At 38.3% G+C, this 72,089-nt stretch overlaps 2 protein-coding genes across 2 annotated transcripts; one reads left to right on the top strand and one right to left on the bottom strand.

Moving 5' to 3' along the window:
- Nucleotides 1-56,992: 56,992 nt before the first annotated feature.
- Nucleotides 56,993-57,301, bottom strand: LOC114264367 (auxin-responsive protein SAUR21). The gene has a single exon (XM_028204966.2). It carries the CDS (start codon nt 57,299-57,301, stop codon nt 56,993-56,995), a length of 309 nt encoding a protein of 102 aa, XP_028060767.2.
- A 3,118-nt stretch (nt 57,302-60,419) lies between these two features.
- On the top strand, nt 60,420-60,725 carry LOC114264369 (auxin-responsive protein SAUR21). Its single transcript, XM_082871568.1, has one exon. The coding sequence runs from the start codon at nt 60,420-60,422 to the stop codon at nt 60,723-60,725; it is 306 nt and encodes a 101-aa protein (XP_082727694.1).
- The last annotated feature ends 11,364 nt before the right edge of the window (nt 60,726-72,089 follow it).

The following is a 72,089-nucleotide window of genomic DNA, read 5'->3' as shown; positions in this document are numbered from 1 at the left end:
GTCATGCTTGAGTTTTGAGTGTGACATGTATCCAAAGGCCAGTATATACCCCCGTCCCACATCAGAAATTTGCATGGGTGATCGTGGGCATATAAAGCACCACTACCTTGTTATTAAGTAACTTGGGCTTAAGCTTTTGGGTCATGTTGGTAGACCCACAGGTTACTTGGGCGAGCAAGTAGTGGGGCGTTACAAGTGGTATCAAAGTCAGGTTATAATTTTAAAGGCTAATATAGAATAGTGGTGAGATAGGGTATATTGTAGACTAGAAACACTTAATTTAGATATTTCTTAACCTTTGTATTTTGGAGATTTGGGAATAGAATAAGAATGTTGTCTTATTATTGATGCATATAGGTTGTAATGGAACATGAGGAGTCATTGGCAAATATAGCTAGGAATACCCGCCAGGGTCAGATGAATCGACAAACTGATAATAACAACCGATAAGGGAATGTGACCAATAATGCCGGTGGTTCTCAAATGGCTTGCAGAAATCAAGGGCAAGAGTTAGGACAGCAAGGACAAGTTGTAGTTCCCAATCCAGATGTGTGATGCCCCAAAAATCGAGAACATCAGAGAATATATTAACAAATAAATATTGGGTTTATCTAAAGTTACAAGAGTAGGAAATGTCATTGATGAGTCCTTTGGCTAATAACCAAGCAAGATCCCAGGAAAGTTGGAGGAGTCAATATAGCCTCCCTTCTAAGTCCAACCACCTTAGATAGCAAAACTACCTTTTTGATAGATCTTGGCAAAGTATTAACACAAGGCCTACATGAGTTGACATAGTATAAGCATAGGTTACAAATGATATATATATATAATAATTACAAAATCATGTCTTAAATACAATATCGAATCTATCACTTATAATCTCAAAACACATTTACAAACTAGCTTCCAACCTCCTAGGGTAGCCATACGTCCTCAAAGGTTTTAGCTTTGCCTTCGACTGGTCTAATAGTCTTTAATACCTGGCATGAAAAGCTATGAGCTTTGATTGCCTAGTAAACACACACACACCCTGTTCTTTTTTCCCAATCCAATACACCATCATAATTATAACAAGCAAGTAATGAAGCATGATAATCATTCCATAATAAAGGATTACAAGGTTAGGTGTTAGTAATCTAGAAATCCCCCAAAGAGATTTTATCCTCCCAACCGCAAGAATTGGACACCAAACTATTCGGAACTCCCCATTTTGCTTCTTTGTTGCAAAACATACCTCGGATGCCTACCGACGGTTATATACCGCGTAGCGCCAACCGCAGTGCCTCAAAAGGGACAGCAAAAAGAAAAAGGTTTATTATCCTGAATCCAACCTTATCCTTCCAAATTTTTTTTATCCTCCTGAATGTCCCATCTAGGCCCAACCTTATCTCATCATATCAAATCATTGCAATGAGTCCAAATACGTCCATTCCATTCTAAGGTTTATGCGATAACTGCTTGTACAAGACTTAACCTTTAATTAGGGAGCACATCCCATCAATCCATATGTATCATGTTATCTTCTCTTCATTATCCAAGTGATCGAAAATCCAATACCACCCCAATTAAGGTTTCCATTGAGTTAGATGTCTTAAAATAAAATTCGAACAACTTAACAAGATAGTAATATCCACATAAGCATGAACGTCATCAATTGAAAAAGATAAAGAACATAACCATAACACATGAAATTTCATACCAATACATGATCATGTACAAATAAGCATATTCATGAATACAAGAGCATAAAACACTCATGCAAAACTAAATTTCTAGATTCAATAACATTTAAAGATTAAAATCAAAAGGGCTATTTCAGATTTTTTTCCGAACTCAGACTTCCTATGGTTCGTAGAGAATTTAATCTTGTTTTCAGAACATGTTTCGGAAATGGAATAAATTTTCTAAATTTTTAGTTATTTAAGAAACACTCTAGCGCTGCCATGATTCGTCGACCGTTACAAAAATTGGATTTTCTTACAAACTGCTCACTCTTTTTCAATTAAACCAATTTTCCTTGAAATCTAACTTCTTAAGGAATATTTTGACATAAAACCGAGGTCCAGAAGATTTTTTTACATTGTTCTAGAATTTTCGAAAGTTGGCTGTAAAACAGATTTTTCATGCACAATACTTAAAATAAGAAGATTTGTGATAAAAGAGGCCAAGTAAGGAAAATTTTCACTTCTTTTGTGATGAAAACATAGTAAATAATGTATAAATAACTCATATTTTCATAATGATAGTATGCCTTTAAAAAAAATGTGAGATATGGGAAGAAAAAGGTAGTTTTACATCTATTAAGAGGAAATATGAATAGAAGAAGGATTGAATCCCAATTCATTCACTTTGAACACATGAATACCATTACAACACATCTAAAAATGTGGTTTTAAATCTCTAATAACATGTATTTGAAAAAGGAAATGGAATGAGAGATGGTGATGTGGCTTATTTGAGGCTTGGTTGGTTAGTTAGCAAGACCTTTCCTTTCTCTCCTTTCCTCCACCAAGCTCACTCTCTTCTCTTCTCTCCCTCTCAGCTGAATGAAGTGTTTGTATGTGTGTTCTTGTATGTAAAATGATAAGGAGGGGTTGTTTTTATAATAAAATTGGTGCAAAAAGTCCAAAATGCCCATTGGTTGGAATTGGATTGGATATTTTGGATTTAGTTTGAATTCAATGGAATAATGGATGATTACAGGCCTTAATTGAGTACCTAAGCATGATCTTGTTAGGGTTTTATCTTAATCAAACCATCCTAGTTACAAGTACAATGCATATATACATATATATATATATATATATATATATAAGTTTGTACCTAGGTCAAAGATTTTCCTTAATTTATGCAAGTTTGTCTCAAAAAGTACACTCATTGCATCTATATATGTATCGGCCGGCCACATGATGGTAATTTGAGTGGCTTATTTTATTTTTTTCTTGTGTACAAATGTTTGGAAATTGTAAAATATAGTGTATAAAATAGATTTTAGGGTACAAGTGTATATATATATAATGGTACTTGTTTGGGGTCAATTTGTGATTTAATAAAAATGTGAGGGCTTTGGGTTTAATTTATGAATTGGGACATTTATTTTAGTTTAGAATTAATTTAAATTAGGGTTAGAGAGTCTAATTCGGTTTGGATTTCTTGTTTCGAATAAAAAGGCGATCAACTAACGAAAGGGATAAAGACCGGAAAAACCTAGGGTTTTTAAGTGGTAATTCCATATTTAGGGATTCAATTAATCAGTATTAGGATATTAGAAATGATTCCTAATTTCCGGGTTCAATCAGGGTTTGTACGGGTTCATCCGTGATACATTTTCAGTTCTAGGGTTAATTTTACGAATAAACGGGGAACTAGGGGCTTTTATTATAATAATTCAAAAGTAAGGGTCTTACTAGGATTTACAAAATTTAGGGGTCTCACAAGATGGGATGATTCAAGTGCTTCAGACTTTGGCCAGGGTGGTGTAACAACAAACTACCATAGGGAATAACTTAACCAGACTTATGGAGCAACAACGGATGCAGCCAGGTGTTGGGGCACAATCGAGGCCACGTTGTAACATTACTGAGTTTAAGAAGATGGCATTGGCATTTAAGGGAGCCATAGACCCTTTGGAGGCTAAAATTTTTTGACAAAATAGAAAAGTTGTTTCTCGTTTTTTAGTGTACTTACGATTAAAAGGTGACCCACACTGCGTTTATGCTACAAGAGATGCTTAATGATTGGTGGCAAATGGAGAAACACAAATATGAGCATGATGCCAATCCATATACAAGGGAAAGGTTTAAGAGTGCATTTAATGAGAAATACTTCCCTAGGAGTGTTCGTCTATGGAAACAAAAGGGAATTGTTGAAGTTGGAGCAAAAGAATAAGACGGTTGTAGAATATGAAGTTAAGTTTACAAAGTTGTCTTATAGCGACCCCGGTCTTTTCCCATTTGATTATTGTATCCGGACTGTTCCGTAGATTCTGCCATTGTATAATTGTTGTTGTTGTTGTTCCTTATTTTCTCATTTGGAATTATAGGATGTGTTGGGCAGGTTTGTTCAGGTTGGTTGGGTTTAGAAACCAAGTGTTGCTGTCCAGAATTTTGGTTATTCGCTCGAGCGAGGAGTTTGTCGCTCGAGCGAGATGTTGTTTTGGTTCTTCGCTCGAGCCGGGGTTTGGTAGCTCGAGCGAGAGTTTGCGTCTGGGTTGGACCTGTAGCTTTGCATTCTTGGCTCGAGCGAGATTTTCTTCGCTCGAGCGAGTTAGTTTGTTCTTCGCTCGAGCAATAGTTCCTTCGCTCGAGCGTGAGTCTGGTTTCAGACCTGAGGGTTTGAGTTCTTCGCTCGATCGAGCTTTCTTTCGCTCGAGCGAGCTTTTGGGTTGTTGGCTCGAGCAAGGCTTCCTTGGCTCGAGCGTAGATTCTCTGTGTCTGGTCGCTCGAGCGACCAAGTCTTCGCTCGAGCGAGCCTGTCCAGTTTAAATACACAGCAGCGGGATTTGATCAGTCTTTTTCATATTCTTTTGATTCCAAACCCTAGGTTCGACCTCTCTCTTTCCCTACTCACCTTCTCTCTTAGGTTTGATCTGTTTAGAGAGTGTTTCAACCCTAGTTGCTTTATTAAAAAGATAGAGGGAGTCGAGAGCTTTCATTTAATCTGAACATTTGGCAATTTGGAGCATTTTGGTCTTTGGGCACTCATCTCTGTCTTCACCATTTGGGTTGTTTTCTCTGAGGTAGGGATTTCCTACTCCAATTTATAGGTTATGTTCTAAGTTTTGGTATTTTAATATGTTGGGAATACTTTGGTAAATTTTGGGAAAAAACCCTAGTTGAATTATTGAATTGATTTGTATAAGTAATTCATGGAATTGGGAAAAAATGGTTAAATTCATGGAATTGGGGAATTCATTGATTAAATGGCATAATTGGATAATTTGTATCATTTGTCTATTGAATTGTGGACATAGTTATTTTCAGTTTAGAAATAACTGTTTTGGGCTATCGGTGGAGGATAGTCGTGATTGTTGTAGACATTGCATGTGGATTAGGATTAACTGAAACTAATCACATTGGTTAAGTCATAAATTTTGACTATTGCATTGATAGAAAATACGTGTATTGATTGAGCATTGCATTTGCATACATTGTTTTGTGTGTGGGAGGAGATAGGTGATGTACTCCACGGTTTAGGGGAAGATAGGAGATGGACCTCTAAACCGGATTTTGTTTGGGAGGAGATAGGGGATGGACTCCATTAGCATCACTTTTATGTGTGCTTATTTATATAGAAGTGTTTTATTGATACAGCACTAAAATGTGTATCAATCTGGAAGTATGAAGTGTTTTGATTTATTTGAGCTTGAGTCTCATTTGTTTGTTGATATTGGAAGGATGTGAATACGATATATGTAATTCACTGTTGTAAGTTTGGCCAGGTTCTGAGCCATGTTGATAAAACTGGGAAGTAAAACGTATCTTAGACAATAGTGTCACGAGACTGTAAAATGAAGTAATTGATTATCCTGGTTAACCATCTGTTGAATGCTATTGCTTTATTCATTACTTATATGTGGTTTAGTATATTTCTACTGGGCTGTGGCTCACCCTTTATGGGAACATCATTTTCAGGTTCAGGGGATAAGTTACCTCCAAGGACTTAGCTTGGAAGGACTTGGATTCTGAAGACTATTTTTTTTCTGTTGTTTGCTTTTATTTGTTAGTACATGTAAACACTCAAGCCTAGGGCTTTTCTTGTATTGAGTTAGAACTCGTATTTTTGTATCCAAGTGTTGGCTTGGAAAGATGTAAGCCTGTAGGGCATTTTATTCGATTATTTAGTAATACTCTGATGAATGAATTAATAAAATGTCTTCTTTAAATAATGCATGTCAATGATATATAATGGGTTAAATTTGAGGGCGTTACATGTCTAAATTTGCACCAGCACTTATAGCGGACAAGGATAGCAGAGCACAAAAATTTGAAGGTGGGTGTCGTATGTCCGGGGGTACCCGAGCGTGCTAAACAATTCAGACCCTTGATTTCTTTGATCTAGTCTCACTAGTGCAATATGAAACATAGATGAGAGTCAAGATCCGACAACTTTTATAGAAAATCCATTTTATTGCAAAGCCTTTGCCAAAAATGGACTGTATCACAAGATTCAAAGTTGCTACCTAATCTTTTGGGAAAATTAGGAAACCCATGACCCGTGCCAAGGCCACTGTTTGTTATAACCAAAAATGTCTTGGTTCGAAACCTTAGGTATGAGGGGAGAAGGTCATTAATTGAGCATCCCCACTCTTCCAATCAAAAGATCGGCCTCTACTAAACCATGATATGAGTTTTATTGACTTTATATGTTCATATTCCAATTATTAATAATGCTAAAATTTATATGTGAAACAAACAAGTATAGACTATGTCATTCATTTTGAAACGTTTGATTTCATGTATTTTTGAAAGAGTTTTGAATAACGCACAACTCAAAAGAAATCGAGTTCACATGCATGAAAATCGATATTATTCCAAATTGAATGACACAACCTCCATCCACTGGCATTCATAGAGATATATCACTTAAGCAAGAAGCTGCATGGTACGATGCTTAGACAGAGTAAAACAAACACATATAAGTGAGATGCTAAAACATAAACATCCATATAGTATTTATCGACGTCCTGCGGAAAGTTGCAAAACAAAGTTAGCAAAATATACGTGATCCTATATTCAAGATTCTAATGCAATACATGCACAAAAATGCAACTAAAAATTTGGCTACTAATACATGACATGTGAATCATCTCAAGTCATGTGGTAGCGCATAAAATCACATAGAAGTTGATTAAACTCACAAATGCAAATGAGCCGAATTTGAATGCATGAAATATGAATGCAAAGCATAGATATGATGAAAAAGAAAATATGATGCTATTTACAGATATGGAAAGCAAGTAAATGAAAGGGATAGAAGAAAAAAAAGCAGGGATGGGGAATTATTACAACACCGAATAAAAGGGAAAAAAGATATAAGACATGGGGTTGGAAATTATTACAACACAAACTGAATCTAGCAAATCATGAGAATACACAAAAAAAAAAAAAAAAAAAAAAAAAAACAGGAAACTTCAATCATCTGTTGAAAATTGCCTTGTCTATTGCTTGGGAACTACTTTGTTTTGCTCATCTAAGAATTCTTGTTTTTCATGTACCCAAACCAAAACAAGGCAAACAAAAGGGTATCCAAATCTTAATTTAATTATAACAAGAACAAATAAATTTGAGCTTCTATTCATTTACATTGTCAGAGCTGAAGTATGATTACAAAGTGCTTGTAACTACCACACACACTGGTCCTAACACGTCACCTGAAAATGGTTAACAACCATAAGCAAATGGTAGAGTGAGAAATATTATACTGAGAGCATCAGGGTATAAAAATCACCATGGATAATTATTTGGGCTAAACAGAGATTTGTTCAATAACAAAAATACATAAGTCATTTTAAATAACAGAAGCATAATGTGGAAATCATATAAGCAAATAATTATAACCATAGTACAAAACAGAACAGAACATGTGTATGGACTCAAGAGGTGGCTCGTACGAATTTTGGAGGTGGCTCCCACAATAGTGTAGCACTTAACTCTGCACAGCACTTTGCTCCACACCAGAAATCAGAGGGTCAGTGGATCCATGACAAATAAAGGGTCACATAAAGTGACAATACAGAGGGTCAATGGTTATTTAAGTCCCCAAGGCATGGGACCTCCGTAGTGGTACTTACAAAATCATTGTACAAACACATTTAATAAACTGTTATATTCATGGGTTTCCTGTTTTAACCAAATAGGGTTCATGTAACAAATAATATATTTTTAAAAACTAATATGGTTTGCAAAACAGATTTTACATAAAGCAATTTATGGTAACTCAAAATATAATATAACTTACCTCAAACTTGATTCTTTACTCTCATTTCTGACTTCGACTCACTCTCTCAGATACCCCTCGTTTGTTATTCTTGTGATTTCATTACCATGCAACTCACCTATTTATAAGTAAGAAGACCCTTACTATGCAACATTGTGCAACCATGTGGCGAAACCACATGGCACACCATGAGAGCCACGAGGTTTCTTGAAACAATTTGCACCAATTCCCCCATATTTCCACTATGGCCCAAAACATGTTATAATTACATTATTTGGTAAAACACAATGACTCCTAATTAAATTAAATTACATTTTAGCACATACAATCATAAAAGTAAACATAAGTTTTCAAGTATCAATTTAATTATTTGATAGTATAGGATAACTAATTTAACTTCAGGTATTTCAAAAATAGATCATCGTATTATTTTCATAATAGGGATTACTCGGGGTGTTACATGGAAAATCTAACAAGTATGGGAACTGAAGCTACGAAACATCAAACTAAAGAAATAGATGAAAACCTACATTCATCTCTTTGTGAATAAGAGTAAATTAATACCGAAATCCATGCTATGAATTGGAGAGAGTAGATTGCCACCATTTCAAAGGGAAAGTCTTACAAAGCTTGTGAAAACTCTATAGGAATTCTAAAAAAATAGGGAAGAAAATGGGGGGAGGGGGGAAGAAAATAGGAAAGAAATAGGGGGAATACAAATAACTCATTAAAAGTAATTAAAACTAATCTTTTTACTCATGGAATATGGTTGTGAAATCTATTTTCATGTTCAAAATTGGTTGAGAAAATAGGTTTTTAACATTTTTTAATGAGGAAGCCTTTATAGCTTTAAAGGAAAAGTAGAGAAAGATAACAAACTAAATCACATATTTAAAACAGTAAAGAAAATGCGAGAAAATAAATATCAGGTGGCTCGGCTATCCATTCCTACAAGCTATATCACAAAATTAAAATAGGAGAAATGGAAAGAAAATTGTAGACGTGCCCGAGAACTCCGCTCTGCGCGTGAGGGCGCGGATTGTGGTTCTGAGCTACTACAGTTCGGACTCAAATGTCACGGTTCTGAATCTAATCTCGCAAAGTGCAATGCAAGACCGATAAATCACCAAAGAGTCCAAATCCAGCAAATCGTTTTGGAAAACTGATTTTTATGAAGAAATGCCAAACATGGACTGCTTCGCCAGATACAGAGATGCCACCTAAATATTTTGTTTTGGGAGAAATTTAGGAAACCCTAACTCGTGCCTAAGGCCACGTGTCCGTCATCACCAAAGTTGCCTCGGCTCGGGAACTTGGGTACGAGAGGAGAAGGTCATGCAATGAGCACCCCCGCTCGCCCGATCAAAGATCGGCCTTTACTAACATGATATCTTGTTTTTGAAAACACATGTGTTCTTATTCCGGTTATCAACCTAGAATTACTATGTGATATGCACAGCACACAAGTATAGACTAGATCGCCTAAGTTGGAACAAAGCATCGCATATCCGTTTGTTTGAAAATGGTTTGAAGTTTGCTACTCGCAAGTAGGCTAAATCCAGGATTTCAATGAATTGTTCCAATTCGAGTAATCCAACCTTCACCCACAGGCATTCAGGCAGTTAAACACTTAAGCAGTTAGCCTCATGGAAAGCATGCTATCATGGCAACATTCACACTCATGTGAGATGCTAAAGCATAAACACTCACAGTGTACTCCGAGCCAAAACAGAGAACTAGTTAGAAATCAATGCATGATCCTAGTTCATGTTAAGATGGCTAATGCAACACATGCGAAAATGCATCTAAAATAGGCTCGGCTATTCTAAGATGGCATATGAGATGCAACTTGATACATGTATTCAACTTGGTATTGAAATACAATGCAGTTAGTATGATACGCCGAGCCCGGTGCATGCAGTACAGATGAATGAATGCACGCATACGAAGCATAAGGATGCTAAACAAAATATGCCCTAAAACTAACCATCGTAAGCGGTTAAGCAAAAGGGAGAAAGAAACGGAGGTTAGAAGACATGCATCACACACACGCACACTTATTACGAAATTCGCCCTCTCGACGGAGGGGTCCGAATAAATAATACAAACTAACTAATTAACTAACTAACAAGCTAATTAATTATTACACAACCAAATTGAATAATAAACAATCTACTTACTAATAATTACAAAACTTTAACTAATCAACAAATTAATTAAGTTACAAAATCAAATGCTAATTAACAAATAAAGCATTTAAAATATGTAGACTAGGCTGCCTCAGCTCTGCCTTGAAGAAGTTGAAGATGCATGCTCGATTCTCGTCCCGAAAGCTCTTCAAATGCTCTTTAGAGGCTCTGTCTGCAGGGTGTCTTTGAGAACTAGCTCCTGGATCTTACCAAAACAGTGCTGGGGGAGTGCACCAGTGGCCTGTCGGCCATGAAGATCTTCTGCCGACCACCCAGCTGGCCAAGAGTGCACACTGCCGGCCAAGGATGAGAGGCTGCCGGCCACTGGTGTGCTATGATACCAAGCTGCAACAGAGCACAAAATAGAGGAAATGGAGGGTCTCCCAAGGATATGTATGCACTATGCCACTCCATACCACCTCAAAACATCAAGGGAGAGGCATAATCGAATCCAAGACCATCAATCACGCATCTCGATGCATGATGGCCAAAGATCCAACATGTGCGAACTTCAATGTAAAATGAATGCACAAAACACATAAATGCCTGGAACTCTATCATGCATCGTCAAGAGCGTCGGCGACTGAGAATTGAGGCATGTTTCATCACTTCAAGTATGAAACGTCCCTTGTTTCTCGTGTTTGGCTTAACACCCAAGCCAAACACAATGCAATGCGTGCAACATGAAAATGCCATGCAATTCAACATAAGCATGCCAAATACAAAGTAACCTAAACATGCGAACGTGCAAAGTAACATGGACAACCTAACAAGGCTAATGGCATGCACAATGCACAATGCTAAGAATAACAACTATCATACACAATGATATGAACATGGCATACACAAATGCAATGGTATAACCTGGCATACACAATGTGATGAACTACATGGCATACACAATGCTCAATGGACTTAAACCAAAATGGACAGACCTCAATCGTGCCCAAATCAGTGGCCAATAGTGTTGAAATGATGGTGTGAAAAAGCATGAAAAGGTAAGGCAAACATGCCTGCCAATTGGCTCAAGGATCAAAGCACAAAGATACGACTCTTAAGCACACTTAAAGAGTGACAATCATGGATATGTGACAGCACCATAAGTTCTGAAAACATGCATGGAATGGTGCCAAACCACCCTAGCAAGACAAACAAAGCATGCAAGAAAGCTCAAAGCTCGAAACTAGCAAAGGGACTTAAGCCATGGCCATGCAAAGCAAGCCTCAAAGGGGCAAGGGCACCCAAAACAGTCCCAAGGTAGGTCAAGGTGAGACTAAAAACATGCTTGAACCTAGCCAATACAAGCTAGAACAAAAGGCCAAAAACATGGAGCATGCAAGGCTACAAAAGGGGTATTACACTACACCTATTAAAACCAAACATGGCATGACTTGGACAACATAAAACAGAGTTACATCATGTCAAAATAAGCCCAAAAACCTAACGAGATGGCATCCCAAAGACCTAAGCATAGAGGCATGCACAGTGATCCATTCATGAGGCATAAAGCACCAACTCTTCAAGGCATTGAAAGCATGACAAAGGCAAGTGTATGACCATCAAATATGCACTGATATAATACTCCAAATGATGCCAAAGCATGAAAACAGCACAAGTTAAGCATGCAAGTTCCCTTAAAACTCAAGGCTAGTCAAAGCATTTGCTCTATAGCTATACTAAACATGAGTCCTATGACCATGGCAGATCAAAACAGTCCTAGAACAGCCCAAAATATGAATAAAATCATGCTGGAGCATAGCCAAAATATGCTAGAATAATGAGTCAAAACATCATGCACATAAAGCTAGTATGCAAGATTTGTTCTACAAGTTCATGAGCCACTCAAGAGACTACCAAACCAACTTTAGAGAGAGTTATGAGATGTCAAATGATGATAAAAAATCCACTGAAATGGAGCCAACACATGCTAGCAAGACATGCTACTTTGATGAGCCACAAATGGAATTACACTACGCATACAAGATGCATGCACAAGGTGACCAAACCAGCCATGGACAGAGTTAAGGTAGGCCCCAAAAGTCACAAAAAAGTGCCTGAACTAAGCCTCAAAAGTATAGAGATACATGCTCCTTTGATAGGCCAATAACTCAAGCAAACAAAACAAAAAGAGAGGGGGTCACCCCCCTCTGATTTTAGGCCTCAAAACCACATGCCTACCACTGAAAATCCACTGGATTTTAGTGGCTAGAAGGCCAAACAAATACTAACTCAAAGACCTTAAAGCATGGCACAAAACAAGGCCAAATAAGGCATACAAGAGGGTAGAACACCCTAAACACCAAAGAGGCCTTAAACAATCATCAAAAGAACTTAAATACAGAAATTTTTTCAGTTGAAAGAAAGGCCTAAATCAACATGCAAGGATGGCCAAAATGTGATACAAACAAATGCTAAAAAAGGGAAAATACTCACCCTTGAAGCTCAACTTCGAAACCAGCAAAATCTGAGGCCAGGGCCAACTTTCAGAGCTAAAATAACACTCCCAAGAACCTCAGCTCAAAGGTGGTGGTGTATCACTATGTGTTGTAGTGCAAAAGTGAAAGAAAAATGGACTTTAGAGCACAAACAAACACAATATAAAGAGAGAGATACAACTCTTCAAAATGTGCTGAACCTCTGTAAGGGAGGAAGAGCCTCTCTTTATATAGAGGAATGCAATGAGAAGCTTGTTAAACAAACTTGGCAAGGGCTTCATCCCTCTATATACATGTATGGAGGAGGGATGAGTGAAAACCAGCTGGCTCAAAAGATCTGGCGTGAAATCTGCTGAGACAAAGGGTTCTGCCGGCCATCAGTTGTGGCCGGCAGTGCCTCATTGATGGCTAGCAGGCTTCATCAAAAGCCGGCAGGGGAAAGTGCATGGCCGGCAGTGCCTCAGGAGAAGCATGCTAAAAGGTCCAACACATGGTCCAAAAATGGGGCAAAAATGATACAGGGTTTGGAAAGCTCAAACTTGTGACGTTCCGTCGCGAAAGTCGAGTACTCGACGAGCAATCGAACTTGTTGTTGGATGTACCTACAAGCACAACTAAGTCTTGAGGATGGTCAAAAATGGGGTGTCTACAAAAATAAACGAAAAGATTTGTAAAAATTCACCTTTGGAGAAAAGGATGAATTTTTTGATTGTCAAACTTTCTTCTTTACACCCTCAGGTTATGGAGTATGTTTTTGAAATCTCAGTACGAAAATTCAAGTTTTAGCTTTACTGAAGTTTTGGGTTGTATATATCAATGGAGATCAATGAAAAAGGTAGGAAAGTGGAGGTTTATATCTCACTTTGTATTTTTCTCAATTTTGACAAAACAAACTCTTTCTTTGATCAAAGCTTAGACCTCTCTCTAATCCAAAAATTTCACACCCTTTCATAGCCCTAGTGGCCTTCTTATATAGGCAATTGAAGAAGGAACTCTTAGTGGAGAAGGTGGAAGGTGGAAGAGAATGTATAATGGAGGATAAAAAGAGATAACTTGACCCTTGCTTTGTCTCTTTCTTTTTTGAAGAGCCAAGATCCTTTTGGTAGTGGAGATTGATGTGTATAAAATTTGGAATGGACAAATATCTAAACAATGCATAGGTGGACAAAATAAGTTTTCGAACGGGTCTAAAATAATTTGGCCAAAACGGGTGAAGGTTGGGATTAAAACTTAAATCCGATTTTTCTGTTGAGAAATTCATAAAATATACTTTCCAATTTTCATCATTAGGTGTTCGGAAGAAAGAACCCAAGTCTTAGGGCTACATTACATGGACTCAGGTGTGGGTACTAGGTGCGGGTGCGTATCTTGGGGTCGGACACTTTAAAACTAAAAATTGAGAATACGTGGATATGGATCCAAATGTGGATATGGGTACGGGGATACATTAAATAGTTATTTTAAAAATATATTTATTATATAAAGATGAGTTAAATATTTATTTTTTAAATATATTTATTATTTTTATATCTTATGTATTATTTTTTATTGATAATATTTTTAATTTATCTACATAATTTATTTTTTATTTTTAATTGACATATATATTATAAATAAGAAAATTATAACAAATAAGGAATAACAAATTACGTTAAAGTAAATAAAAATAAAAATTAGATATTTTATTTTATAGATTTCTTATGATAACAAACAACCCATAAGGATGGCCCACGCCAAGTTAACATTTGCAGCCCACAATGGTACACAGCGGGCCCACTATGTTTTACACAACATGTTAGGGCACTTTACATGCACATCCCAACCTCAATATAAGTGGTGGGCTAAATAGAAAAACTTCCAATATTACTAACAATAATTGCAATTGTGGGCCACTTACCAGAATATATAAGAACCAGCCCACGTGAGGATAGTAGGCCTATGCAAAGCACTAATTTAATTAGATTTCTTTTAAACAATTAGGTGGCTTCTTTTATTTATTATATGTTAGAAGGGAACCAGAATATATAAGAACCAGCCCACGTGAGGATAGTAGGCCTATGCAAAACACTAATTTAATTAGATTTCTTTTAAACAATTAGGTGGTTATTTTATTTATTATATGTTAACGGGAGAGAGAGAGAGAGAGAGAGAGAGAGAGGAAGAGGAAGAAGAGAAGATAGATCAGCGGAGAGAGAGAAGATGAGATCAATAGAGAAGAAGACGATAGACGAGATCAAAGAAGACATAGAAGACCAGATCGACGAGGAAGATGGGTTCTCTCATTTCTCTCTCTTCTTTCGTTTTTTCTGTATTTAGGGCAAAACATAGCCATATTCATTTGTAAAGAGCCGTATCCTAACCATATCCTACACTCGTAACCATGTCGTGTCGTTTTGTGTCGACACGAGTACCTTCAAAATTTTAAAGAGTCCGTGTAATGTAGAGGGCTAGTCAAAATGTGGTGTCTACAGTGGACTAACGACGAAAATTAAGCAACAGGTGGTGCCTTTTGAGTTGCTTACTTTTGGAGCAGTGTTGAATAAGGTGTTATTGATTGAAAGTGGCCTCATTAAAGACCAAAAGGAGAAAGAAGAGAATTATAAGAAATGACCTAGTTCATCCAACTTCTAAACTAACAGCAGTTCAAAGGACAATGCTAAGAGATGGAACACTTCTTCAGTTGGGAGTTGAAGAAGTCAAACTGTGGGTGGTAGCATTGATAAGCAGAATGATTGGGTACAGTGCACTAGATGTAATGGGTTTCATCAGGATAGTGAGTGTTATTGAAATACTAGGACTTGCTTCTCCTGCAGACAACAGGGGCGCACGATAGCTAATTTCCCTAGCTGGAAGAGATGTGACACTGAACAGAAAACATGGACAAATAAAGGAGCTTCAACAAGTAGAATGTTTTCAACAAATCAAAAGAAAGATGGAGGTCATAAGTCAAAGACTCAAGGCCGAGTGTACGCACTTACACAACAAGATGTATAGACCTCCAACACGATTGTGTCAAGTACTGTTTCAATGTCTTATGTTTATGCACATATGTTATTTGATTTTCGCGCTACAAATTCGTTTGTGCCTATAGGACTTATTAAGAAACATTGATGGAAATGTGTCCATAGAGAGATTGACTTATGTGTTGAAACCCTAATAGGGGGTGTTATGGTTGCTGACTTGATTTGTTAATCTTGTGTAGTTAGTATAAATGGTAAGGAGTTGCTTGTAGACCTAATTGTGTTAGATATGCAAGACTTTGATATAATTTTTAGGATGGATTGGCTGGTAGCTAATTATGCTTATGTTGATTGTCGAGGCAAAAGGGTAGTATTTTAAATCCCAGATCAACCAGAATTTTGTTTTTTGGGTAGTGGAGTTAACACTCCTCTAGTAATCTTAACTTTGCAAGGTAGACGATTGTTAAGGAATTGTTGCAAGGGTTATTTAGCTTCTGTGAGAGATACACATGCAACTGAGTTGAAGTTAAAGGATATTCTAATTGGGAAGAAATGTTCTGATGTTTTCCCTAAAGACTTACCGGGGCTGCCACCAGATAGGGAGGTTGAGTTTGCAATTAAATGAATACCCAACACGGGTCCTATCTCCAAGGCTCCATATCAGATGGCCCCAGCAAAGTTGAAAGAGTTGAAGGAACATTTAAAAGAGTTACTAGATAAGGGCTTTATTAGGCCTAGTGTTTCTTCTTAGGGTGCTCCTGTGTTATTTGTGAAAAAAAGGGGTGGTAGTTTTCTCCTTTGCGTTGATTATCGAGAGTTAAACAAGATGACAATTCGAAATAAATATCATTTGCCAGGAATAGATGACCTATTTGATCAGTTGCAAGGAGCACAAGTCTTCTCTAAGATTGACCTTCGTTCTGGCTATCATTAGTGGAAGGTTAAGACGAAGGATGTACCTAAGACAGCCTTCCAAACTAGGTATGGGCATTATGAATTTCTAGTAATGCCGTTTGGGTTGACCAATGCACCAGTAGTTTTCATGGATTTAATTAATAGAGTATTTAAACCCTTCTTAGATTAGCTTGTGATAGTTTATATTGATGACATTCTTGTGTACTCGAAGAGTAAAGGACAACACAAAGATCATTTGAGAATAGTGTTGCAAATCTTAAGGGAGAAGAAATTGTTTACTAAATTAAAGAAGTGTGAATTCTGGCTGGAGAGTGTATTATTTTTGGGACATGTGATATTTAAAAATGTGGTGTCTGTTGACCCCAAGAAGGTGGAGGCTATTGTAAAGTAATGGAATAGACTTACTAATATCATTGAAATTCGTAGTTTCTTAGGTTTAGCAGGATATTATAGAACGTTCGTTTAGGGATTTTCCTGAATTTCTATGCCTTTAACTCGTTTGACACAAAAAAAGGTTAAAATTTGACTGGTTTGATGATTGTGAGAAGAGTTTCTAGGATCTAAAGAGTCGATTGGTTTCTATTGCAGTACTTATTATTCCATCCAGGAAGGAAGGTTTTACCTTTTATAGTGATGCATCAAAGATGGGCTTGGGATGTGTTCTGATATAGAATGACAAGGTAATGGAGTATGCATCTAGACAGTTGAAGCCATATGAGCGGAATTATCCCACACATGATTTGGAGTAGGCTACAATAGTGTTTACATTGAAGATCTAGAAACATTACTTATATGGAGTAAAATGTGAGATATTCACTAATCATAAAAGTCTGAAGTATGTTTTTACTCAAAAAGAATTGAATATCAAGCAAAGGCGATGGGTAGAGCTACTAAAGGACTATGATTTGACCATCAATTATCACCCAAGAAAAGCCAATGCAGTTGCAGATGCTTGAGTAGAAAGACCCCGAGTAATTTGGCAACCTTAATCACTAACCAAAAGAATATCTTGGAGGATTTGCAAAGATTGAATATTGTGATTAGATGGCACAAACATGAAATGCAGTTGTCAAACCTTAGAGTTTAACCCACATTGATTAATAGAATTAAATTTGCTCAGGGAAGGGATCCTCGGTTACAAAAAATTAGAGCAAAAATAGAAATAGGGTTATTATTTGAATTTTGTATACACAAAGATGAAACCTTAAGATTTGGAGAAAGGTTGTGTGTGCCTAATTATTTAGAGCTCAAGAGAGAATTCCTAAGGAAGCTCACAGTTCAGGGTATACTGTACATCCAAGGAGTACTAAAATGTATAGACTTGAAGAGGAACTTTTGGTGGAATAATATGAAGAGGGAAATTGTTCAATATGTTGCTCAATGTTTGGTATGTCAATAAGTGAAAATTGAACATCAGAGACCTACAAGTAAGTTACAACCCATTCCTATTCCCAAGTGGAAGTGGGAACATATTACCATGGATTTTTTGATAGGGTTGTCTAGGACCCAAGGTGGTAACAATGCTATCTGGGTAATCATTGACAGAGTGACAAAATCTGCTCACTTTCTAGCTTTTAAGGTTGAGTTATCCTTAGAGCGATTTGCAAAATTGTATATCAAAAAGATTGTGAGGTTGCATGGCATTCTGGTGACCATAATGTTCCGATAGAGATAGAAGATTTATATCTATGTTTTGGAGGAGTTTGCATGCATCTTTGAGTACTAGTTTGAATTTCAACACTGCTTTTCTTCCTCAGAATGATGGATAGTCAAAGAGAACTATTCAAACTCTTGAAGACATGTTGAGGGCTTGTTATTGATCTTGGAGGTTCTTGGGATGAGCATTTGGCCTTAGTGGAATTCTCTTATAATAACAGTTATCATGTGAGTATTCAAATGGCACCATATGAGGCTTTATATGAACGGAAGTGTAGATCACCTATTTGCTGGGATGATATAGGCGAGAGGAAGTTGTTAGGGCGTTAAATTGTGCAACAAACAGTGGACAAATCAATCTTATTAGAGAGCGACTTCGCATAGCACAAAGAAGACAAAAAAGTTATGCAGATAATAGAAGACGCGATTTGTTGTTCGAGGTTAGAGACCATGTGTTCCTTAAGGTGTCTCCTATGAAAAGAGTAATGAGTTTGGTATTTGTGGTAAATTAAGCCCTAGATTTGTTGGGCCATTTGAGGTTTTAGATTGAATTGGAGAGGTAGCTTATAGAGTTGCCCTACTGCCTTCACTTACTAGAGCTCATGATGTCTTTCATGTTTCAACGTTGAAGAAGTATATATCGAATCCTAGTCATGTGATTGATCATCCACCATTGTAGTTTAAGGAGGATTTGACCTCTAAGGAACAGCTTCTACGAATCGTAGATAGAAAGGAACAAGTTTTGAGTTACTGAGTCATTCACTATGTTAAGGTTCAAATGAGCAATCACTTGGAAAGAGAAGCTACTTGGGAACTCAAGGACGAATTAAGACAAAAGTATCCACAACTTTTTGAGTCCTCAGGCGTAATGTCCCGAAATAATAGGCAATAAACCATCCATCATATTGTAGACGCGCCCCGAGGGCTCCCGAAGCTCCGCGCTTGCGAAGGCGCGAAATCTTGTTTGCTCTCTAGCTACTATAGTTTGGACTCAATGTCATGGTTCTGAATCTAATCTCGCAAAGTGCAATGCAAGACCGATAAATCACCAAAAAGTCCAAATCCGGCAAATCGTTTTGGAAAACTGATTTTTGTAAAGAAGTGCCAAACATGGACTGCTTTGCCAGATACAGAGTCGCCACCTAAATATTTATTTTGGGGGAATTTAGGAAACCCTGACTCGTTGCCTAAGGCCACGTGTCCATCATCACCAAAGTTGCCTTGGCTCGGGAACTTGGGTATGAGAGGGGAAGGTCATGCAATGAGCACCCCCGCTCGCCCGATCAAAGATCGGCCTGTACTAAGCATGATATTTTGTTTTTGAAAACACATGTGCTCTTTTTCCAGTTATTAACCTAGAATTACTATGTGATGCGCACAGCATACAAGTATAGACTAGATCGTCTAAGTTGGAACAAAACATTGCATATTCGTTTATGAAAATGATTTGAAGTTTGCTACTCGCAAGTAGGCTAAATCGGAGATTTGATGAATTGTTCCAATTCAAGCAATCCAACCTTCACCCACAGGCATTCAGGCAGTTATATCACATAAGCAAATAGTCTCATGGCAAGCATGTTATCATGGCAACACTTACACACATGCAAGATGCTAAAGCATAAACACTCACAGTGTACTCCGAGCCAAAACAATAGCTAGTTAGTAATCATTGCATGATCCTAGTTTATGTTAAGATGGCTAATGCAACACATGCAAAATGCAACTAGAAATAGGCTCGGCTATTCTAAGATGGCATATGAAATACAACAATTCGATACATGTATTCAAGTAGGAATTGAAATACGATGCAGTTAGTATGATGCGCCGAGCCCGGTGCATGCAGTACAGATGAATGATGCAAGCATGCATAGCACAAGGATGCTAAATGAAATATGCCCTAAAACTAACCATCGTAAGCTGTTTAAGTAAAAGAGAGAAAGACGTGGGGTTGGAAGACATGCACACACTCACGCACGCTTATTACAACAATTGGCCTTCTCGACGGAGGGTCCGAAAGAATAATACAAATCAACTAATTAATCAACTAACAAGCTAATTAATTATTACACAACTCTTAACCAATTAAACAAATTAATTAAGCTACAAAAATAGTAAAGCGGCCTCGACAAGAGGGACAAATGCATGCTTGATCAGCTTCGCTCGGAAATCCGTTGCCATGCCTCATGTTGCCTCTGTTTGCACTGTTCTGCACCTCTGAGAACTGTGAAAAGTCCTGTGATGCTCCAGAACCACTTCATAGACATGCTGAGAGGCCATCGGCCAAATAGTGAAGCCATCGGCCGAAGGAAAGGTGTCATCGACCATTTATGAGGTCATCGGCCAAACACTTTTAGCCGATCGGCACACCAGATAGCCGATCGGCCATCTTTTCCTGTAAAATGTTGTTTTGCTGCAGCAGAGGACAAACAGAGGTATGGCAATAAATTTGCAAGATAATGTTTGTAACTACACTCCTTATCATGTTTGAGAATCAAAGGTGTGTAGTTCTCGACCCTCAGGCCACCAATCACGCATTCTAATGCATGATGGCCGAAGGAGCCAAGTGTGCAATTCAATATGGAATGAATGCACAAAATCACAAAAGAGACCTCAATCTCTATCATGTTTGATCAAGAGGCAAGGCATGCACACACAATGCTATGCAAACATGCAAGCATGATGCGATGAAATTAGCATGCAACAACATGTAATGGAATTAGCATGTAACAACGTGCAATGTACCAAGTATGCAACAACATGCAAGGCAAGCATGCAACAACATTAAAAAATGGGCTTAAACTAAAATGGACAGCTCTCAAACATGCCCAAACCAGTGGCCAGAGTGTTGAATTGGAAGCATGAAAACACACACAAACATGCATACACTTAGGTTCAAAAGCAAGGCAACAAGACACCAACTCTTAAGCATGAGCAAGGTGTGACAAATGTGAGAATGTGGCAATGCAATAAGCTCTGAAAATATGTGAGGAATGATGTCAAATCAACCAAACAAAGCAAGTATAGCATGCGAGAAAGCCTAAAGCTTAAGGCAAGCCGAGGGACTCAAATCATGGCTATGTAAGGCAAGCCCCAAAGGGCCAAGGGCTATCAAAATAGTCCCAAGGCAGGTCAAGATAGGGCCAAAAACAAGCTTAAACCTAGCCAACACAAGCTAGAACAAAAGTCCAAAAGCATGAGGCATACAAGTCTACAAAAGGGGTGTTACACTACACCTATCACAACCACATATGGTATGACTTAACCAATGAAAAATAGAGTTATGGCATGTCAAAATAAGCCCAAAATCCCACTTAGATGGCATCCCAAAGACCTAAGCATGGAGGCATGCACAATGATCCATTTATGAGGCATAAAACGTCAACTCTTTAAAGCATTAAAGGAGTGATAAGTGCAAGCATTTGAGCATGAATCATGGACTGAAAACACATATGAAATGATGCCAAATCATAAGAATAGTCTTAGCAATGCATACTAATGACTTGGACACTCAAAGCCAACAAGCTAGGTTGAACCAAGACTATACAAAGCAATGCAAGCATGACCAAACCAACACCAAACAGACCTTAAGTATGGTAAAACAAGGCTAAAAGCTTCTTCGGGTCAAGTCAAAATCATGCTAAAAACATGGCTTAAAGCACAAAGCATGTTAAGACAATTTCATAGAAATGCACTACAAGCGCATGAGGCATGCAAAGGCTAACCAAACCAAACCTAAACAGAGGTTTGATATGGTAAGCCAACACCAAAATACATGCTGAAGTGGACACAACATAGGCTAGAATGACGTGCTACTTCATGAAGCATACAAGACTAGTGTGTGTGATTTACACTACAAGTGGATAAACCATGTATGGAGTGATCAATCCAAGCAAAAACAGTGGTAAGCCTCAGCAAAATAACCACAAATACATACTAATATACAAGCTAAAACAAGCCTAACAAACATGTTCACACATGAGGCATTCAAGGCAAGTATTGAAGACACAAGGAGAGGGGATGACCCTCTCCTTTTTGGGACCTCAAAACACCATCCCCACCACAGAAATCCCTCTAGATTTTAGTGGTGAGAAGGCCAAAACAAGGTGATCCCGAAGCTCACAAAGAAAGCACAAAAGCAAGGCCAAACAAGGCCTAAGGGGGGGTAAACAACCCCAAACCAAACAGTGACCTTAAACAAAGGTCTCAAGCATGCAAAATCAGAACTTTTTGTAGTTTAGAGCTAAGCTTAAAATAATATGCAAATAGGTCTAAAAACTTAAGCAAGAAAGGGGTATCGAAAGGTAGTTTACTCACCCTTGAAGAACACCTTCAAGAACACCACTCCAGCACCTTTCTCTGATTAAAACCAGTCCAAGAACACTAAAGCCAACTCCTAAGGACCTCAACAACCAAAGGATGGTGTATTGCTAGGTGTTTGTGTGTAATAGTAAGACAAAAAGACACTTTAGAGCACAAAACAAGGATCAACAAGGAGATATAGATACAAATGTATATCTATCTCTCAAGACTCTATTTTTTGAACCCTGAGAAGGGGGGGAGGGGCTCCCTTCTTATAGAATTCCAATTCTCAAGCTTGTTGAGCAAGCTTGAGTCTTTAAACAAATCCCTCCATACACGTGTATGGAGGATGTGAATTGTGGATACTAGCTGTCACAACTGGCAGAAAATATCTGCAAAAAGCAGATGGAAAGGTCTCAGCTCAAAAATAAGGCCGATCGACCAACATAAGTACCGACCGACCAAAAGGAGTGCCAATCGGCCAAAACTTTTGGTCGATGACAAGAACACAAGGCCGATGGCATCATGCCTTGGCCGATGGGTTGAGGGGATGGCCAACAAGCGACCCTCTTCCCTCAAAAGCAAAAATACAAGTGTTTAGTCCATAACCAAGCACAAAACGGACAAGTTAAAAGATCCTATGGCAAGGCGCGCGGCCGATACCTCTGGGAACTCAAAACGAACACGAGCATGGATGATCATCGAGTGTTCAAATGATGATGTCCAAGTCTTGAGGACGGTCAAAAATGGGGTGTCTACAGTTACCCCTTTTTGACAGAACTCGAAAGTCATAAGTGATGGGAGTGAATGTCAAAGCCCAGAGACGACCCATTTTTGACAAGGTCGAAGACTTAGACAAGCATACAAGATAATAAAGCTATGCGCCCGCAGGCAGGGGCAAGATGCAAATGACAATGCACGATGCCGAACATAACTTATGATCATGCAAAGAGAGCTGTAATGAAGCATAACATGCAACAGTTTAAGCAAGCGAATAAGAATCAAACTACATTATATGCAGAAAGGATGTAAGAGAATTATACAATTCTCGCTATGTCTCACGCGGAGTACATACAATACCGTCTGGTTCGTCTGGTCGTGCCAGCTTCAAATGAACCGTAGATACAATATCGTGCCTGCAAAAGAAAGAATCTCAACAGGTACAATATCGTTAGAAACATGCATAGCAATGCAAGTGAAAAGTGCGTGACAACACAAGTGGAGGGGTGCATAACAATGCAACCTAAGTGTGACGCATAACAATGCGTGTAAAATAAGCATAACAATGCAAGTGAAATGTACATAACAGTGCAATGCACTAACAAGTGTAGGTAAGGTGTGTAAGATAGCGAAAACAATGCAATGCATTAATAAGGGAAGGTGAAATGCGCAAGATAGCGCGAATGATACTATGTAATGCACAAAATAGTGCGATGCCCAAAATAGTGCGAGTGCACAAAATAGTGCGATGCGCTAAATAGCGCGAGTGATGCAATGCACAAAACAGTACGATGCGCAAAATAGCGCGAATGATGCAATGCACAAAATAGTGCGATGCGCAAAAATAGCGCGAATGATGTAATGCACAAAACAGTGCGATGTGTAAAATAGCGCGAATGATGCAATGCACTAACAGGTGCAAATGAGGTGCGCAAGATAGCGCGATGCACAAAATAGGGCGAATGAAATGCAATGCACTAACAAGTGCAATGCGCAAAACAGCGCAAATGAAATGTAATTCACAAAACAGTGCGATGCGCAAAACAGTACGACTGAAATGCAATGCACAAAACAGTGCAATGCGCTAAAACATCGCGAATGAAATGCAATGCACAAAACAGTGCGATGCGCAAAACAGCGCGAATGAAATGCAATGCACAAAACAGTGCGATGCGCTAAAACAGCGCGAATGAAATGCAATGCACAAAACAGTGCGATGCGCAAAACAGCGCGAATGAAATGCAATGCACAAAACAGTGCGATGAGGTGCACAAGATAGCGCGATCCGCAAAATAGCGCGAATGAAATGCAATGCACTAACAGATGCAAATGAGGTGCGTAAGATAGCGTGATGCGCAAAATAGCGCGAATGAAATGCAATGCATTAATAGGTGCGATGCGCAAAATAGCGCGAATGAAATGTAATGCACAAAACAGTGCGATGCGCTAAAACAACGCGAATGAAATGCAATGCACAAAATAGTGCGATGCGGTGCGCAAGATAGCGCGATGCGCAACATAGCACGAATGAAATGCAATGCACAAAACAGTGCGATGCGCAAAACAACGTGAATGAATGATAGTAGAGCAGATGCAAAGGGGCGACAAACTCCAACCATGCTGGAATCATGAGAAGAGGAAAAACAAACAATCAGGCACGTACACAACGTCCCGATATAAATTCCAAACACGCTGAAATCGTGTGAGGAAAAAGGACACTCAAACCACGCTGAAAACGTGAGAAGAGGTCCAAAAATAACCCGCCTGTAGACGTCCCCGAACGCCCCGGGAGGATGAGTCCCCGTTCTGTTCATTTGGGGCCCGGGGCCCACTACAGTTCGGACTCTCAAATTGTCACGGTTCTTAATCTGAACCATAGAGTCCAAATCCGGCAAATCATTTTGAAAAAAATAGATTTTTAGAAAAGAAGTGCCAAACATGGACTGCTTTGCTAGATACAGAGTCGCCACCTAAATATTTTATTTTGGGGGAATTTAGGAAACCCTGACTCGTTTGCCTAAGGCCACGTGTCCGTCATCACCAAAGTTGCCTCGGCTCGGGAACTTGGGTACGATTGGGGAAGGTCAGCTATGAGCACCCCCGCTCGCCCGATCAAAGATCGGGCTCTACTAACCATGATCTCTTGTTTTGAAAACATTATGTGTTCTTATTCCGGTTATTAGCCTAGAATTACTATGTTATGCGCACAGTAAACAAGTATAAACCCAATCGCCTAAATTGGAACAAAACATCACATGTTTGCTTTGAAAATGGTTTGCTACACGCAAGTAGGCTAAAATGCAGGTTTTGCCACCCTCAAGTGGGCTTTAGAAAAGATGGTTTTGCCACTATCTAGTAGGCTTAAAACTCACAATTTTAATACATTATTCCAATTTAGGTAATTCAACCTCCACTCACAGGCATTCAAGCAATTATATCACATAAGCAAGTAGCCTCATGGTAAGCATGCTGTCATGGCAACACTCACACGCATGCAAGGATGCTAAAGCATGAGAACTTACCGAGTACTCCGAGTTAAAACAGAAACTAGTTAGTAATCATATGCATGATCCTAGTTCATGTTAAGGTGGCTAATGCATCGCATACAAAATGTCACTAGAATAGGCTCGGCTAATCTATAAATGGCATGTGAGATGCGACAGATAACATGTATTCAAGTTTGATTTGAAATACTATGTAGTTAGTATGATGCGCCGAGCCTGGTGCATGCAATACTGATGAATGATGCACGCATGCATAGCATAAGGATGCTAAATTAAATATGCCCTAATACTAACCATCAAAGCAGGTAAGTAAAAGGGAGAAAGAAATAGGGGTTGGAAGACATGCACGTACGCACCCACACTTATTACAAATTTTCCCTCGCTCGGAGGGACCGAAAGAATAATACAATTGAACTAACTATCAAGCTAATTAAATATTACAAACAATTAACTAGTTAAGCAAATTAACTAAGCTAATTAAGCAGTAAAAGCCGCCTCGGGAAGAGGGCCCAATGCATGTGCGTTCCGTTCCGCTCAGAAACCCATTGCCATGTACAAGTTGCCTCTATTTTCCCTGCTCTGCTCCTCTAAGAATGGCATAATTCCCAAGGAACACTCTCTGGACATTGGGGAACACCACCGGCCATAAAATGGTCACCGGCCATGGAGAATAATCACCGGCCACTGGTTAAGCTCTCGGCCATCCATACTTGGTTGGTCGACACTAAAGATGGCCGGCCGGCCAAAGCTTCCTACAGAATCCTGTTTTGACAGCAGCAGAGGGCAAAACAAGGCATGGCAATGCATTCCAAGCCAATCTGTGCACCAACACATCCCTTATCATGTTTATGACTCAAAGGGACATGGTTCTTGGTTCTCGAACCACCAATCGCGCATTTCAATGCGTGATGGCCCAAGGGACCAAGTGTGCACTTTGATTTCAAATGTCATGCAATGCACATAAACGAACAAATGGAGCTCAACCTCTATCACAAGCAATTCAAGAGGCAAGGCATGCATGCCAATGCAATGCAATCCTAAGCATGTGAGCCTAAGTATGCAATATGGGCATGCAAGCAAGTAATGTATGTTAGACACACAACCTAGGCAAACAAGCATGCAAGGCATGAAGCAATGCAACCAACAAGTATGTAAGACACAATGTGGGTGTTCAAACATGCAAGCAAGCATGTGACTTCATTCAATCATGCAACAACACACAAGTATGCGACAACACACAAGGTGAGCATGCAACAACATGCGAACAATGGACTTAAACTGATTCGGGCGGCTCTATACTAAGCCCAAAACAGTGGCCAAATGCTAAGAGAATGATGACCAAATAATCATGCAAGTATGCATACACACAAGGACCAACACTTAGGCATTGAAGAGCAACTCTCAAGCACACTTAGGAGGATGCAGACACGGACATATAGCATGCACATTAAGCCTTGAAAATCATGTTAAGAATGGTGCCAAACCAAGTAAACAAGATAGACATGGTATGCAAATAAAACCCAAAATCCGAGACAAGCCAAAGGGCTTAAATCATGATCACGTGACACATGAAGCAAATGATCAAAATGAATCAAATCAGTCCCAAATCATGCTAAGGCGAGCCCCAAAAACCACTTAGATGGCATCTAAATGATTTACACATGAAGGCATGCACAAGTGCTTAAACATGGAGTGTACAACACAACCTCTTAAAGCATCAAAGGAGCATTAAATGCAAGCATGCGAGCATGTTAAGTGGACTGAAATGACATGATAAATGGTGCTAAACCACTAAAAATGATGCAAGTAATGCATGCTCATGGTTCACACACTGAAAGCCAACAAGCTAAAATGCAAAGGGGCTATACGAAGCATGGCAAGCATGTCTAAGACAACCTACATTAGACCTTAAGCATGGCAAAACAAGCCTAAAAGCTTTACAAAGCTTGGCCAAAACAACTGGGCATGGTGATCTACATGCTAAGTACATGTTAAGGCAAAATGATGGCATTACAAGACATGTATGTAAGGCATGCAAGGTGTGTTTAAACCAAGATAAAACAGAGGTAATATATGGCAAAATATTACCAAATAATAGTTAAGGCATAGCCAACATGGACCTAAACTAGGTGCTCACACATGAGGCAAAAATGGCCCTTTTTAGGGACAAGGAGAGGGGGTGACCCTCTCCTTCTTAGGACCCTAAACCACCATCCTCACCACTGAAATCCCTCAAGATTTCAGTGGTGAGGAGGGCCAAACAAGGTGGTCCCGAAGCTCACCAAAAATAGCACAAAATGTGGCCAAACAAGGCCTAAGAGGGGTCAAACAACCCCAAAGCTTAAAACACCCTTAAACAACTATTTAGAGCATGCAAAAACAAGGATTTTATATGTTATACACAAAGTCTAAAAATAGTCACAAGATGGACAAAAAGACTATGCAAATATGGGGTAAAAAGGGGTAAGTTCTTACTCTTGTTGACCTTCTTCAAGAATGATACTCCAGCTGGTCCTCAAAGCTCAAAACCAGTCAAGAACACCAAGAACAACCCTCTGGACCCTCAGCAACCAAGAGAAGGTGTAGAACTAGGTGTTTGTGCACAAAAGTAAGACAAAAACACACATAAGGCAAAAGAGAGAGAGAAATATAGAGATAGGATAGAGACACTATGACCTAACCCTAATATCAGAACTCCTCTGGCTTTTTTTGTAACCCTAATGGAGGGAGAAGAGGCCTCCTCTTATAGAGCTTCCCTCTTGCAAAGCTTCTCAAGTAAGCTAGTCAAGAGGGAGATCCCTCCGTACACGTGTATGGAGGGGAACAAAGTGTATGCCAGCTAGCACAGCTGGCATAAAAATATTTGCAAAAGCAGATGAACAGTGGTCGGCCGGTCAAAAATGTAATTTGACTAAAATAGATGGCCGGTCGACCATCTAGAGTGCTGGTCGGCCAAACATTTGGCCAATGGCAACAAGACACAGCCGGTGGCCTCAAGCCATGGCTAATGGAGTGTGGAGATGGCCAACAAGGCATTCCCTGCCCTCCAAAGCAAAAACACAAGTGTTTGGTGCAAGACCAAACACAAAACAGTCGAGTCGAGAGATCCTGAGGCAAGGCGCGTAGCCGAGACCTCCGGGAACTCAAGACGAACACAAACAAGGATGATCACCGAGTGTTCAAACGGTGACGTCCAAGTCTTGAGGACGGTCAAAAATGGGGTGTCTACACCGCCTAGGCGCGTATATAACGCAAACTGAGATAAATTTCAAATACGCTGAAATCATGTAAGGAAAGGGACACTCAAACCACGCTGAAATCGTGAGAGGAGTTCCAAAAATGACCCGCCCAGGCGCGTATACAACGCAACCTGAGATAAATTCCAAACACGCTGAAATCGTGTAAGGAAAGGGACACTCAAACCACGCTGAAATCGTGAGAGAAGGCCCAAAAATAACCCGCCCAGGCGCGTATACAACGCAACCTGAGATAAATTCCAAACATGTTGAAAACGTGTAAGGAAAGGGACAAAGGGAGAAACATAGAGCCATATCCCAGCGTTTCGAAAAGGTACAAGCATTGGAACGTATTCCAAATGCTCTTAACCAAAGAGGGGGAAACCTAAGGACGTATCCCAAAGTTTCGAACAAAGAAGGAGAAACATAGGGGCATATCCCCATGTCTTGGAAAGAAAGAGAAACAAAGGGACATATCCCCGTGTTTTGGAAAGAAGGAAAAACTCTCAGCGTATCACACACCAGAGAGGAAAGGATTGCGTAAGAAAGCGCAGTGACCCAAACGCGTGTCGAACGCGAGAGGAGAAAGGTAAGTCCAAGCGCATGCCAAATGCTAGAGGAAAAAGGCATCAGTTAAACTGAACCGGAACATCTCTGAATGAACAGTACATACAATACTGTGCATAAATGAGAAAGAAACTAGATAGGTACAATGCAATACAATGCATGATGTCTAAGGAAAACAATAAATAGACAAAGCGGCGTTTTTAGAAAGCGCCTCATAAGGTGAGTGGCGGTGAACTGCTCTACTCTGACGGAGATCTCCTCCTGTGTTCCTCGAACAGTAACCTTCAACTCACAGAACAAAGGTTCTGAAATGCTGACAAGGAGCAACGTCTACTGGGGAAACCATGGATACCGCTTTTCCTCCTGATCACACTCACAATTTTCCCTATTCTTCAACGGGGTGACAGACTAGTTTGGTTCAGTATCCAGAACCAAGGCGCATACCCGCTACCTCAATCTATGGGGCTTCCATACATATTTCAAGCTGGAGATATACCACTGGGTATTTAAACCAGACTTTAGTTTCAAAAATTCCAAACCTTTGTGTTTTAGGCAACAGCCATTCGAACTCTAGTTTCCACCATCGCAATTGATCTCCTAGGAACTCATTGCAAACACAGCCAAGATGCCCCTGGCATGGAACGATACTCAGAGAGAGCACTTCTAATCGCCATTCGGGCTTTGAAACAGTCAACGCTGTATTTTGTTCACTCTAAACACACAGCTCATACAACACACTGCTCATTCTGAATACACAGCTCATAACACAGTACTCGGTTTATTCGACACACAGCTCACACATCACACTGCTCATTCTAAACACACAGCTCATAACACAGTACTCAGTTCATTTTGAACACACGGGATGCAAAGATGGAACCAGCAGAAGTCGAAGCAAACTCAGATGCTCCAAATTTTCCCTCTCTTTTTTTTGCTTCACAACCCAGAACCCATGTAGCTTCAGATAGGTCCTGGTTCTACTGTTCTAACATGACCTGGGTTGAACCCTGCGGTTTTATGAAAGAACAAATCCTGTTTTGCATAAATGTAAAGAATGGCACGGCACTCTGAGCACAAAACAAATCATTTTGAAATTTAAGAAATGAGTTCTTAACCGGGTATTGAGCCTACAACTGATCACAGTAAAAACAACTCAACAACGGAAAACAAAAGGTAAACAACCTAAACACATCGAGAAACACTCAGAACGACTTAAAGCAAGAATCGAGACAAACAAAACAAAAACACGACACTCAAACGTGTTTCAATGGCAAGCGACCTCTTAGTTCACGAGGAGCCAGTTTCTTCGAGTATCATTTCCCACCCCTTCTCATTTATGATTCTCACATCACTTGGCACTCAATCTCTATTTTTCCGAAAAAGCCTTTTTCTCACTTTTTCTCTCAGCGCACAGCTCTCTATTCTTTAATCTCTCATTTTTTTATCCTTGCCCTGGGTGGTTGATGGATAAACAAGAAGTTGCGGGCTCTTGCCCCTAGCATTCTGTTAGATTCTCATTCTTCTATGCACAGCTAGTGAATTTTCCCATAGAGAAGTTGCGACAGGTTGTGAAGTAGATCCATAGCTGGCGGCAGCTGGCGACGCCCTTGGCCAGTATAGATGTGATCAGACCTGTCTAGATGAGGGAGTGGAATATCCTGATCTACTCTATTTCATGCTTCGCACTTGGCTTGATACCTCATTGCTTAGAGGATGTTGAGAGCTTTCAGTCCTTTTTGGTTAGCTTCCGCTGTGCCCTTTCTGGCGAATACAGTGCCCTTTCTGGAAAGTATGTTGACAAGGGGGAGAAGACAGAAAACCTGCCTCAATTGTACCCGTAGTTCATCAGTTTGACCATTTTTTGTTTTGGTTTTCTACTAAAATAATTTTGACCAATATAAGAGTTAGATTAACATACTTGTTTAACTTTTTGACTTGAAATCATGCAAGTTAGGTTATGAGTACTGAAAATTTTCCTTTTTTGAGTCCAATAAATGGTCCAGTTTTGGGAAAATAGAATAATTTTCGAGAAAATTAGTCAACCTCATTAAAAATTCTCAAAAACTATTTTTGCAAATGGCCACTGCTCAACCAACATGAAACTTACACTTGAGATGCACAACCTCAGATCTAAAACAATGGAAAATTGCCCCTTGTTCCAAAGGGCACTGTACAGTAACGGAAAGTTGTCCCTTGTTTGGATGGTGCCGCAGCACATTGTATGGCAACGAGAAGTTGCCCCTTGTCTGAATGGCACCGCAACGCATTGTAATCAGTCCTCAAAGTGACAATCACAACCAAACTTTCGGATACAGAGAAAGCAAAGATGATCAAAAACCAATACATGGACACGATCAATTTGGAAGTGTTTGTGACTAGACTTCAGAATGAAGTTGCCTACGTATCCCAAACATGGGAATCAAGCCTTACGTAGTTCCGGTTAAGGTACACTCGGGTATTAACCTCTCCTTTTGCGCTCTAACTTTTTGCCAAGGCCGCCCTTCCGAGTTTTCAACCTTGCGAGCTGTGTTTTCCTTTTCTTTTCAATTCTTTTCTTCTTTTCTTTGTTCAGAATTTTTCATTTTCTTCATTTTTTCCATTTTCTCTTTTTTTGTTCTTTTCTTTTTTTCTTTTTCCTTCTTCATTTGCTCTAACTTTTGCCTGGGTCGCCCTTTCGGGTTTTCGGCCCAGCGAGCCTCTCAAGGGTAAAAGTGTAGCTTTGTCCATGTCAAATGGTTTTAGGATCTCGGAGCCATCTAAATCTAGGAGAACGACTGCTGTTCGCTGATGATGTAGAAGTCCATCCAATGGGGGCTGAACTTGCCCCTAGTGTTATGGATAGGAACTTAGTTGTCCTTCAGCAATACTTTCTTCTTTCCTCCCCTCTGGGATTTGGCATTCTTGCCGATCTTCGTTAGCCTGAGAAACATCCCAATTTTTGACTCTTCGAGCACATCTAACATTTTTGCCCCTAGTTCAAAAGGCGCTTCTGATCTAGCTTCGCGAGCTTCTTTTGATGACATCTGATCTTCTTGATCTGACTTTTCTTGCCCCTAGTTCGAGGGATGCTTCAAATCTGGCCACACAGGCCTCACATTATGGTTGATCGTTGGACATTCTGAATCCAAGTGCAAGGTTCAAAAGCAAGGGGTCGAGTCTCGAAGCTGAGAGCGATCCTAGGCTGCATAATCTCAAGAGCGATTCCACACAGGTCTTCACAGGACCGCGCAAAAATATGTTTTGAAATCTTTTAAGAAAGCGACAAATCGCTCGTGCGGAAGACAGTGTAGAACCAATTTGGATAAAGCCAGGATCCTTTTCAGTACTCATGTTAACAAACGTGATCTTATTCATTAAGGGGTTAGCACGCCTCTCTTTCTCTCAATTGATCAAATTTTACAAAACCCGAGGAATTCCTTCCTCTTCGTTTTTAATACATTATTCAAAAAGTTTTGAAAAACTTAGGTCAATGCAATGACTTAAAGGCACAGAAGAAGTAGGTGAAAATGCACTACCGTTTCATTCAAACTTCTGGCACAACTGGCGCGAGGCAGAAGCAAACACAAGAGTGTGAAAATTTACTACTGTTTCATTCAGATCTGCTGGCACAACTGGCTCCATGGCAGAAACAGACTCAAAAGAAAGCGAAAAGACAAACACAAAACAAGCAAGTGATATCCGAGGTAACGGCCCTGGAATCACTCGACTCCTGTACAACACGACTGACTCGATACAACAAGACAGACCCAATTGACTTAGTACAAAAAGACAGACTATATACAACACAACAAAACTGACTGAATACCCAAGTCAGAAAGTATAAAAACTAGCATTCGTAAATGCTCAAAATAGTGCGTGCCATACGCCACATCTGAAGTAAACTGAGTGCCATCCGCAGGTGGTTCATCCCCTAATCACATCACATTATCCTCCAGGTTCACTGATTCGGTGACGATAGACTTTGCTGAGCTTGGTGGAAGAACAACCCCGTTGTCAAACAAATCCTGTACTTCGTGGTGAAGACGAAAGCAATTGTCGGTGGTATGACCAGTTTGTTAATGGTACGCACAGTACTGGGTAGTGTCATGACTAGGCGAAAGACGACTAGGGAGAGGCCGAGGCTCGAGGGGTTTGAGATGCCCTTTTTCAGCAAGGATTTGAAGCGCCTTGGACAAAGGCATGTAGAGGGCATGGAAGACCCTGCGCCCTCGGGGTAGATACTTTGAGGTTTGTGGATTTTTGCTGAATGCACTAGCAAAGGGGTCAGCAGGTGCTGGCTTGGTCTGCTGATCTTTTCTAGGTATAGAATTAGGGTTAGGAGGAACAGTTCTGGTACGATGGCCCTTCTCCCGATTTTCCCCTTGGCTCGAACTGCCCTCGTTCTGAGTGACAAAAGCATCATCTGCAGTTTTTGTAGCAACTACGAGTACTTGCTGTTTGTTCAGTCCTCCGGCTTTCAAAGCCTCAACAGCCTGTAGAAGTTGTTCATAGGGATCAGTATCCACCTCCACCTTGTTCTTACCCCTCGCCTCAGCTTGGTTAAAGGTTTGGATTGCTACATCAGTGCGAAGCCTGGTTATTGTCAACATGTCATTGCCGGAACTTGGGATGGCTTCGGGTTGGCTGAGTTCAATTACAATTCACTCCAGTAGCGGGGGCTCTTCCGGCATGAAGTTCCTGGCATGTGATATGATCGATGGCGGAGCCGACATTCCGAAGGCTAGATCAGCCACAGACCTCTGAAGATCGCCGATCATTTCCATCAGCTCAAAAGTGGTGGGCTCACGAGTTTGGAATACTTGGGGTTCCCAGATCGGATGTGCAGCAGGTGACCTGGGCGGGCGTTACATTTCGACATCAGTCTTATCCTGGATGGTGATCCCCTGGTTTAATGCTGCTGTCATGACCATAATTTTTTCTGAATTTTACGTCATCACGAGGCTGCTGTACTGAACAAAGGTGATGTGACTGGCAACTAACGAATCAGATGAACCGGTGAGCCTTGACTTGCCTTTCTCTGCCTTGCCTCAGCGAAGGAAAACACTGGCTGCTCTGAACTGAATCTCTGACCTGACAAAGTCTATCAGCACAAATCCAATGTACCCGAGGGATATCGGAGCCTTCTGAAGCTATGGTTCCCAAGACTACCCTAGCAAAAGAGAAAACAGACAGCATCTCAGCCCAATTTCACCAGAACAGATGTAAGCACAGCTATATGACTGTGCTCTCTATTGAATTCTGCCCAAAATTCTGCCTGTAAACTGATACCCTCAGGTAAAACTGATTCTATCCCAAAATACTGATACTGATGCCCGCAGGCCTAATACCCATACTTACGAACTAAAATGCGCATTCCTGTAGAGGCACACTCTAAAAGCACATAGCAAGTAAATGAGAGCAAAAACATCCCTATGGAGGGGTAGGGTTTCCCTGTCCTATCTTGTCAGGAGCTAGGGTTTCACTACGCACACAGCGGTTTCAAACAACCTACAATCGGGTAAGCAACCTGTCCTAGCTTGGAATAGTCACTACAGTTTCCGATATGCTCTAGGTCGAATGGTCAAAACGGGGTGCCTTAGTAAAAACCAAGGTTTGTGTTCCCGTCATGGCAAAGCCCGCAACCGGTCAGCCTTATGGCATGCTTCTCAAAGCAAGCCTCCGGCAAACCGTTCAGGAATAGCATACGGTAAACACGGTGTCCTAGACGCACCAACGCAAATGCAATGCAAAGACACATAAGTGTAATCAAAACAAGATATCATGAGTTCGAGTCAAGTTCTCTAACTCCCTAGTGGAGTCGCTAGAAACTGTAGACGCGTCCTGAGGACTTCCGAAGCTCCGCGCTTGCGAAGGCGTGAAATGTCGTTTGCTCTCTAGCTATTACAGTTCGGACTCAATGTCACGGTTCTAAATCTAATCTCGCAAAGTGCAATGCAAGACCGATAAATCACGAAAGAGTCCAAATCCGACAAATCGTTTTGAAAAACTGATTTTTGTAAAGAAGTGCCAAACATGGACTGCTTTACCAGATACAGAGTCGCCACCTAAATATTTATTTGGGGGGAATTTAGGAAACCCTGACTCGTTGCCTAAGGCCACGTGTCCGTCATCACTAAAGTTGTCTCGGCTCGGGAACTTGGGTACGAGAGGGGAAGGTCATGCAATGAGCACCCCCGCTCGCCCGATCAAAGATCGGCCTGTACTAAGCATGATATTTTGTTTTTGAAAACACATATAGCGATCCCGGTTTTCCCTTTCTGTAATTGTCGTATTGCGGACTTTGGTTCCGTGGAGTTGGTGGTTGTTTATCTTGTTGTCATCCTTTAATTCCCTATGTTTGAGTTTTAGGATGTGTTGGGCATGTTTCGAGCAGGTGGGTTGAGTCTTGGTCTAAAATCTTGTTGCTAGGTTTTTGGTCTTTCCGCTAGAGCGGGTCGTCTAGCGCTCGAGCGGAGATTGCACACTCCCAATATTTTTGGTGCTCTGCAAAACTTCTGCAGGTGTGATTTCTACGCTCAAGCAGATTTCTTGCGCTCGAGCGGGTCGCGCTCGAGCGGGTCGCGCTCGAGTGGGTCGCGCTCGAGCGGGCTTGTTGGCGCTCGAGCGGGTAGTACTTTTCGGTGTAAGTTCTGGGAGATGAAAATCTGCGCTCGAGCGGACTAGTTTTCACGCTCGAGCGGGTGTGTTTTGTCTTTATGTCTTGGCGCTTGAGCGGGCATTCTTGCGCTCGAGCAGACCATGTTTTTTGTTCTTGATGCTCGAGCGCTCTATTCTACACTCGAGCGGGAATGTCGTATATCAGTCCGCAGCTGGACATTTTAAAATCAACTTTCACATTCTCTCTCTCTCTCTCACTTTCTAAAAACACTTTTTGAGAGCCTCTCTCTCTAGAAACTCCCTTCTCTCTGGGGTTTGATCTAGTTAGAGTGCTTCCTTTCCCTTCGGCCTTTGTAAAAGTTGTGTTGATCGTCGAGGACTACATTTTGATCCGAGAAATTGTTGATTTGAAGCATTTTGGTTTTCTTCAACTTCCCCGTTTGAGCTCTAACTTCAAGGTAGGGATATCCTACTCCATCTTATGAGCTTTGTCTTTGAATTTTAGTATTTCGATATGTTGGGGGTTGTTGGGTAGTTTTGAGAAAGTTTGGGTTCTTTGTGTAATTTTCAAAATAGGGGTTTTCAAATTTATAAACCCAAATGTGTGTAATACTTTGAGAAAAGGAATTAATATTAGATCATTGATGAAAATGGAACCTTAGGGTTGTTGTGAGAATTATGGAAAAATGCCCTAATTTGTTGGTAAATTAATTTGTATAATTAATTTCGGATATGAGAAATTGAATTGAGAATATTGGAATTGGGGAGGTATGGGATGAAAGGGTGTAGTTGGATTAATTTATCGCTCATCTAGACATAATGTTGATATTTTATCCATTTGGTGTATTTATTTCCTGTTTAGAAATAACTGTTTTGAGCTATCAGTGGAGGATAGTCGTGATTGTTGTAGACAACGCATGATGATTAGGCAAACTAAAACTAATCAATTGGATGGGTCATCGAATATGACGGTTGAAATAATACATTAACTTTATGTATTGATTGAATGTGTATATGATCTATGTTTATCCATATTGTGTTGTATGGGAGGAGATGCGGGATGTACTCCACGGTTTAGGGGAAGATGGGAGATGGTCCTTTAAACCGGATATTGTTTGGGAAGAGATGGGGGATGGACTCCGTAGATATAGCTCATATGCTTATCTATTGAAGTGTTGATACAGCTCATATGCTTATCTGTTAAAGTGTTGATATAGCTAGTTTTCTTATCTATTGTGAAATGGAAAATGTTTAACATGAGTTACTATCTCTTATAAGTTGTTTGGCCAAGCCCTGAGCCATAGTTATGAATTGAGAATTGGATAAGAAATGGAAAGTGAAATGTAGTACGGACATGATTGTCATGAGACTGTAACACAGTATAAGTTAGAATATAAGTGTGGACCATCTATTAAATGCTATTATTTTAGTCATTGTTTATGGTTGGTTTAGTGTATTTCTACTGGGCTGTGGCTCACCCTATACGGGACATCATTTTTAAGTACATGTAGCATGCCACCTCCAAGGACATAGCTTGGGAGGCTTGGGACTGTTGGATTGTTTTGTATTTTTGGTTGTATTATATGTATATCAAGCCAAGGGCTTTCATTGTATAGAGCTAGCACTCTCTTTTTGTAACCAAGTGTTGACTTGAAAAGTTGTAAGCCTATAGGGCATTTACTTTTGATGTCAACATGTAATACACTTTTGTAAAGATTACTCTGATGGAATATATTTATACTTTATTCTCTTGTGTCTAAGCATCCTATTGTTGGAAGAATTATGGGTTTATTTTGAGGGCGTTACAACACATGTGCTCTTTTTCCACTTATTAACCTAGAATTACTATGTGATGCACACAGTATACAAGTATAGACTAGATCGTCTAAGTTAGAACAAAACATTGCATATTCGTTTATGAAAATGATTTGAAGTTTGCTACTCGCAAGTAGGCTAAATCAAAGATTTGATGAATTGTTCCAATTCAAGCAATCCAACCTTCACCCACAGGCATTCAGGCAGTTATATCACATAAGCAAATAGTCTCATGGCAAGCATGCTATTATGGCAACACTTACACACATGCAAGATGCTAAAGCATAAACACTCACAGTGTTCTCCGAGCCAAGACAATAGCTAGTTAGTAATCATTGGATGATCCGAGTTTATGTTAAGATGGCTAATGCAGCACATACAAAATGCAACTAGAAATAGGCTCGGCTATTCTAAGATGGCATATGAAATGCAACAATTCGATACATGTATTCAAGTAGGAATTGAAATGCAATGCAGTTAGTATGATGTGCCGAGCCCGGTGCATGCAGTACAGATGAATGATGCAAACATGCATAGCACAAGGATGCTAAATGAAATATGCCCTAAAACTAACCATCGTAAGCGGTTTAAGTAAAAGGGAGAAAGACGTGGGGTTGGAAGACATGCACACACTCACGCATGCTTATTACAACAATTGGCCCTCTCGACGGAGTGTCCGAAAGAATAATACAAATCAACTAATTAATCAACTAACAAGCTAATTAATTATTACACAACTCTTAACTAATTAAACAAATTAATTAAGCTACAAAAACAGTAAAGCGGCCTCGACAAGAGAGACAAATGCATGCTCGATCGGCTTTGCTCGGAAATCCGTTGCCATGCCTCGTGTTGCCTCTATTTGCACTGTTCTGCACCTCTGAGAACTGTGAAAAGTCCTGTGATGCTCCAGAACCACTTCATGGACATGCTGAGAGGCCATCGGCCAAATGGTGAAGCCATCGGCCAAAGGAAAGGTGCCATCGACCATTTATGAGGTTATCGGCCAAACACTTTTAGCCGATCGGCACACCAGATAGCCGATCGGCCATCTTTTCCTACAAAAAGCTATTTTGCTGCAGCAGAGGACAAACAGAGGTATGGCAATACATTTGTAAGACAATGTTTGCAACTACACCCCTTATCATGTTTGAGAATCAAAGGTGTGTAGTTCCCGACCCTCAGGCCACCAATCACGCATTCCAATGCATGATGGCCAAAGGAGCCAAGTGTGCAATTCAATATGGAATGAATGCACAAAATCACTTAAGAGACCTCAACCTCTATCATGTTTGATCAAGAGGCAAGGCATGCACACACAATGCTATGCAAACATGCAAGCATGATGCGATGAAATTAGCATGCAACAACATGTAATGGAATTAGCATGTAACAACGTGCAATGTACCAAGTATGCAACAACATGCAAGGCAAGCATGCAACAACATGCGAAAATGGGCTTAAACTAAAATGGACAGCTCTCAAACATGCCCAAACCAGTGGCCAGAGTGTTGAATTGGAAGCATGAAAACACACACAAACATGCACACACTTAGGTTCATAAGCAAGGCAACAAGACACCAACTCTTAAGCATGAGCAAGGTGTGACAAATGTGAGAATGTGGCAATGCAATAAGCTCTGAAAATATGTGAGGAATGATGCCAAATCAACCAAACAAAGCAAGTATAGCATGCGAGAAAGCCTAAAACTTAAGGCTAGCCGAGGGACTCATACCATGGCTATGCAAGGCAAGCCCCAAAGGGCCAAGGGCTATCAAAACAGTCCTAAGGCAGGTCAAGATAGGGCCAAAAATAAACTTAAACCTAGCCAACACAAGTTAGAACAAAAGTCCAAAAGCATGAGGCATGCAAGTCTACAAAAGGGGTGTTACACTACACCTATCACAACCACACATGGTATGACTTAACCAATGAAAAATAGAGTTATGGCATGTCAAAATAAGCCCAAAATCCCACTTAGATGGCATCCCAAAGACCTAAGCATGGAGGCATGCACAATGATCCATTCATGAGGCATAAAACGTCAACTCTTTAAAGCATTAAAAGAGTGATAAGTGCAAGCATTTGAGCATGAAACATGGACTGAAAACACATATGAAATGATGCCAAATCATAAAAATAGTCTTAGCAATGCATACTAATGACTTGGACACTCAAAGCCAACAAGCTAGGTTGAACCAAGACTATACAAAGCAATGCAAGCATGACCAAAACAACACCAAACAAACCTTAAGTATGGTAAAACAAGGCTAAAAGCTTCTTCGGGTCAAGCCAAAATCATGCTAAAAACATGGCTTAAAGCACAAAGCATGTTAAGGCAATTTCATGGAAATGTACTACAAGCGCATGAGGCATGTAAAGGCTAACCAAACCAAACCTAAACAGAGGTATGATACGGTAAGACAACACCAAATACATGCTGAAGTGGACACAACATAGGCTAGAATGACATGCTATTTCATGAAGCATACAAGACTAGTGTGTGTGATTTACACTACAAGTGGATAAACCATGTATGGAGTGATCAATTCAAGCAAAAACAGTGGTAAGCCTCAGCAAAATAACCACAAATACATGCTAATATATAAGCTAAAACAAGCCTAACAAACATGTTCACACATGAAGCATTCAAGGCAAGTATTAAAGACACAAGAGAGGGGATGACCCTCTCCTTTTTGGGACCTTAAAACACCATCCCCACCACTGAAATCCAGGGATTTTAGTGGTGAGAAGGCCAAAACAAGGTGATCCCGAAGCTCACAAAGAAGGCACAAAAGCAAGGCCAAACAAAGCCTAAGGGGGGGTAAACAACCCCAAACCAAAAAGTGACCTTAAACAAAGGTCTCAAGCATGCAAAATCAGAACTTTTTGTAGTTTAGAGCTAAGCTTAAAACAATATGCAAATAGGTCTAAAAACTTAAGCAAGAAAGGGGTATCTAAAGGTAGTTTACTCACCCTTGAAGAACACCTTCAAGAACACCACTCCAGCACCTTTCTCTAATCAAAACCAGCCCAAGAACACTAAGACCAACTCCTAAGGACCTCAGCAACCAAAGAATGGTGTATTGCTAGGTGTTTGCGTGCAATAGTAAGACAAAAAGACACTTTAGAGCACAAAACAAGGATCAACAAGGAGATATAGATACAAACGTATATCTATCTCTCAAGACTCTATTTTCTGAACCCTGAGAAGGGAGGGAGGGGCTCCCTTTTTATAGAAATCCAATTCTCAAGCTTGTTGAGCAAGCTTGAGTCTTGAAACAAATCCCTCTATACACGTGTATGGAGGATGTGAATTGTGGATACCAGCTGTCACAGCTGGCAGAAAATATCTGCAAAAAGCAGATGGAAAGGTCTCGGCTCAAAAATAAGGCCGATCGACCAACATAAGTGCCGACCGACCAAAAGGAGTGCCGATCGGCCAAAACTTTTGGTCGATGACAAGAACACAAGGCCAATGGCATCATGCCTTGGCCGATGGGTTGAGGGGATGGCCAACAAGCCACCCTCTTCCCTCAAAAGCAAAAACACAAGTGTTTGGTCCACAACCATGCACAAAATGGACAAGTTGAGAGATGCTAAGGCAAGGCGCGCGGCTGAGACCTCTGGGAACTCAAAACGAACACGAGCATGGATGATCATCGAGTGTTCAAACGATGATGTCCAAGTCTTAAGGACGGTCAAAAATGGGGTGTCTACACATATACATTAAATAACTACACCAGTATAAATAATTATATTTCATTGATTCCAATTGAGTTTACAAAAGAGTAACATATGCAGATATACATTCACAAGCCTATCTTTGAATCTATAACATATGTCACAACAAGAGTTATGGTACGAAAGTAAAATAGATAATAAATGCCCTAAAGGCTTACAACTTTCCAAGACGATGCTTAGTTACAACAAAAGTGAACTTAAATCCAATACAATTAAAGCCCTTGGCTTGTACAAAAATAAATACAACAAATAAACAAAATGAAGCTCTTGCTCAAAGTCCTCCCAAGCTATTGCCTTGGCGGAGGCATATCATTAGCACCTGAAATTGTTTTTCCCACATAGGGTGAGCCAAAGCCCAAAAGAAATAATCCAACACAGTATATGAATCTTAACAAAGCGATAAGGTGGATGCATATGTAATGCACATGCTGAAAACATTTTATGTCTCTTTCAAAACCATGCAATGCCAGGTTATAACACAATTCATGAATCTTTTCCTTTATAGTAGAAAAACAAGGTAGTGAATCACACTCTGAGAATCTCAAAACAATTATAACCTTTCACGGAAATTTCATCCGCGGGAAACCATAAACCGGCACCCATGTAACGTAGGCTATACAAGCATTACTATTTCTATTTCACAGAAATTTCGTCCACAGGATCGACACCCATGTATACGCGCAGTTTTTAGTAGGGTTGTTCAAAAATCTTTTCAAATTGGTAATCTGAACCAAACCAGACCGAACCGTACGGTTTGGTTTGGTTCTATTTAGAACCGGATTGGTTTCAGTTTAAGAAATATTGAGAACCATAAAAACGGTTCCATTAATGGATTTTACGAAAAAATCACAGTTCGAACCGAACCGAACCAAACCGAACCGAAATTTAAAAGAGATACATATATAATATTTAATAAACAACTGCAGTCCTTGAACCATGCATAAGTGTTATTTAATAAGATATATATCTACATATATATAATATTTAATATTATCATATCAAGTTTTATTTTTATTGATTGGTTTTTTTGTAATTTTAATGATATTAGGATGATATAGATATGTAATGTTGAGTAATACCTTAATATTATCAGTTTTTATCATGAGTTAAATATAATCAGTTTGAGTAATTATTTTGCTAATATTAACAATTTATTCTGGTAAATAGAAATTTTTAGAACTGTGAACCAAACTGTAACCGAACCGTTATTTTGGTTTGGTTCTGGTCCAGTGTTACAAATGTAATGGCTTGGTCTGGTTCTCAAAATCACAGAACTGTTAGGATCGGTTCGGTTCTTGGATTTTCTCATAACCGAACCAATTCGGACCGTGTAGACCCTTAGTTTTTAGGACTTTCACCATGGGTACTCAGGCCAACTTATTTCAACGAGTCAGCACATACTTCCCAGATTCACCCATTTTTCTCAAAATGATAAACATTTCCAATGTATAAGTGTGAAATAATGCTCAATGCAAATGAGTGAGAAAATAGTTTCAATTCTCCTAATTCTCATGCAATTTATTTCTACAACAATCATCACTATCCTCCACCGATAGCCCAAAATAGATATTTCCACCATCCTTATCAATATCAACCCAGTTCCACATTTCCAACATCAATTCATTATTTATATAAAATCCCATTTGAGATATTTAGAGCAAAATCCCTTTTTCTTCCAAAATCAATCCCAAGTATCAAAATCAACCATTTCATCACAACTCAACTTTATTTGCAACACTACAATCATTTCTAAAAATCCATTTGAAATCCCTCTTTTGATCTTTAACCCAAAACCCTAGATTTGTTTAAAAAATCCCCAAAATCACAATATTGTTTAGAAATAACAAATAACTTAGTTAAAACTCACAGAAAGTGTGAAGAATCCCTACCACAAACTTAGAAGACGAGGAAGAGAGTAAAGGAAACTCAAAGATGCTGAAAACCAACTTTGCTCTGATTAGAACGAAGACCTCGTTGAGCTCTACCTTTTTAACAAAGGGACATGGGTGAAAAGATTGACGGATCTAGGTGTATTCAAGGGAAACAAGAGAGTTTTAGAGAGAGAGTGAGAAATATTAGGGTTTTGAAATGTTTAGAGAGAGAGAAATGAAAAAGTGGTTCAAAAATGGTTGTTTATGAACTGATATACGCATAGGTCGCTCGAGTGTAAGAAGTGTCTCTCGAGCGACCAGACATAATAAGTTGCACCGCTCAAGCGCAAGAAGCCTCGCTCAAGCGAAGAATACCAACTCCCAAAAGTTTTACAGACAGAAGACCCCCACTCGAGCGAAGAATGCCAACTTCCAGTAGTTTTTCCAGACTTGCAAAAATATTGAGAGTACACAAGGACCGCTCGAGCGAAGAGGCAAAAATCTGGGCAACAACAGTTTGAAAAATAAGCTATTAACCTGTTCCAAACGCAACTAACACATCCCAATAGCCAACTCAAAGGGAAATAAGGAGAAACAAGACATGAACAACTATATAAGACAATGAAACTGGGATCCAAAACATCTAATGGGTCGGGTCTAAATTACAATCGCTATATTAGGTATGTCAAATTTCGAGGACGAAATTTCTTTGAAGGAGGGGAGAATGCAAAACCCAAGTTATATGTAGAATTATTTTATTGGATATATTAGTAATTAAAATAATTTATATGGATGATTTACTAATTTTAAGGAATTCGGTTATTAACCCTTTAAAAAAAAAAAAGGATTTCAAGTTATGTTTTAGCAAAATTTTACAGAGGAATCAGGTGAGAGGCTGCTGTAAGGAATTGAGGGCTCAAATAAGACTTTTCTGGTATCAGTAGTTATTAAATTTTTTTATTGAGAAATAAAATATTTCGATGCATCATGGGAATCTAGATAATATTTATGTGCCTACCTAGGTTTTGAGAATTTGGTGGATGGTGCAACGTGTAGAAGTGTAGTCTGGGTGGATAGTAGAAATAGTGGAGCAATGTGTGTGGGTGTAGTTTGACAATAGACTTTTGTATGATGGGCAAGGTGTGTTTGGCTATTAAGTTGGGTTGATTGGTTTGGTATCTCTTGGATATTAAAGCACTGCATAGAATTAATTTAGTGAGGTTCTTGTAGATGTTTGAAAGACGTAAAAATATTAATTATTTGAGGTTATATTTATTAGGTTTGTGTGATTGAAGTGGTGGAGTTGGGTATTTAAAATTAGCTTTGGGATATTATTTTAGCTATTGAGGTAAGTAACCTTCTATTACTGTTGGTTCATTTTTATTCCTATCGAATCGTTTGAAATTATAAATATTTATTTATAGTCTTCTCGTTCTCTTAAAATAAAATATAGGTCAAGTATAAAATAGCATCGAATATTATTTTGAAAATTATTTCAATATTTTGTGAAACTATTATGAAAGTTTGTACCAAATATTTATTCTGAAAATATAGAACACTTTATTTAAAAGAAATTTATTGTTTGAATTCTAAACATCACTTTAGTCTAACTATAATTTGGATCCTAGCCAATGGGGGTTATTTATTAGCATAGAAATAGTTTCTTTTGGAGCTTTACCACTGGCTTATATGTGGTTCTGGACCTTGTCACAGGCAAAGTGACCGCAGTCATCGAGACATGAGTTTTGTGAATCGAATCATTGAACCTTCTAAATATTGAATCATCGATTTGAACAATGAAATTACTTCGAATTATCTTATTGTCTTTTCAATTAAAATGTATTGCTATATTATTTATTTTTAGCTATGAAACCTTCTTGCAAAATAATTGTTTATTCATTGAATTGTAGCAAAAAAAATTTTATTGGTTATCAACTATTTTCTTTGTATACTTGATCCAACTAGCAATGATGGTTGTTATTTGCTAACTGTCTAGCTTGCCCTTATTTTATTTTATTTTTTTCATATTTTGAGGAGTAGAGCTACACGGGTTTTTACTTGTGGGAGTGCTGAGAGTAAAAATATGATTTTAAGTTACTTTGGATTACTATTTTGTTAGTGGATTATATCAGTGGATTTGGTAGACAATTTCATATGTTAAGGATTATTTATTATTTATGGATTTTGACATTATGATAATTAAAGATTTATTTTGAGTATTTTATTTTCATGGTTTATTTGATTGGGCTCTTAGCCTTTCATGCTCACTTGAGTGTTTGGTGTTGTCACAGGGCTTGGGCTTGACAATTTAGCGGTATTAGAGCTGACCCATGGACACAACCATGTAGGCCACTTATTCTCTGCTTCTGGGCTGGTCACGGACTTGTCGTGGTATTTTTATTCATTATGGACCCTCACGAGGACATGAGGATTTATAAGTGTGGGAGTTTGTAACACCCCCATCCTACATCGAAAATTTGCACAGGTGATCTTGGGCATATAAAGCACCACTAACTTGCTACTAAGTAACTTGGGCTTAAGCTTTTCAGTCATGTTAGTAGACCCACAATTTACTTGGGTAAGCAAGTACTGGGGCGTTACAAATGGTATCAAAGCCAACCCATGCACACAACCATGTGGACCACCTATTCTGGGCTTCTGGGCTGACCATGAGCTTGTCGTGTTATTCTGATTGATTATGGACTCTCTCTAGGACGTAATGATTGATAAGTCACCACTAACCATATAGGCCACTTATTTTGGGCTTCTGGGCTGGCCACGAGCTTGTCGTGGTATTCTGATTGATTATGGACCCTCGTGAGGACGTAATGATTTATAAGTCACCACTACCTTGTTACTAAGGACCTTTTTGGTAACCATTCTGTTTTTAAGTTTCAGTTTATATTTACAAAAATTTTAAAAACTGTCATAAAAACTTGTTTGATAATTTTTGTAGTTTATAAATGGTTATCTCAGTTTATAAATTTGAAGAAAAAATGAAAACTCAAAAAATGAGTTTACATTTTCAGTTTTAAATTTTTTTTTTCAAATAATTTTTTTTTTCAATTAATTTTTTTTTTCAAATATTTTTTTTCCCAATTAAATTTTTTTCAATTATTTTTAAATTATTTTTTTTCATTTTTTTTCAAATGATTTTTTTTTCAATTAATCTTTTTTTTCAAATATTTTTTTCCCAATTAATTTTTTTTCCAATTATTTTTTTAATTATTTTTTTTCCAATTAAATTTTTTTTCAATTATTTTTTTAATTAATTTTTTTGAATTATAATGTGTGTGATCCCATTGTCATAAATAATAAAAATAAATATAAATATTTTAGGCCTTAACAAACATATTTTTTTGTTTATGTTTTTAAAATTTTTTAAACATTTTGTTCAAACAAACCGCATTTGTAATTTATGTTTTTCTAAAAATAAACAAAAACCAGTTTATAAAATTTTTATAAACATAAACAATAAACGTAAACGTTACCAAACGCTACCTAAGTAATTTGAGCTTAAGCTTTTTGGTCATGTTTGTAGACCCATAGGTCACTTGGGCCAACATTATTGTGACGCCCCAAACCCCGTGATAACGTCGCACGCCCATCTAACTGAGCATGCAAGGCTAAAACTCCAATCAAATAAACCACCAAAATAAAATACTCAAAATAAATCTTTAATTATCATAATGCCAAAATCTATAAATAATAAACAATCCTTATCTTATCATATGAAATTGTCCACTAATATAATCCACTAACAAAATAGTAATCCAAAGTAATTTAAAATCATATTCTTACTCTCGGCATTTCAACAAGTAAAACCCCGTGTAACTCTACTCCTCAGAATCTGAAAAAAAAATAAAAGAAGGATAAGTTAGGCAGCCTAGTAAATAACTATCTATCAATGTTAGCTGGATGAAGTATACAAAGAAAATAGTCGATAACTAATAAATATATTTTTGCTACAATTCAATAAATGAACAATTATTTTGTAAAATGGTTTCATAGCTAAAAATAATTAGTGTAGCAATACATTTCAACTGAGAAGACAATAAGATAATTCAAAATAATTTCGTTGTTCAGATCGATGGTTCAATATTCAGATAGTTCAGTAATTCGATTCACAAAACTCAAGTTGCGGTGGCTATGGTCACTTAGCTCGTTATAACACACATAGGCCGGTGGTAAAGCGCCAAAAGAAATTAGTTTCTGTACCAATAAATAACTCCTATTGGCTAGAGTCTATATCATAGTCAGACTAGAGATGTTCAGGATTCAAACAATAAATTTCTTTTAAATAAGGTGTTCAATATTTTTAGAATAAATGTTTGGTACAAACTTTCATAATAGTTTCACAATATATTGAAATAATTTTTCAGAATGATATTCAATGATATTTTATACTTGATCCATATTTTATTTTTAAGAGAACAAGAAGGGTATAGATTAATATTTTTACAATTTGAAACGATTCGATAAAAAAAAAAAGTGATAGAGAGTTTCTTACCTCAACAGTTAAAATAATATCCCAAAGCTAACTCCAAATACTCAACTCCACAATTTCAATCACACGAACCTAATAAATATAACCTCAAATAAATTAATATTTTTATGTCTTTCACACATCCACAAAAACCCACTATATTTATGCAGTGCTTTAATATTCAAGGTATACCAAATCAATCCACCCAAAATAGCCAAACACACCTGACCCAATACACCAAACTCTATTGTCAAACCACACCTACACACCCACACACACTGCTCCACTGTTTCAGCTATTCACCCATACTACACTCTACATGTTGCACCATGTACCAAAATCTCAAAAACCTAGGTAGGCACATACAGATTTTCTAAAATCCCATAAAGCATCAACTATTTTATTTCTCAATAAAAATTTAATAATTAGTGACACAAGAAGGGTCTTACCTCAATCAATGGGTGTATCAGAATATCTCCAAGATGCTGAGCCATTCCTACCGTAGCCTCTAGCTTGAATTCTCTGTAAAATCGTAACAATAAAATAATATGAAATTTTTTTTTCCAACGCACTATCACTGCCGCAAGATATAAAAAGCACAAATTGACTTGGTAACCAAATTCTCCAAAACTAATAATGTTACCCATCTAAGTTACAAAAAATACAAAATCACCCCTAACTAATTTCTTATTATTTTAATTATTATATAACAAAACTCAGATTTCACAGTAACAACCACCTTGCTGTTTTTACGTTGGAGAAACTAAGAAGAAGCGATATGTGATTCCGATATCATATTTGAAGCATCCATCATTCCAGAGCTTGCTGAGATGGGCTGAAGAAGAATTTGGGTATGATCATCCAATGGGTGGTCTTACAATCCCATGTAGAGAAGAGACCTTCATTGACATCACCTGCAGTTTGAACTGCTCATAAGCAAGAAATGCAAAGATGAACAAAATGCTAGACTACAGCAACAATAGACTCTAACACCATTGACACAGACTTTCTTGTTTGGATTCACGCCATTTTTGGATTAGAATATTAGTGTTTGTTAAGAAATCAATGTAAATATGTTTTTATCTGAGAAACTAATTGCAACCTAGTCATGCAGTCCATGAAATTATTGCAGCACATTTTGTTACTAAAGCCAAATCTTTGATATGGATTCCTCTGCATTATCAAATAACATCAATTAATATGTTGAGAAAGTGATACAGCTAGGTTTGGGTCCACGTTATCATATTTTCTTCGAAAAGCCCACTTTCAATCTGAAACAGGCCAATGAGTAAAAATCTTCAAATTTGTGTTTTTTCCATTTAATTATTGTTATTATTATTATTTTTATTTTATTTTTTTAACAATACTTAGGAATTATCATTTTTTACACCATTTGTTCTAGCAAGTTTCTACTATTTTCTAACTCAAATTTTCCAACTTTTTGTAATTTTTTATTATTATTTTCATTACCAGATAACGTAATGTACAATTAAAAATATGTTGAGGTAGTTTACTGTTCCCATTGAACTAATTAACAAAATTGGAGGCAAAGATTGCATAATTAGTTTTATCTTTGAAGTTCTCGTGGTGTTTCAACATGTACTGATTTCGCCATAAAGGTTTTAAAAGCTTATCTAACTAAGATGTAATTTATGTTTCTTTAACAGTATTGTCTTCATTGTTTGCAGTATTGTTAATTATCACTCTAGTTGTTCACAAATGCACTCTAAATTCAATACTAGTAGAATTCAATGCAAATTGAATTCAACTGAGAAAATGGACATTGAAACAGTGCAAAGTCTATAAAAACAAAAAAATTCAAAGCAATGAAGTTTTCACCTTTGAATGTGAGAAAATGCCATTAAAGTGTGTTTATAAATTCTGATGATATTTTTTCTCCTTCCTCAACAGCTGAATCTTTTGTGTGACAAAAAAGAAAAGAAATTTTTTTTTGTACATAGAAAGGGTGATTACTGCTTTGTTACAAAATTGTGTTCGCTAAAATATGCTAGCAAGTGTCCACTATCATGAACCATGATCCGCCTAATTGAGAAGTGAGATCAATGAAAATGTCATCTTTGCAGGGAATGGTGAGAACACCCATTGCCCATTGGATGATTAAATCCAAATTCTTCTTCTGCTTGGCTTGACAAGTCTTGGAATGAAGGTTGGCTCAAGTATGATATCGGAATCACAAATCTCTTCCTTTCTCTCTCTCCAACATAAACTGCAAAATGGCCCTTGGGAACATCTTCTACTGCTTGGTTTGCTTTAAATGATAAAGACCTTCGAAGGATTTGTTTAGCATGGCTAATGTGAGGCATATGAATAGCCAATGTTTTCAATTGGGAATACTTTTCTCAATAACAAGAAAAAGGAATGAGGGCCTTGCAGAACAAGTGAAAACTTTGACAATGAAGAATGTGAAGCTTGTGTTGGTTGTGTAGGTTCAATATGTATATATAGATCACAATTCTGTGCGAAATCTTATGAAATTTGGAATGAGTGGTAAAGGAACATTTGACTGGGGTCTAATGAGAGACATTGGCACATGAAGGGATCACATGGATTTGCCAAACTGTGCCTGTTGTACCTGTGTTATATTTGAAGACTATCAGCTGATTTATGGCAAGTAACAACTGACAAGTCATATCAAAGACTACTTAGCTTGACACAATATGTGGATTGGATCTCTTGAATGCATTGCAACAACCATAGAAAACCTGTCTGCAACTTAAAGTTTCTGTTAGACCAGCAAGCACTGGAACATATGAGTTATCAGCTCACATGACAATGTTTCCTAAGAAACACAGGTAAGGAATTGGTGATAATTTGTGAGAAGTCTATCAGTCACATGTGTGTTAAGACAAAACCAAGCTTAAGATTAGATAAGTCAGCTGCCTGTGACAATGCCCCTTGACACAAACAAGCAAGAAGACGCAAAGATCGTAGCTTGGACCAGGATTTGGAGGGATGATAGGTAGCATAGAAGCTCTAATTGGACTTGTCATCTTCAAACCAAAAGACCTCTGAATCCTATGTTTTTATCATTTGACATTCATTCGTATAATTGAATTACATGGCTTGAATGTGATGGTCATGATACTAGTCTCCAAGGAGTATCCAAATTGTAACACAGGAAACTTCATTTGTTGGAGCCAATTTGGGTTCTAGATGATACCAGCATAGAATACTGTCACAGATTAAGTTGATTTAGTGCATCTATTAAAGCTAGCATCCCTATTTGTTCCTTCAATTTTTTATGCAACATTGTCATACGAACTGATAACTCATATGTTCTGCTTGCTAGTGTTTCATTAGGACCCGTGTAGTTGTTTCTTTGAATGATTGGCCTTATAAAAGTTGAAACAAAGAGCTACAACATCAAAACAATCAAAATCATATAATTTTACCTGGTAGGGTATGTTATCCGTAGTGGTAGGGTATGATGTTTTCCAACTAGCATACACACAGGTACAGTTTGGTCCATTGCCATAAATTCATGATCTTGATGAGCAGGAAGGCAAAACCATGTGTCTCTTGTTCCTTCACCACTCATTCCAGATTTCAATAGGGTTTCCCACATAACTTCGATCTATGTAAGCATATCAGCAAGTGTTAAGCCAGCACAACCCTCACATTCTTCACTAGCGAAGCTTTCACTTGTTCTGCAAGCCCTTTCCTTTTTCTTGTTGTTGAGGAAGATATACCCAATTCAAAACAATGGCTATTCGTATGCCTCATATCATTCATGCTAAGCAAGTCCTCTGACCGACTTCATCATTGAAAGCAAAACAAGAAGTCTCAACAGGCCATCTTGCAGTTTATGTTGGAGAGAGCGAAAGGAAGCGATTTGTAATTCCAATATCATACTCGAACCAGCCTTTCATTCCAAGACTTGTTAAGCAAAGCGGAGGAAGAATTTGGATTTGATCATCCAATGGGCGGTCTCACCATTCCCTGCAGAGAAGACATATTCATTGATCTCACTTCTCGATTGGGTGGATCATGATTCATGACAGAAGAAATGCTAGGATACGTTAGATGATACAATTTTGTAAAGCATTAATTAACATTTCTATGTACAAATTTTCTTTCTTTTCCTTTCATCCATTGAGGGAAGGAGAGAGAGAGAGAGAGAATGCCATCAGGATATTATAAATTTGAAATTCTCTCACATTTGAAGGCAAAAGCTTCATTGCATTGATATTTTTGTTTATATAGATTCTGTAGTGTTTTCATGTCCATTTTCTCAGTTGAATTCTATTTGAAATTTGGGCATGCTTTCTGGGCTTTGGCAGAGTTCACCGGCTCCATCATCTGCTGGAACTGTTAAACTAGGTTAACTATTGAAATCCAAATTGGAAATATCTAGTTGGTCATGGATGTTTTATGAAGAACTGAATCAATAGTCAGTGCCTAATCGAGAATGACTCATAGAGATTAGGTGAAAGACCCTTGATGAACACCCTTGTGTGGATAGGCTAGGAAATGGATTAAGGATTGATGTTTGGTTGCAAAATACCTGTCAGGCCACATAATTTTTTAGCCAGGAGGAATTCAAGTTTTGTTTACTATTGGAAGAGAAAATATTTATAGTCTAACAAAGATTTTGGTACCTGTTTTTGAATAACGGGTCGATCAGCTGAAACAAGTTGCGACATTTGATTGTAAAGAATTTTGAAGATCTTTTTGGATAAGAAAAATCAAGATCCTTACAATGTAAAGAATCAGAAGGGCTTTTTAAACTGTGTTTGGATCTTGGATTTGTGGACAGAAAGGAAAATGAAGGGGAAAAGTGAATGAACTGAAGTTAATTTTTTTTCACTTTTTCCTTCCCTTTTCCTTTGACTCATAGATTCGATATCCAAAATCTCTCGATGTTAGCAGTCAAACCCTTAAAAGACAATTGTTATAATTAGTGTGTATTTTCACCTTCGTCTCACATTGGAACGAGGAAGAAAAAGATTTTACTTATGAGGTACACTCTTGTATTTGGTTGTAGTGATGAAGTAGAGGAGTGACCCTTGCATGCACACAGACCACGACCAAATTAGCTTGGCAGATTTTGATTTCACCAAAAAAACCTTACTGAGCATGCATCACACGTCACATCCCGCTGGCGCATATCAAAGACACATGCATGCAGAGTCAGACTAGGACTTTTTGGTCGAAAAAGGATTATATTTTTGGAGAAAACCTTGTGCTGAATTAGTGCACTGATTTTGCTTAATTGATCCTCTCTCCTTTTGGGTTGTTTTATCCTGAGGATGTAGTGATTGGGTTGTCTTTAGAGCGACTCAGTACGCTACTCAACCTATACAACAGCCAATTTACTTTAGTATTTTTACTAAGCTAGCAAAGTAATCCCTTCCATATTCTCTGTGATCATATATTGTTCCAACAACATTTGCCATTAAAGTGAGTGATCAATAAAAAATGTCAAACAGGTCTTTAGGGAGCACTTGCTTCATTCAAATTTCCACATACCAAGCCAGTACTCAGACTTGAGGATCCTTCACTACTTTTCATCTTTCCTCTAATTTTCAGAAAAATAAATAAAAAAAAATTCAAAGCTTTTCCGTACTCGTAAGGCACCCATATGCTTGCTTCATAGGTTATTGCCAATCATTTGAAATATTTGAATTGACCTTTATCCAATTTAAGCCTTACTGGTTTGGTGTCATGGCTCAATTTGGATGTTAACAACATAGACAACTATATATTTCAGGCTTGGCGTAGTGCTTCTACTCGAACTACCATCCTTCCCAATTCAGACTAAGCTCACATTATCACTGGTTCACACTGGTATATGTCAAGGAACATTGTCACATGAGCAGCTCAACTGTGCAATACCATGTCTGGTGTTGCTATGACACAGTCAACACCGGTTGCATTCGTGTTCACTTGACCACAATTTTCAACAAATCTTACGACAGCCACATATGGCTTGCGTAACGAGTATTTGATCCAATCTGCAGTCAGTATATGTTTTGATCATCAACCAGACCCATAGACACGTCATTTTAAGCAGGCCTTATTTTCTGCAGAGTCACAAACATCACATAATATTTTTGTTGGGGAGGCATGTCCATGTGGTACCCCATGTCACATGACCTTCAAGGGACCACAACGCAATAGTCTCTTCATCACACACTCCATTTGAGAATGCTAGACATATAGAATTTGCTCTATATATATTGTATTCCTGCAATCTTGCTCTGCACAAGTCTTAGAGATTAATTACTTGCTAAGATCACTCCTCCAATTAAAAAAACTAAACCTAGAAATCATGGGGATTTCCAGGGGTTCCTCAAGCAAAACAAGTTATCAGAAGAGTTCTTTCTGCTCCAATGGCATGGGGTGTACCCAAAGGCCACCTTGCTGTTTATGTTGGAGAAACTGAGCAGAAGTGGTATGTTGTTCTGATATCATATTTGAAGCATCCTTCATTCCAAAGCTTGCTGAGATGGGCTGAAGAATAATTTGGGTATGATCATCCAATGGGAGGTCTTACAATCCCATGTAAAGAAGCGACCTTCATTGACATCACTTGTAGTTTGAATTGCTCATGAGCAAGAAACGAAAAAAGACTCTAACATCATTGACTCAGACTTTCTTGTTTTTGGATTCACACCATTTTGAATTAGAATAGTAGGAGTGTTTCTTGTGAATCAATGTCAATATGTTTTTTTTTGCTGAGAAGTGAATTGGTAGTTCAATCTTCATGATAATTGAATAGCTTCACTTCGCTTTTTAATTGAATTTTGTTAATCAGGCAATGTTTCCATCCAATTGCTAGCTTGTCATCCAGTCCCTGAAATTTATCTATTAGAACACTATTATTACGTTATTACATTGCAGCAATATTTGTTACTGAAGCCAAATCTTTAATGTGCATTCTTCTACCAGTTGAAATGCCCAGCCCAACCCACACTATTTCAGCCCAACCCACACTTCTCCTTAAAACCCAGGTATTAAAGAGAGGGAAACTAGAGCCTTATAACTAGCACAGATGGGGCAACAGGTATTAAAGAGAGAGAAACTAGAGACTTATAACTAGCACAGATGGGACAACTCCAGACGATGTGGAGAGGGAAACTAGAGCCTTATAACTAGTACAGATGGAGCAACTCCAGACGATGTGGGACACATTCCAACACACCCTCTTGGACCAGGACACACACTAGCTGGACAAATAGCTCACTAGTCACAGGCTCAACCATGCTCTGATACCAAGTTGAAAAGCCCAATCCACATTTCTCCTTAAAACCCAGGTATGAAGGAGAGGGAAACTAGAGCCTTATAACTAGCACAGATGGGGCAACTCCAGGCGATGTGGGATGCATTCCAACACTCCCCTGATCAAATAACATAATGTGCAATTATTTGTGAAGTATGTTGGGAAAGTGATGCAGCTAGGTTTCTGCCAATGTTGTCATATTTTCTTTGAAAAGCCCATGTTCAATTTGAAAAGGCTCAATAAGTAAAACTCATTGCCATACTATGAACCAAGCAGCTTTTGACCAAATTCCATCCTTAGGTTTCTGATTTTTTGTGTTTTTTCCATTAAACAAACAAAACAAAAAAAAGTTTAACAAAACTTCACTTTTTAAATTTTTACTTTTTGCACTGTTTGCTCTAACAAGCGTTTTTTACAATTTATTAGTCTCTCTCTATCACTCTAAATTCCTGACAATGAGTCAGATGACAAACCATGTGATATACTTCATGTGCTAATGTCCCCAACTATGCCCCATCCAAATGCTTCTTTACCAGTCATTCCACATTTTAAAGGATTTCCACATACCCTTTAAATCAGACCTACAAGTCTAGTCTGTGACTAACTACAAGTCTTCCACATTTCAAAGGATTTCCACATACCCTTTAAATTAGACAAAAAAAGACATACATATCATTTAGAACAATGGATTTTTGAATGCCTCATAATGTTCATGCTAAACAACTTGTTCGACAGCTGTGGATGTTTCAAAGGGATTTTTTGCAGTTTATGTCGGAGAGACTGAAAATAAGAGATTAGTGATTCCAGTTTCATACTTGAACCTGCCTTCATTTGAAGCTTTGCTAAGGCAAGCTGAAAAAGAGCACAGATTTGATCATCCAATGGGTGGTCTCACTACACCATGTACAGAAGAAATCTTCATTGATCTCACTATTTGCTTGAATATTCTATGAAACAGCAGCTAACTTATATTAGTTAATAAAATTTTTGTAAAGCAGAAGCTACCAATTTGATGTACATTTTTGTTTCTTTAACAGTAAAGTCTATCTTCAATTTGTTTTTTCTTTCTTTAGATTTAAGATAGATGTGATTTTTACTTTAATCAAAGGGTTGTCTTGCAGCAGCCAATAATGGTTCTCATTTATGCATTCCAGCGCCTTGGAAACTTCAACTCTGATACCAGAAGTTACAATCACGAAAACTCACCCAACAGGACTGGCCAAAGTGATATCATCTGAATTCATCACTCTTTTAACCTACTAATGTTATAAAAGTAGCCTTATAGGTAGGTTTATATGGTTCTCTATAGTGACTGGTTATCTATTTTGACTGCCTTAATCACTGAAATCCTCAGAAAGACAGTTTCTACACATATCTGGAATTGTTACATAACTCATCAACAGATAACACAGCCTATATATACTCTGTTGCTGATACTGCCTCAAAAGTGTATTGTGAGAGTGTCCATCAAAGGAATTTCATTAAATATCTATGAGTTATTGTTGGTTAGGCAAATGACTATTGATTCAGTTCTTTTCTTGCAAAAACAACCATGACCAACATGATATTCCAAATCAATAGAATGTATTAGCTTTACCAAGTTTGACACTACAGAATCTATACAAACAGAAATTTCAATGCAATGAAGCCTTTTGCCTTTAATTTATAATGTTCTGATGACATATTTCTCACCCTCCTCAATGGATGAATTGTTTGTGTGAAAAAGAAAAGGAAAAGACGGAATCTGTACATAGAAATGGTGATTGCTGCCTTGTTACAAAACTGTGTATATGCTAACAAGTGTGGCCCATATTGAATCACGATCCTCCCAGTTGAGCAGTGAGATCAATGAAGATGTCTTCTCTGCAGGGAATGGTGAGCCCACCCATTTGATGATCAAACCCAAATTCTTCCTCAGCTTGGCTTAACAAGTCTTGGAATGAAGGGTGGTTCAAATATGATATCGGAATTACAAATCGCTTCTTTTCACTCTCTCCAACGTAAACTGCTAGATAGCCTTTTGGGACATCAAATGCTGCTGATGAAGCTTCTAGTTTTGCTTTCAATGATAAAGACCGTCGGAGGAAATGTTTAGCATGAATAATCCGAGGCATATGAATATCCATTGCTTTTCTATTGGGAATATCTTCCTCAACAACAAAAAAAAAAGGAAGGAAGATCTTGCAGAACAAGTGAAAGCTAGTCAGTGAAGAATGTGAAGCTTGACTTCGTTGTATAGGCTCATGGATATGAGTATATATATAAATCAAAAGTCCGTGGTAAATCTTATGAAATCTGGAATGAGTGGTGAAGGGAGATTAGAATGGGGTATACCGAGAGACATTAGCACATGAAGGGATCACATGGTTTTGCCAAACTACAAAGGCCCACCTGTAGAACCTATTATATTTCATGGCTGTCAGCTGGTTTATGGCATCTGACAATTGACAAGTTACATCAAAGTCTACTTTGCTCAACACAATATGTGGATCAGATCTCTTGAATTCATAATAACCACAAAAGAGATTGTTTATGCAATTTGTTAGACCAGAAAGCACTGGAACATATGATCGGCTCACATGATGATGTTTCTTAAGAAATACAGGTAAGGAATTTGTGATAATCTGCTAGAAGGCCATCAGTGACAATTAGTCTTTGATGTAATTTGTCAGTTGCTACATGCCATAAATCAGCTGACAGTCCTCAAATATAACAGGTTTCAACAGGTGGGCCTTCGTAGTTTGGAAAAACCCCGTGATCCCTTCATGTGCTAATGACTCTTAGTAGACCCCAATATTCTAATGTCCCTTCACCACTCATTCTAGATTTCATAAGATTTCCCACCCACTTTTGATCTATATATACTCATACAGATGAGCCTATACAACCAACACAAGCTTCACATTCTTCACTGCCAAAGCTTTCACTTGTTCTGCGATTCCTTTATACCCATTGAAAAGAATGGCTATTCATATGCCTTGCATTATTCATGCTAAACAAATCCTCCTAAGGTCTTTATCATTGAAAGCAAACCAAGCAACTTCATCATCAGCAGTAGATGTTCCCAAGGGCCATTTTGCAGTATATGTTGGAGAGAGTGAAAAGAAGTGATTTGTAATTCCAATATCATACTTGAACAACCCTTCATTCCAAGATTTGTTAAGCGAAGCTGAGGAAGAATTTGGGTTTGATCATCCAATGGGCAGTCTCACCCTTCCCTGCAGAGAAGACATCTTCATTGATCTCACTTCACAATTGAGTCAATCATGACTTATGATAGAAGTGCTAGGATATGTTAGCAAATACAATTTTGTAAAGCACAAGCTACCCATTTCATATACATTTTTGTTTCTTTAACACAAATGCCAAGATGAAATCATTTGAATTCATCACTCCTGTTTATATACTTAAAATATTGTTCATACAAACTTCCGACATAGAACGGGTTGTTACAACAACTTTTACTTTTAGGACCAATCAATCATCCACAGATCCTTCATGGAGTAGCGTAGTTGATTAGCTCTAGTGAATCACGATCATAACCGTCATGATTTCTCAAAATGATAATTTTACCCTCTTCCCTCCTAAGTTCAATTTGCATATCAATTTATTTTCATTGCTGATATTACCTAGAAGGCTACTAGCTAGTAGCTAGGGAGGCTTCCATAATGACAGCATCAAAATCCATAACAAGTTCTTCAGCTGCTGCTGCATGACACTTCAATGAAATTATCGCCGGTTTCAGTCTGATTGGATCTGTTTTCTATCTCTAAGCCTGCTCTTTTAACACAAAAATGTTGCAAAAATAAATGTTGTGAAAAAGACCTTATAGAGACTGCCTTCCTTTAGAATTGTTAGTCTTGGTTATAGAATTCAATCCCATGGTCAATGGTATGTTTTAGCAAGCAAAGAAATCGAATTACAGTAATTTGTTAAAATGCTCTTGAAGTAGACAGGGATTTGGCCATGAATTAGAGAGTGATGCTGATTAGTTTAGGAAAATTAGACTATGGAATTTTTTGATTTAGATTGTCAGCAAACCTGAGAATATGCGTTGCCCATTCTGTTGTGAAGGTGCTTGCCAATTTTGTGTGCAATTTCTGATGTGAGAAAGTACTAAAGTGTCTTTTTGACGATTTTGATGATCAAAATATATGAAAAATGCGACTTGCTGGAGCAGCCTCTGCATCTTGTGGGATTTCATCAAGGAGGGTGGAAATGGACATTTCAGAGACTTTGCTTATGTTCTGTAGGGAGACAAGTCCGTGGAGGTCTTGTGCAGTTTTCATTCGGTTATGTTCTTATGCTGACCAAGCAAAACAATGAAATCAGGTACCTTTCAAGGCATCACTTAGAGAATGCAATCTATTTAGATTTATATGACTCCCCTAATTCACTACTGCGGCACCTATTTCTTCAAAAGTAAAATATCTTGTGTTATGCGGACCCAACTCATATTGTACAGATCATCTTCAAACCGAAAGACCTCTGAATCCTAAGTTCTCATTCTTAACATTGAATTCCTTGTCTTAGTTGCCAAAAATAAGGCTTGAATGTGATGGTCATGATAGTCTCTGAGAAATAGTATCAAGATTGCAACACTAGAAACTTTATTTGTCAGTTTGGGGTCTAGATGATACCTGCATAAAACAATTTTACCAATTCCTTCTATTCTTTACACCGCATTTTCATATGAATTGATAGCTCATATGTTCTTCTGCTAGCTAGTGTTGATAGCAGATGGTTGAGCTAATAACTCATATGTCTGGTGGACCTGTTTAGTTGTTCCTTTAAATGATTGACCACATAAAAAGTGCAACAAAGAGCTACAACATGAAAACAATCAAAATTGTATAATTTTACTGGGGAGGAAAAACCATGTGATGCCTCAAATTATCTCTTGAATTTCAGTGTTACTAAAGTGGTAGGGAATGATGTTGTCTAACTAACATACATACAGTGTGGTCTATTGCTCTCAATTCAGGACGTGATGAGTCTAGGAAGGCAAATCCATGTGATCCTTCGTGTGCTAGTATCCCTCAGTAGACCCCATTCTAGTGTTTCTTCACCACTTATTCCAGATTACAATAAGATTTCCCACATAGCTTTGGTCTATATATAAGCATATCAGAGAGTCTAAAGCCAACACAAGCTTCACATTCTTCACTAGCAAACTTTCACTTGTTCTGCAAGTCCTTCATTCCTTTTTCTTGTTGTTGAGAAATATATACCCAATTCAAAACAATGGCTATTCGTATGCCTCGTATCATTCATGCTAAACAAGTCCACCGACGGTCTTCATCATTGAAAGCAAACCAAGAAGCCTCAACAGCCATAGGTGTTCCAAAAGGCCATCTTGCAGTTTATGTTGGAGAGAGCGAAAAGAAGCGATTTGTAATTCCGATATCATACTTGAACCAGCCGTCATTCCAAGACTTGTTAAGCCAAGCTGAGGAAGAATTTGGATTTGAACATCCAATGGGCGGTCTCACCATTCCCTGCAGAGAAGACATATTCATTGATCTGACTTCTCGATTGGGTGGATCATGAATCATGATAGAAGAAATGCTAGGATATGTTAACTAACCACAATTTTGTAAAGCAGTAATTACCTTTTCTATGTACAAATTTTCTTTCTTTTCCTTTCAGACACCGAGGAGAGAGAGAATGTCATCAGAAAATTATAATTAGACATTAATGGAATTCTCTCTCATTTAAAGGCAAAAGTATCATTGAATTGATATTTTCATGTCCATTCTCTCAGTTGAATTCTATTAACCACACAGAGTACATACAATTTGCTATCTAATGGTGAATTATGTGAGGAGGTGCTTGCCACTCTGATGTCTAGAAATTCCTGATGTGCAAAACTGTCTTTTCTGAGGATTTCAATGATTGAATTATATGAAAAAGTCAACCTTAAATTATAAAAGAACTGGACCAACAAAACATCAATTTGGCAAACTCAATGGTCATGCATGTTATAATGCTGTCCTAGTAGAATGTGAACTCAGGTGTCTCAATACATTACTTCTTGTTAAAATCTACCATCACCTACTCCACCTACCACACCTACCACCACCTACTACCACCTACTACACACCTACCACTACCACCTACTCCACTACATCTCCTATATAAGGAGCCCCTCACCATTTGTAATATATAACATAAATCAATCAATAATACATACAATTTATTCTCTCTCTATCAATTTATTTTTACATGGTATCAGAGCAAGGTTGAGAACCTAGTATTTTCGCTTCACCGGCGGGCGGCAGCCTCGCCTTAGCCGCCCGCCGGACCTCTCATCCCCTCTCTCTTTCTATCACATGGAGGACGAACAGATTACCTCTCCTTCCTTGAAAAACACGCTCAGGCAAACCCTATGCCTCTCCTGTTGCTTCCGTGCCAACGGCTCTCCTCCGCCGGACGAGAGGTCATGGCTGGTACGAGCCTCGTCGATGCGGATCAGGTCGCCGGAGATTAAGGACAAGTGCAAGCACTTGATCAGCCAGATCGGCCGCCACCACCAGCACCGGAGGCACTCCTCGTCCGCGGTGGACTTCAGCCTTGGTGACCTTGGCGCTAGATGGATCCTTCTTCTCAACACTCTTGATGACACCAACAGCCACTTCGGCTCTCTCTTTACACGGAAACCATCTCTCTTGTTGAGCATGGAGCGATTCTATGTAGAGCATTTGACGCAAATGAACACACCCAGAAATACACCGGCCGTCGGTGTCGGAATCGGAACTCTCCGAGTCGGAGCTCCGTCGTCGTCACGAAGTCTCCATCGTCGTCGGTGTCGGGAGTGTCGGAGGGGTGTGCGCCGGATAAGAAGCCGGCGTCGAAGGCGTATTTTAGACGCTTATTGTCCGGTTCGGTTCGACAGATCGGCTCCGCCATTAAGGGGGTGGAAGAGGAAGTGTGGTTTGCGTGGTGTTTTTTTTGTCTGAGAGCTAAAAAGAGGGAGCATCAAGGGGAATTTCTATGGGTTCTATATCATTACCTACGGTCTGGGTATCTATATATTGAATTTGTTTATTCTACCGAAGTCCAGCACCTGGTGAACCACCGCTTGTTAAGGTTGGAGACAAAGTACAGGAGGGACAGGTTCTCTGCATCATTGAGGCCATGAAGTTGATGAATGAACCCACTTTCAACCCCACAATCTTTTTTTTAATTAACCCACTGTCTCTCTCTCTCTCTAGCCCCTTTTTTCTCTCTCTCTACTCAAGGATCCACCACTTTGTCCACTTTCCAACCACTTTTTGCACTCCACTCATCATATATCTACCGATTCAAGGGACAAAGCATATATATCTTTTATTATTATAATATATTACCCACACTATTATCCTTCACTCACCCTATATCTGCTGATTCATCAATATATATATATAATGATTTTTCACAAACCCTTATTTTATTTTATTTTTATTCCAATACCAACAAAAAAAAAAAAAATCCTTTTTCCCTTCACTCTCTCGTTTTTCAAATATATTATTATTATTTCTTTCTTTCACCTTATTTTTTCTTTTTCATTATTATTTTTGCTCCGTATTATTCCATTCATACCATATAGCTTTGCACACCAAATCATATTTTATTCATCTCAAGGATCAACCCCGATCACAATTTTACACAAAAAAAAAAAAAAAAAACCACAACACCCACAGATTTGTTTTCTTTTCTGCAGACGGCCACCCACCGACCTCACTTCTTCGCCTATTCCGCCGGCCTCTTCTTCTTGCCTCCGTCCTGGGCGGCCCTTGCCGGTGCTGCCTCCGTGTTTCCCACTCCACTGGGCACGATCACTACTCCCTGCTCCTCCACTGCAGCATATGGCGGACCTCCAAATCGGAACATAACGGTGGCCTTCCGCTTCAGCTCCTTATTTTCCGCCTTTAGCACACTTATCTCTGCTCGCGCATCCTTATACATGCGTTGGAGCAGAGCCAGTTGTGCGTTTAACTGCTGCACCTCATTTGTCCTACTCTGCAGCCGGTGCGACAAGTTTGTGACCGCCGTCATGGTCTCCACACATGACTTCAAAGTATACTGATTGGCCTCAATATCTGTTTGCACTGCCATTTTTTGCTCCACCGACCGCATAGGGAAGTTCAACGGCGCAAAACCAGAGGCGCTTGGTTGAGGTTCACTGGCCACCGCACCAGTTATCTCTCTTGTTGACTCGTTGAGGTCGGGAAAGAGAGTGAGCAGACCACGGGACGAAGAGGCCATATTCTGGGTAGCTGAACGGGAAGACGAGGCCATGTTATGGGTTGCTGAGTGTTTCAGAGAAGGGTTGGTTACAGAGTGTTTACAGAGTGTTTCAAGATTTGCAGCTCTTAGCGACAAGCTCTCAGAGAACGAAGAGGTTTCAACTGGTTTGTTATGCTTCCAAGCCTCAGCCTCCGCTTCGGTTTATAAAGACCATGATGAAGAGGCAGACACGCGCATCATGCGGCGCTCGGCGCTAGACGACAACATAGGCGCGCCTTTTGATGGCACGCCTTTTTATGGATTGGGCACGCCTTTTTATGGCACGCCTTTTGACAGATTGGGCACACCTTTTGAGGGTGCGACTTTTTAGGGGTCCGACAAGACTCTGTAAACTATCCCGACATTGATTCCGGTTAGCTCCTTCATGGGTCCGACAAGACTCTGTAAACTGTCCCGACATTGATTCCGGTTAGCTCCTTCATGGGTCCGACAAGACTCTGTAAACTGTCCCGACATTGATTCCGGTTAGCTCCTTCATGGGTCCGACAAGACTCTGTAAACTGTCCCGACATTGATTCCGGTTAGTTTCTACAAGGGTCCTGCAAGACCCCGTAAACTGTCACAACAACTGTCACAACATTGTCTGCTACAACGGTCCGACATGACCCCATAAACTGTCTTCTACATCGGTCCGACACGAGCCAGTGTCTTCTACATCGGTCTGCCATAACCATACAGTCTTCTACAACGGTCTGACACGACCATACAGTGTCTCCTATCCATTTTTTATTTTTCAGATTATTTTCTTGTTTTGTTACTCTCTCCAAACTCAAGTTGGTTAGTTCCTATCCCCCTTGAGTTTGCGGGGGGCTGTTAAAATCTACCATCACCTACTCCACCTACTACACCTACCACCACCTACTACCACCTACTACACACCTACCACTACCACCTACTACCACCTACTCCACTACATCTCCTATATAAGGAGCCCCTCACCATTTGTAATATATAACATAAATCAATCAATAATACATACAATTTATTCTCTCTCTATCAATTTATTTTTATACTTCTCAGGAGCTAAAAGATATCGTTCTAGTAGACAAAAGGGACTCTCGAATATACGAGAAAAATAGAACTTTGAATCTACAAGGAAAAAAAATTATGAATATTATTGAATAAAAGTTGTCTTTTCCATGAAGTTTACATACCTATTTATAATAATCTAAATCTTACAGCCCTAGTATTCTTGGAGACCAAATAATCTAAAATTCGGAAACAACATAACTAGTCTAATATTGGAGAATAAGTAACCTAAAATTAGGAAAACAAAATAAAGACAAATTAAGAAACCTACTAATTCTAGCTAAATTACAAGAATACTTGTTAAATACAATATTAAAAAATATTAAAATAAAAATATAGAAAACTCTAGAATTTTGTCCTGCATCACCCTATGCACGAGGATCCCACTAAAGTAGGGTTGGAGGAGGCAAGAAGAATGCAGCCTTACCGCCATTTTTGGAGAGACTATTTTCCTAACTTGAAAATTATGGTCCCGGCATTGTAATTGCATATTTCTCTTTCCTCTGAAATGTTTTCAAGGTGAATCTTATGTTGTTTTAGTCTATATGAGCTCACGGTTCTCATATATGCATTGAGGATGTGAAATTTCACTCAGGCATTCATTTATGCAATATCAATTATTATCAAAATGTTTGATTTTTGGGATATATAAATTGAAAAGCCCAGCTCACATTTCTCCTTAAAACTCAGGTATTAAGGAGAGGGAATCTGGAGCCTTATAACCAGCACAGATGGGGCAACTCCAGGCGATGTGGGACACATTCCAACACACCCTCCTGGACCACATGACATAGTAGATGGACAAACGGCACACTAGTCACAGGCCGAACCAAGCTCTGATACCAAATTGAAAACCCTAGCTCACATTTCTCTTTAAAACTTAGGTATTAAGGAGATGGAATCTGGAACCTTATAACCAGCACAGATGGGACAACTCCAGGCGATGTAGGACACATTCTAACACACCCTCTTGGACCACAAGATACAGTAGCCGGACAAACGGCGCACCAGTCACAAGCTCAACCAAGCTCTGATACCAAATTGAAAAGCCTAACTCACATTTCTCTTTAAAACCCAAGTATTAAGGAGAGGGAATCTAGAGCCTTATAACCAGCATAGATGAGGCAACGCCAGGCGACATAGTACACATTCCAGCAATATACAGATCATAATGCAAGAAACTTTGGCCTTGTTTGGCAAGTGGATTTGTAGCTTTTTTGGCTAAAATCCAAAAAAAGACAAAATAGGCTAAAACAGCCAATAAAACAAAATGTCACATCAAATCCATAATCATTTCACTTTTTTCTCTCACAAACATCACATTCAACTATAAAAAAATCCAACCATTTTCCCAAATAAAAAATTTTTAGCCTACTAAAGTAACCAAAAACTAAGATAGCCTACTAAAATAGCCAACTTCCCAAACGAGGCCTTTATTAGAGCCGTGGTTTGCAGGGACTATTGGTCCATGCCAAATTTAGTTAGAGTTAGAAACATAGAACAATTTCATACATTAGGTTGATTCTGTACCGCTTATGTTCAATCTAGCAATCACTACATTTGGACCCCAAGCTCGAATTATCACCAATTCCTTGTATTTCTTAAGCAATATTGTCATATGAGCTGATAACTCATATGACAATAACTTTAGATAATATTATATAGATGGAAACTTTTGTTAGTCTCATCTCGATCACTGCTTTAGATCTCAAATTTCTACAAACTTTGATCAATAAAAAAACTATTAAATATGTCATTTTGATTTGTACTCGGACTTGGGGTTCACTTCTTTTCATCTTTCCTCTAATTTAAAAAATAAAATAAAATAAAGAAAAGCAAAGAAAAGAAGTTTGGACCCGTATCCTATTTTTTATAATAAAAAAAAAAATTGGGGGTACCCATTGTCACACCCCAAACCCGAGTATGATTGGCTGTGGCCCACAGGCCCTTAGCCCAAGGCACATGTAAGCTGTGAGAACCCGAATATAAAAATTAAGTAAATAATTAAATAATAATAATATTATAATCTCAAATATTTTGGTGGTGAATTCTAAAGTGCAAATTAAATATTTGAAGGTCTTTTAAAACTAAGATTTTAAAACTAAGATTTATTATAAAAATATATATATAGAGAAAGGAGGGTGTGACTTGAACTCTAGACCACAAGGTTAATATATAAGACTCTTACTATTTGAGTTGCATATAACTTATATATATGTTTTGTATATTTATCTATTTATTTGACCTATGTGTGCCCACCACTAGTATAAAATAAAATAAACACAAACCCTACTCTATTATTTGTTCACCACATAGGGCAACAACACATCAGCCACGGGAGAGGGTTTGAGAGAAGGAAAAAAAGAAGAAGATGTTGCAATCAAAGAACTTTTGGGTGTGTTGTGCTGTGTGTGATCATCAAAGATTAGCCCTCCCATGTTTTCTTCTCTTCTTTCTTTGTTCTTCATCCTTATTCTATAATTATTTTATTCATTCATGGAGAGGTTGTAGGTTTATGTATTTTGTATATATATGTATACACTGTTAAGAAATCTGAGGAGCTGAATTTATGTGTAAAGAATGGGTGTAATTCTTAGTTTAAAAATTCTGCACAGAATCGCAAACTTTAAAAATCAAGAAACCATATCAAACGGATGAATTTTAATCTGAAATTTTTACAGTAGATCAATTACATATTGAATTGCATATCTGAATGTTTTCATAATTATTGGGAGTCAAAATCCATATAAATTGAGGTATTCAAATCTGTCCAGGAAACCAGTCCGAAACAGTAAATTCGGGAGTGTTGTTCTCTTTGGGTATAAATCCAAAAATTATCAAATTAGTGTCATTAGAACCGGTTACGAGTCTAGTTTCGTACGTTTTTGGCCTTGCATTGATTGCTCAAGTATATTAAGAGAACCGTCAATTTCTTTATAGTGCTGCAGAAAACAACCTGTTTGGATATAATAAATTGTAGATAATTATTTTGATAAGCAAATCAAGTGAAACCAATTGGGTTTGAAACTTAGGATATATTAGATCATATCTGGAGGTTATTGGAATTTTTCGAATAGTGTGGAGTGGGTTTTGTAATTTTCAAAGTTAGCGAATAGGTTGGGACGGCTTGTTTGAAATTCTGTTTTATCTTAAAGTCACAATTAATTAAGTTCTGACCGGAACCCATGTCTTGGGTGATTTTAAACCTTGAAGAACATGAACTTAGGTAATATTTAAGAGTAACGGTGAGTTGGGTTGAGCCGTGTTAGTGCGCTTTAGTTGAGGTTACTTAGTTCAAATTTTTTTTTAGTATTTTTAAATTAGTTGTGACGTGTAGTTTTTATACTTGGTTCAGGGCACTAGTTGGACTTTTACACTCTATTCGAGGATTATATTATTTCATTTTCAGGTGAGTAGTTTCATGCTACATATTTTTATAAATGTTCCCTCATCCTGAACTGTTGGAAAATTAAATTGTTGTTTCATGATTAAACTGTTTTGATAAATTATTATATTATCAATTGAATCAAATTATTTCTGAAATATGTGTGAACTTGGCATACTGTAAACTATTTGTTTTGGTCTCATGTTTATAATGATGAGTTACCATGTTTTGCGAAACTGATGTGTATTGATTATTGGGACCATGTGTGTATTTAGTCCAGGGAAATTATTCCACTGTGTGTGGTGACTCTGGCCACTAGGGAACAGATCCGGGTTGGGCCGTGATGACTCTAGTGCTCAACAATTGTAAGGAAAAGACCTTTAAAAACAACTAGGTGACCTTCAATCGGATCGTCTTTGAGAAAAGGCCCAGGTGCCACCTTGAGGATGACTCTTAGTTCGGTATTGGATCCAACGGGGCTTATAGCCTTGAGAACTGTGTGGCATATTATTTGTTTTTCTTGGTACCCAGAAAATTATTGGTGTTCATGTGATAATCTATTTTAAGTGGAAAATGTTGTTTATCATGTTCTTGCGAGACATGAGTATTTTAAGTGTTAAACTGTGGAACTTTCTTTTTGAAACAGATTGTATTTACCAAACTGTATGTCAATCTAGTTTCTGTGATATATATCTTATTTTGGAATTGAACCCTGTTTTCAAAATTGTATTTACTATCCATGTTGCTACTCACTGAGCTATCAGCTGACTTAGTTGTTTACCATTTCCAGGTGTTAGAAGGACTTAGAGTCGACTCATGGCGTAGCGGGGACTCAATTGCATGGACCTCTAGGGCATTTATTTAATTTGTTTTAGGTTGCTTTGTCGAGTTTTGTGCATACATTGTGGTTGGGTTTTATTTAGAATTATTTTATTTTGTGGACGGTTTGTGTCCCATTTAGTATATATATATTTTTAGGAAGTTGGTTATGATTTGTTTTTCAATTGTGACATGTCACTGGATTGAGTTTTGATTTATTTATTTCTGGGCTATCATCACATTTATTCTTTATGGTTTTGGATTCATGTTTAGGCTTACGTGTGCCTTAGGCTAAGTCCCTGTGAGCCACGGCCGGTCATGCCCGGATTTGGGGTGTGACATAAGCCTAAACACGAATCCATAAACACAGTGAATAACTATACTATAGTTTAGTAATAAATAACCAAAACTCAATCCAGTGACATGCCACAAGTATAAACGGCAAACCAACAGTAATCAATACCATCCAAACTTATGGGATACAAACAGCCCACATATCAAAATAATCCTAAATGAACCTCAATAAAAATAAAAATAAAAGAAATATGCACAAACTTGACATGACAATCTAAAACAATATAAATGAATGTCCTAGAGGTCCATTCAATTGAGTCACCACCACGCCATGAGTCCACTTTAAGTCCTTCTAACACCTAGAAATGATAAACAACTAAGTCAACTGCTAGCTCAGTGAGTAACAACATAGACAGTATATATAGTTTTGAAAACAGGGTTCAATTCCAAAATAAGATATATATCATAGAAACTAGATTGGCATACAGTTTGATGAAGACAATCTGTTTCAAAAAAAAAAGTTCCACAGTTCAATAGTTAAAATACTCATGTCTCTCAAGCACATGATAAATGACATTTCCACTTAAAACAGATTATAGCATGAACACCAATAATTTTCTGGGTACCAAGAATAGCAAGTAACATGCCACACAGTTCTCAAGGCAATAAGCCCGTTGGATCCAATATCAAACCAAGAGTCATCCTCGGGGTGGCAACCCGGGCCTTTTCTCTAAGACGATCAGATTGAAGGTCACCTAGCCAACCTAGGTCTTTTCCTTACAATCGTTGAGTACTAGAGTCATCACGGCCCAACTTCGGATCTTTTCCCTAGTGACGAAAGTCACCACACACAGTGGAATAATTTCCCTGGACTAAAATACACAGATGGTCCCAATAATCAATACATATCAGTTTCGCAAAACATGGTAGTTCACCATTATAAACATGAGACCATAACAAATATTATACGGTATGTCAGGTTTACATATGTTTCAGAAATAATTTAATTCCATTGATAATATAATAATTTATTAAAACAGTTTAGTCCTGAAACAACAATTAAATTTTCCATTAGTTCAGGGTAGGGGAACATTTATAAAAATATATAGCATGTAACTACTCACCTGAAAATGGAATAATGTTATCCTCGAATAGAGTATAAAGTTCAACTAGTGCCCTGAACAAAGTATTAAAACTACATGTCACTACTAATTCAACATACTAAAAGGAATAATAAATTAACCCCAAACTAAAGCGCACTAACACGGCTCAATCCAACTCACTGTTACTCTTAAATAATACCTAAGTTTATATTCTTCAAGGTCTAAAATTACGCAAGACATGGGTTTAGATGGAAACTTAATTAAAACAAAATTTTAAACAAGTTTTCCCAATCTATTTGCTAACTTTGAAAATTAAAAACCCACTTCACGCTATTAGAAAAATTCCAAAACCCTCCAGATATCAATTAATATATCCTAAGTTTCAAACCCAATTGGTTTTACTTGGTTTGCTTATCAAAATAATTATTCACAATTAATTATATCCAAACAGATTGTTTTCTGCAGCACTTTAAAGAAATTAATGGTTCTCTTAGTATACAAGAGCAATCAATGCAAGGCCAAAATGTAAGAAATTAGACTCGTAACCGGTTCTAATAATGCTGATTTGATAATTTTCGGATTTATGCTCAAAGAGAATGACACTTCCGAAGTTACTATTTTACCCCAGTTTCTGGACAGATTTGAACGCATCAGTTAATATAGATTTTGAGTCCCAAAAATTATGGGAAAATTCTGATATGCAATTCAATATGTAATTAATCTACTGTAAAAATTTTAGTTCAAAATTCATTCTTTTGATATGGTTTCTTGATTTTTAAAGTTTGTGATTCTGTGCAGAATTTTTGGACTAAGAATTACACCCATTCTTTATACATGAATTTAACTCCATAGATTTCTTAACAATATATATATCTATAGACACAAATTACATACACCTACAATCTCTCCCTCAATGAATTAAATAACAATAGAATAAGGATAAAGAAGAGAAGAAAACCTAAGAGGCCACAAGACACAACACACACAAAGCTCTCCTTCTTGGTTACAACAATAATCTTGATGATTGAAACACCCCTCACTTTCCTTCATAACCCACGGCTGCTAGGGCTACTAGTGTTGTGAAAAACAATTATAACAAGAGTTAAGTTTTTTGTTATCCTTATATACATAACCACCAATACACTTAGTATTATCATCTAACATTATTATTATTATTATTATTATTATTATTATTATTATTATTATTATTATTATTATTATTATTATTATTATTATTATTATTTATTTTAATAGTAAATCTTGCCTCTAAATTAGAGATTTCCACCATAAATTTATTTTAGGTTTAAAAATTAATTAAAAGACCCTCCAATAATATTTAATTTGCACTTTAGGATTCACCATCAAAATTTTGAGATTGTAAAACTATTATTATTTAATTATGTACTTTATTTTTATATTCGGATTCTCGCACCCATACCCGTATTCATACATGTATCTTTGCTTCATAAGATACTGCCAATCATTTGAATTACTTGAATCAAGGTTACCCAATTTAAGCCTTACTAGTTTTGGTATCCTGATAGTTCTAAATATCGGCCGATACGCTACGTATCGGCCGATACATATCGGAAAAATGGGGTGCCGCGACGGATACAGGCCGATATACCACTGAGATTAAAAATCGCAGGAGTATCGGCCGAGTCCCGGTACGTATCGGCCTGTAAGCGTTACACAAGCCGTTACACAAGCCACGACGGGCCGATACTCACCGGTTCAGACCGGTACGGGAAAGAAAAAGTTGAAAAACCTTTGAAATGATTTTTAAAATTTCACCACCGCGACACCCGATTCCCGATACGTACCGATCGATACTACCGATACCGATACTCCGCGATCGATACCGTTACGTTACCCGATACCGCGATTTAGAACCTTGTGATCAACTACGAATTAAGAGGACAGCATCACCGACATCATATATGAGGCTTTGTGTTGATGCTTCTACTCAACTTACCCTCCTTCCCTAATTCAGGT

Source organism: Camellia sinensis, chromosome 5 (assembly GCF_055761805.1).
Source record: "Camellia sinensis isolate YWXY chromosome 5, ASM5576180v1, whole genome shotgun sequence".
Taxonomy (NCBI): Eukaryota; Viridiplantae; Streptophyta; class Magnoliopsida; order Ericales; family Theaceae; genus Camellia; species Camellia sinensis.
The sequence above is the reverse complement of the archived record's forward strand: the minus strand, read 5'-3'. Positions and strand labels throughout refer to the sequence as shown.

Coding starts and splice junctions, on each gene's coding strand:
- LOC114264367 (XM_028204966.2), bottom strand. CDS start 57,301: ATGGATATTCATATGCCTCGGATTATTCATGCTAAACATTTCCTCCGA.
- LOC114264369 (XM_082871568.1), top strand. CDS start 60,420: ATGGCTATTCGTATGCCTCGTATCATTCATGCTAAACAAGTCCACCGA.